The sequence below is a fragment of the Urocitellus parryii genome, chromosome 4, assembly GCF_045843805.1.
Source record: "Urocitellus parryii isolate mUroPar1 chromosome 4, mUroPar1.hap1, whole genome shotgun sequence".
Classification (NCBI taxonomy): Eukaryota; Metazoa; Chordata; class Mammalia; order Rodentia; family Sciuridae; genus Urocitellus; species Urocitellus parryii.
Window position 1 is genome coordinate 209,738,656 of NC_135534.1, and position 68,436 is coordinate 209,807,091.

The following is a 68,436-nucleotide window of genomic DNA, read 5'->3' on the forward strand; positions in this document are numbered from 1 at the left end:
GGAGAGTGAAGGGATGGACAAAGCCAGGGTCATGGCCCCTTCTCCCACTGGTAATGACCGGCGGCTCCGGCTCCCCTGATTTCCAGCGGGGTGCAGGTGTGGGGGCTCGTCTCACAGTGACTTCTTCCTGCTTTTTCTCAGCCCCTCCGGATCCCTGCATGGCCCACCATCGCTGAGGTGAGTGGCCTGAGGCCTCTGCACGTGAGCATGTCCTTGCAGGGCCCCAGGCCAGCAGGCCCCGGGGTCCAGGCATTTCAAAGCTGCAGTCTGTGACCTTCGGGGTCTTGATTCTATTTCTATTATGAGTTAAGGGCGGTCATCGTGGGCAGGGAGGGAAGAAGATGGTGAGAGGAGGAAGGCCCTGCCCGTGCCCAGCCCAGGCAGCGCCTGCTGCCCTCTGCCCAGCGAGCAGCCCGGAGGTGGGCATACTCAGCAGGGGCCTGGCTGGGCCAGCACGTGCTCTCAGTCCCCTTCCGGGTCTCAGGGGAGGACGGCTCCTGCTCTCCAGGGGCCTCAGTTTACTTTCTGAGCACCTCACCAGCGGAGAAGCCCCAGGGCCCGGGCAGTGGGTGGACAGAGTTGCCTCCTGTCCATCTCATATGCCTGTGCCAGGGCTCTGGGCCATGTGTAGGCTCCAGGTCATGGCTGGTCTCTTGGGGACTGCAAGGCTCCTGTAGGGGCCACCTGGTCATGGGCACGTCTACTAATGTCACGTTGGCTTTTGTGCAAATTCTGGATTGAGACGTCACTCCTGACTCTTCTGTGGACATTCTCCATCATGGGAAATGTGGGGCAGAAGGAGCCATGATGCAGTGAGGAGGAGGCCACATGATGCACAGGGGGTGTGGGGGGGGCGAGGGGCCTGGTGAGGAGGAGCCAGCCCTGCCCACCCAGGACGCCAGCCCAGGGGGCCCATTCTGGACCTCCTACCTCAGAACTCCAGGAGGATAAATGTGGGTTAAGCCATAGAACCAAGCCCTTCTGGCCGAGCTGTAAGGGATTCGGTGGCTTAAAACAGAGCATGTATTCTCCTCCCTGAGGCCAGCTGCTGGCAAGGCGGCCTCCTCTGGGAAGAGGGGAGTCACTTGCTTGCCTGGTCCAGTCTCCGGAGGCCATCTGCACCCCGGGCTGGCAGCTCCTCTCTCAGGGTGGAGAGCCCTCCCCTGTCCCCAGTTCACTTTCTGAGCACCTCCCAGCTGAGAAGACCCAGGGCCCGGGCAGGGAGTGGCCCGAGCTCTGTCTCGACAGCCGGCCTCCAACTCTGGCATCAGCGTCCACGGGGCTCTGCCACATGCCAACCCTCCCTGAGCCCGGAGCATGTGCGGCCTGCACAGAGCTGGGGGGGACCATGGTGGGGGGTGCTGGCTCCTGAGCAGCCTCCCTGGAGCAGGGCTGCCCTTTAGGCCCTCTGGCTGCTCCTCCCTGGGACCCGGCCCCAGGTTCCCAGGGCCAGGAGGGAGCTCTCTGTCTGTGAGCCTGGCCAGCCCCTGGTCCTCAGTGCTGCCCCTCACACCTCCCCAGGCTGTCGCCAAAGCCCGTCTGTGTCTGGGACCTTAGCCATCGGCTGCTGATCCCAGCCGGCCACCGGAGCATCTGCACCCTGCCTGACAGAGCCGCCCCTGCGGGCTCCTGCCCCCTGGACCAGTTCCCTGACTCCAAATAAATGCTGCGGCACCCTCCTGGCCTGGTCTCCACCTGGTCTCCGCGTGTTGCCTGGGGGAGGGGAGGGGAGGAATCTCACTTAGGGAAAGGGGGGGCCTCCACCTCATTTCCTGAAGCCCAGCTCTTCTCCAGAGAGAAGGGGTCCCAGGAGGCACCGGTGGAGTTAGGGGGGTGCAGCACCCGCCCTTCCAGGGACCAGGAGGAGATGTGGAGCCCCAGAGCTTTACGTCCCCTTGAACTGGCCTGGTAGCTTGGGGAGGGGAGTGAGTGGGTGGGGACAGGACCCAGAGCTGGGCACCAGTCAGAGCATGCACCTTGTAAGTGCCCAGCCTTTGTCCCCAGGACTGCGTGGTGTCAGGGTCCGATGCTGGCTGTTGTCTGAACCTTCGAGAGCCCCCTAAGCAAAGCCCCCGGGTGCCCCTGCCATGCACTGCTGAGAGGGGAGCGAGAAAGCAGGAGCCCCCAGCACCGCTGAGGCACCTCGCTGAGTTCAGCCGGGACAGTGGTGTGCAGGCTGGGTGCACGGGATGGCGGTGTCTGGGGTGGGGCAGACACCGCCCTCATGAGGGGCAGAGGGTGAAGCAGTGACAATGCCCACCTGATCCTAGGGCTGCTGTGGGCTCCTCTTACTCTTTGGCTGATGTGCAGGGCTGTCCCCTCCCTGGCATAGCTGTCCTCGGGGATGGCCTCTGATGAGTCTAAGAGACAGACCTGGGAAGTGCTGCTGATGCTGGCTGCCAGCCTGGCCCGAGCTCCAGATCCCTCCCACTGTAGTCCCACCAGGAACCGTCCAGCCCCAGGGACACCCTGGCTCCTGTTTGGACTTAGAGGGAAATAAGTGGCACTATCCCCAGTAGAAGGCCACCCTGGGGGATAATGTCCTTGTGCCTGGGAAGAGTCGGGGGATTCCCGGCATCCCAAGGCCAGGCAGAGGATGGGGACAAAAGGCCCCAACCCACAGCCTTGTCCTTCCTTACCCACAAGGCCACATGCACAGCCATGAGGGTCTCTTGCTTCTGGTGGTCCTGTGGCATAAAGGCCATCGAGGTCCCAACGTCCTATAGCTTTGGGGACAGGTAGGGTGCTTGACCCTGGGATGGCTGGCAGGGGTGGAGTTGCAGGATGGCCTCAGGCATCTACATGGGCACAGGATGAAGTCATAGTATTGGGGACCTCTTCATCCCCCAAATGATAAAGGAAGTTGTTCCCTCCAACCACCTGACCCCAAATTCAGAGTTCCTGTCTCACTCTTGGGGCAGGAGGGGCCTTAGATGACAGTCCCTGAGAGAGCAGCTGCTCCAAAGTCACCTGAGGGTGGGCTCAGGGCAGGCCCAGCTCACCTTGAATCCACACACACCACACCTCCGTGCCACCGCGACATCTGGGCCATGTAGGCTGCCCTGGCTAGCACAGGTGGCATGCAGAGCTCTCCTCTGGAGTGGGGACAGAGCAGCTCGGTTGGCAGGGACATGGCACCCCATGGCCATAGCAGCCAACAGCCCTTCCTCTGAGAATGTCTTTCCCTAGGGCAGCCAGGAGATGGCCCTGAACACAGTGGTTCACCAGCAGGGCTCGGTGACCCTGAGTGGCTCCAGGGCAGGGCAGAGTGGGGGGCAGGCCAGAGTGGGGGGGGCAGGGCTGGGAGCAGATCCAGGTGCTTCCCAATGGGACATGATTCACTGTGGGGTGTTCCCTGGTGCCTTGGGGTGGGGAATGGGGTTTAGGAGGTTCCCTGTCCCCTGGGAGCTCTTGCCCAAGGTCTATGGGGCAACAAGCTGACCAGACAGGCAGCCCCAGGTCAAATGGCTGAGCAAAGCCTCTTGGGGGCTGGGCTGGGCTGCTGCAGGCTGCTGACCTCCTGGGACTGGACAGCTCCACTGGTCACCTGCCTCTCCCAGTGGCAGGGGCAGTTGGTGAAGGAGTTGCTCAGGGTTTTGGCTGATAAGAAAGGAGCCTCAGACACACGTCCAAATCAGGTCAGTCTCCTGCCATGCGCCCTGAGCCCTGGGCCGGTCAGCCTGCCTGCCCGTGCCCTCACTGGTTCTGGCAGCCCTGTGGTCCCCTTGCCCCAGGGCAGCAGGAGGGGGGCTTGAATCCAGTCCAACCCCCAAGACTGTGCTTCCTGGGGCCAGGGCCAGGTTGGGCACCTCCTGGAGCCATCTCTGCCCCTGCAGCAGGGGCACTGGTGACCCCTTCCATCTGGCCTCAGGTCCATGAGTGCCTGCGTTGAGAGGAGCACCTCGTCCAGAAGACTGGGGACCCAGCTGTGTTCACAGTGGACTCAAGGGTCCCCGTCCCCACCAGCCTCTCTGTGGCCCCAGGAGCTAGGCAGCTTCCTCTCCTAGTTCTGGGTCCTGTCAGGGAGCCACTGCCTGCCCTGAGTCAGGACAGGGCCTGAGGTTGACGAGCCCAGGCCGAGGTGGCAGCGCACTCCCACCTGCATGCTGGCGTGTGGACACCCCCACTTTAACTCCAGCCTGCCCGACTCCAGAGGGTGGCAAGCCCTGGGGTTCCCCTGCTGGGCACAGGCAGAGCATCCCAGCCCCCTGCTCCGTCTACTGCCACGCAACTCATCGTCACACCTGTGGGAGCCACAGGGCTGGGTTCAGGGGACAAGGGCCACTCCTGCTCAGGGATCAGTGCCTCTGAACACTGTCCTGGATCCTTTAAAACAACCAAATCAACCAGACCTGCAGGAAAATAAGCCACCCGTGGATTTGCCTCCTGAATCTGGAACCTGTTTCTGGAATGCCCTGGCCCTCACAGGACTTGTCCCTGGCCCGTGCCCTACCTTGGCCTTACCTGGGACGTGCCCTGGGCCCAGCTCTGGGGTGATGCAGGGTTCAGTCTGATCTGCAGGGTTCGTGGCGCTGCCACATATGAGCCGGGCAGCGGGGGGCAGCGCCCAACCCCTGCCCAAGGCTCCTGAAAACATGGCAGAAGCTCCTCAGAGCGGGTGCAGGCCCGGGTCCATTTCTTCCTCCCACTCTGATGTCCATGTACAACTACGACCCATGGACTGAAGTGGACATCTGAACCCAAGCCTGCACAGCCTGGAGGGGTACCAGGATAGTGCCCAGACACCAGCGGAGAACTGAAGGAATCATGCCTCATCCGAATGCAGAGGAGGGTTTGGCCAAGCCAGGGGGTACCTTGGTGGACAGTATTGACACTCGGGGCGGAGAGCTGGGACAGCTGGTGGGCTCCCTCTGGGGCCCAGGATGTGTGGCTGAGCTGTGTCCACGGGCCTCTGGTAGCAGTCATGGCCATGGAGACAGCAAGGGAAGGACAGGGCCAGGGAGGGGAGATGGCCCTATCCCAGCTGGCACCACGGCAATGGCCCTCAAGGTCAGCCCCAGGCAGCCTGTGGCTGGGGGGAGGGACTCAGACCTGACTTCTGGCTGCTTCAGTTTTTCTGCAGACCAGGGGGAAAGTGGGAAGATGTTGGCTGGACAGACCCCACGCTCCACTCGTTGTCCCCCAGGGCCCGCACTGCCCCTGGCTCCCTGAGCAGCCACCAACACCGAGCCGGACTCTGCTGAGCCCGGTGCGCCAACACCCAGGTCACCCCTGACCAAATGTGGCCATCGGTCTTCATCCACAAAGGAGCATTCAGGAGCCCCGGGCCACCCCCCTCTCAGGGAGAAGGGAGCAAGGGTCACATTGCTCGTCAGAACACAGGAGCCCCAGGTAGGCAAAGGTCCACTGGGGGTGATTTTGTGATGGGGCAGGGAGAGGCCCAAGAGGCTGTCGTGGAAGGAGGGGCTGGTGGCTTAAGACTGATGAGATGCAATCCATTGTCTCTGTGGAGGCCACCACTGGGGACTGAAGGGCGTGCAGAAGTGGACACCATCTTAGAAGGTGGTATTCCAGCCGGACAACAGGGCAGGACTGCCACTGTTCTTAGTCATCACCACAATCCCCAGATGGACCCTGGCTTTGGGGCTCAGAGTCACCACAGTCTATAAGTTAGCGTCCCAGCTGGTGGGAGGACAGGTGGTCTTCTGGTAGGTGGGTACCTGACTTCTCCTCCAGGACCTGAGATACCATCCAGCTTCCACTCGCTGTCCAGGCAGGAGGCGGAGGGTGGGCTAAGGAGCGGGCAGGGCACCTGCAGGGCAGGCAGCTGGGCAAAGACCACCTGAGAGCCTGCACTGCACTGAACTGCCACCCTCAGGGTGCCCGGCCTCCTTCCTGAGAGTGCCGTCCAGGCAGGGCCCTAGAGCCCCTAGCCCCAGCTCTCCTCCTTGGGCAAACCAGCAAGAACAGTGAAGTCCAGCAGCACACCTACACACCAAGCTGGCCCCAGAAGCCCGGACAGTAAACCATCTTAGAAGCACAGTCTCTGGTGAAGAAGAAGCCAGGACCTGGTGCCAACCTCAGCAGGGAGACGCTCGCTGAGATAGAAGGCTGAGGTAGGGCCCAGAGACTCCAGACCCAAACCATCAAGGGTGAGCAAAAAATCACCCATCAAACCAAGAACCAGAAAAATCCCAACCTGAGCAAGACAACAGCAAGATGCATCAGGTTCTGAGATCATCCACAGGATTTTAAAGCAGACACCACAAACATGTTTCAACAGCCAATTGCAAACACACTTGAAATAAAATGACACACTCAAGCCAGGAGCGTTGGAACACACCTGTGATCCTGGCAGCGTTGGAACACACCTGTGATCCTGGCAGCTTGGGAAGTTGAGGCAGGAGGACAGTGAGTTCAAAGCCAGCCTCAGCAATAGCGTTATGCCAAGCAACTCAGTGAGGCCCTGTCTAAATAAAATACATACAAGGACTGGGGATGTGGCTCAGTGGTCAAGTGCCCCTGAGTTCTATCCTGGTAGGGAAAAAGAATGAGAAGAGATAAGCTCCACAGACACTCATAAAATAAAGTTAGTATCTCCAATAAAGGCAGAAGAACTACTACAAAGCAGCCTTGCGTGGAGGTGAAAGGCACACCTACCAGAAGACATGGCAATCCTGAATGGTACATACCAAACACTAGAGCGTCAGACTACGTGGAGCAAACCCGCAGAGGCCAAAAAACAAATAGACAAACCCAAGCTGAACTGTCACATCTGCCCTCAGCATTTGATGGATGAGATAGAACGCCAGACCTAAAATCAGCAAGGACACAGAGATGGGAACCATGCATTAACCAACAAGATCTGACTGACATGCACAACTCCACCTGGCAGCATCCAGACACAAGCCGTCTTTAACACTGAGGGGACGTCACCAAGACAGCCCAGACCCCAGGCCATACAAGAAACCACACCAGAGCATGTTCTCTGACTGCAGTGGAATCAAATTAGAAATCAATGACAAGAAAATCTATGGGTACATTGTAATGAGTTAAAGAGCACACTTCTAAATAACTCATGGGTGAAGGAGGAAGTCCTGAGGAAACAAAAGCACATCAAACTGAGTGAAAATGAAAACTTATGCCAAAATATGTGGAGGAAGCCAGGTGTGGGGCCACGCCTGTGATTCCAGCCTCTTAGGAGGCCGAGGCAGGTGGATCACAAGTTTGAGGCCAACCTGAGCAACTCAGTGAGAGCCTGTCCCAAAGAAAAAAGGGAGGGGTGTAGGAGGGAGGGGAGGGAGTGAGAGAAGAGAAGGGGGAGGGAGGGGGAGGGAGAGGAGGGAGGAGGATGAGGGAGGGGAGGGGGGCAGGAGCAGACGTGGGGAACAGCTGAGGCAGGGTGCAGCCAAGGCCGGGAGGCAGGCCCTGGCACTGAACCCTCTAGGAAGAAGGGAAGGTCTCCTGCTAGAGGAAAGGTTGGCTGTGTCCTGTCACAGGTCGAATGTGAGGGGTCCCCAGAAGCTGCTGTAGGGCAGGAATGTTCAGAGGTGAACTGAGGGACAGTGACAGTGTGACCTCGGCAGCTCATCCTAGTGTGGGTGGACAGCCGGGGCTGAGTGTGGGCAGGGGGGCATGGCTGGAGGTGGGTCACTTGGGCCCTGCCGCAGTCTGGCTGGGCACAAGACAACCGAGCCGCCACACAGCCTTGTAGGTTCAAACAGCAACCTTTATTCCCAAACTCTCACCAGCACTCTACACACACTTCCCGGGAACACTCCCGAACGCCACGCACGCTGCCTTCTCCCGGCCTCTTTGGTGGTCCATGCGGGGGAATGCCTGAGGGTAAGTGATAAGGTAAATTGCTCGCCCCTGAGGGAAGGCAAGAGAATGGGTGACCATTTCAAAAAACAATGTGTTCTTGCTTTGATTTATTTTGTTTTTGTTTCAAGCTGCCTATCCCTAGAACTTTCTCAGGCAAAGTGGGAAAAATGGTTGCCTCAAGGTTTGAAGATGTTCAGCCCTGAGGAAGAGATAGAGATAGACCACGAATATACATTGTTTTGTTTTGCTTCGGTTTTGTTTTGAGTTATCTGTTTGAGTTGCATTATCCTTGTAGCAGAAATATGGGGTCAGAAATTAGCAAAAAACAAACAGAAAGAATGTTAAGTAAATTGTTAGAGGAAGGAGGCACCCCAGTAAAACCAAAAAGAGTCAGGGCATACGTTGATACAATACAAAAATGTAGCCCATGGCTTTTTAAGGAGGAGTTGTTAAATATATCACAATGGAACCATCATGGTGAAGATTTAAGGGACAGGGAAAAGAAAAACCCAGGAACTCTGCCAGTTGGCACATTGCCATTGTGGATGATGATACGATTTTGTTTGCATAGTCCAAACCTTTCAGTTCAGATTATGGTAGAAGACATATTAGATCAGGAAAAAGAGGAGGTCTCTCAAGATAGTCAGAAAGGGGAAGAAAGTTTAGAGCAAAAAAGGCGATCAGGGGAAAAGTTACAACAGGAGGCTGCTACTAACACCTTTCTATCACCAGAGGGCGTAAGTGTCCAACCAACAGCTCCACCTATGGGGCCCTCAACCCCCGTAGCTGATAGATGGGATCCCGAGACAGGACCTCAAAGATTAGCATGCTCTGTATTTGAACAGGCAGGAGGGCAGTGAATTCACCATGTTTTAGATTTCAAAATAGTGAAGCAGCTAAAAGAGGCTGTAACAACTTATGGTCCCCAAGCACCCTTCACTGTAAACATGATCGAGTCCATTAACAACTTGGAAATGATGCCAGCAGATTGGACTAGTATGTGTAAAACTGTGCTAAATGAAGGACAATACCTGTTATGGAAGGTTGCCAATGAGGAATTTTGCACGGAGACAGCTAGGCAAAATGCAGCAGCTGGTTATCCTGAGAGAAATCTAGATATGTTGTTAGGAAAAGGACCTTATGAGGATCAGCAGCAACAAATTGCATATGATCCTGGTGTATATTCACAAATTGCTGCAGATGCAATAGGGCATGGAAGACTTTACAAGGACATGGAGATTTACAAGGCCAATTATCTAAGGTAATACAAGGAGCTAATGAACCTTTCACTGAATTTGTAGATAGGCTTATTCAAAGAGCTACCAGAGTTCTTGGGGATACAAAGCAAGCAATGCCATTAATTAAACAGCTAGCCTTTGAACAAGCAAACAGATGGTGTAAGGAGGCATTAGACCATGGAAACATGGAGATTTAAACACATATATTAAATTATGTAGAGACATTAATGAACAAGGGCAAGTCCTGGCAACTGCAGTAAAACAGGCTTTAGATGCCAGGCCAAAAACATGCTACAATTGTGAACAAACAGGACATTTTAAAAGGAGTTGCCCCATAGGAGGAGGGTTTAACAAAGCTAGGTATCAAAGGGGTAGAATACCGGGTATTTGCCCACGATGCCATAGAGGGAGACAATGGGCTAATGAATGCTGTTCTCAAACCACCATAGAGGGTACTCCGTTAACAAAAAACAGACAAAGACCAGGTGTTTACCCATGATATCGTGGAGAAAAGCATCAGGCTCCATTGCCCAAAAAATGGACTTGGGGGCCCAAGCTCCAGGGCCCACAACCACAAATATATGGGGCAATGGAGGAACCCAGCAACACCATCAAGATAGTGCCCAGGACACATTATCCATTAAATCCCTCATCAGACAAACTAGAGGGAGCACAGGGTTGGACATCTGTGCCTCCACCAGAGCAGTGCTAACTCCAGAGATGGGAGTTCAAATCCTTCCCACAGGAGTAAAAGGACCTCTTCCCCAAGGAACAGTAGGCTTATTATTGGGACGCAGTTTTTCTACTCTAAAAGGACTTATGATAAGTCCTGGGGTAATTGATCCTGATTATAAAGGTGAAATAAAAATTATAGCTAGTTCTCCAAGAGGTATATCAGTAATCTCACCAGGAGATAGAATAGAACAGTTATTAATAATACCCAGCCTGCATGATAAATTTTCCAGTCGTACTGTAGAAAGAGGTTCCAGGGGATTAGGCTCCACAGGTGTAGATTGGGCTATGCTGTCTTTAAATTTAGATTCTCACCCAATGCTAAAACTAAATATTCAAGGACATGAATTTAATGGGCTACTGGACACAGGTGCTGACCTTAGCATCATCTCTTGTCAAGAATGGCCAAAACATTGGCCATTACAACAGGCCACTCAAACGCTTAGAGGCCTAGGAGTGGCAACTAATCCCCATAGAAGTGCAATGGTATTAGATTGGAAGGATCCTGAAGGATGTGAAGGAACTATACAGCCATATGTATTGGATCATCTTCCTATAAATTTAGGGGGACGAGATGTCCTAGATCAATTAGTTTGACATTAACAAATAACATCAATCCTAATGTGCCCACTATTAGGGTTAGACAAGTTTTAGGAAAGAAAAAAGATTAGGAAAACAAGAACAAGGTATAACAGCACCAATTCAAATAGATCAAGGAATAAATAGACATGGATTGGGTTTTCAGAAGGGGGTCACTGAGACAATAAAAATTACTTGGAAATCAGAAAGACCAGTATGGGTTCCTCAGTGGCCCCTGACTAAAGAAAAGATACAAGTAGCCTATGACCTGGTCAAACAACAATTAGCGGAGGGACATATACAACCTTCCGTATCTCCCCATAATACTCCCATTTTTGTCATCAGAAAGAAATCTGGTAAATAGAGATTATTGCAAGATTTAAGAGCCATTAATAATGAGATGGTTATTATGGGACCTGCTCAATCGGGGATTCCCCAATTGTCTGCTTTGCCAAAAACTTTGTTTTAGCTATAGATATTAAAGATCGTTTTTTTTCAATTCCAATTCATCCTGAGGATAGTCCAAGTTTTGCATTTATTATCCCTGCACTGAATCATGAAGGTTCTGATCAGAGATATGAATGGAAAGTACTCCCTCAAGGGATGGCTAACAGCCCAACTATGTGTCAAATTTATGTTAACAAACCAATCCAGCCACTTAGAAATCAAAATCCTGAACTACAAATATTTCACTATATGGATGATGTGTTATTGGCACATAAAGATAAAAACACATTGCTAGAATGTTATGCCACACTTACAAACTTATTAAAAAATTATAATCTAGAGATAGAATAGATAAAGTACAATTAAATCTTCCAATTAATTATTTAGGAGTTCTATTATCCTCAACCATGATCCTTCCACCAAAAATTCAAATGCGAGTAGATCAATTCAAATCACTTAATGACTTTCAAAAGTTATTAGGAGACATAAATTGGATAAGGCCTTATCTAGGCATACCAACAGGAGAGTTGGGACCTTTATTTGATATCCTAAAAGTTCCATCAGATCCAAATTCACCCTGAATGTTTAACGCCTGAAGCAAGAAAGGCATTAAAAATTATTGAAACATATATGGAAAATATGCATTTGGATAGAATTGATATAAGTTTGCCTTTATTATTTATTGTAATACCAACAAAAAATATTCCTATAGGAGAATTTTGGCAAGAAGGTCCATTATTGTGGATACATTTATCTTATTCTCCTAACACTATTCTTACTAGGTATCCTGAGGCTGTAGGACAATTAATACTCAAAGGAATAAAAGCAGCAAAGGGAGTATTTGGAATTTCTCCCAATAAAATTATTACTCCATATACCATGGATCAAATTGATGAGTTAGCTAATGAGTTAAATACTTGGGCAATAATCATGTGCAAATCTAATGTTTCATTTGATAACCACTTACCATCTAATCCTTTGTTGTCTTTTTGGTCTTCAAATCCTGTAGTTTTTCCAAAACTGACAAGAAAAACACCTATCATGAATGCTCCAAATATATTCACTGATGGGTCAAATAATGGTACAGCAGCAATAGTTACACCTGATCAAACTTTCACATTTTTAGTACCCAAAAAATCAGCTCAAAAGGTAGAGCTTAATGCAGTATTATAAGCTTTTGTGATGTTTAAAGATTCTGTATTTAATTTATTTTCTGATAGAGAGTAATTTATTTTCTGATAGCTATAGTATCCGTTGAAGATGCTGGTAGGATTTCCCCTTCCTCCACTGTTTTCTCTTTGTTTTCCACTATACAAAGTCCAATCTGGGACAGAAAAGATCCATTCTTTATAGGACATATCAAGGCACATACAGGATTGCCTGGAGCCCTTAGTTTGGGCAATGATTTAGTAGATAAAACTACACATGACATACATATTTTCTCCACAATAGAAGAAGCTATAAATTTTCATAAAAGTTTCCATGTCAATGCTAATACTTTACAAAAGCGTTTTAAAATAACTAAGGAACAAGCTAGACAAATAATAAAACAATGTCAAAATTGTGTGACCTTTTTACCACAAGTTAATCTTGGAGTCAATCCTAGAGGACTGATACCTAACCATATTTGGCATATGGACGTCACACACTTGCCACAATTTGGAAAATTAAAATATTTGCATGTTACAGTTGATACTTCTTCCAGATTTTTGATGGGCTCCCTTCATGCCAGAGAAAAAACTAAAGATATTATAGCTCATTGCTTACAAAATTTTGCCATTGTGGGTGTTCCAAAACAGTTAAAAACAGTTAAAAACTGGTCCTGGTTATACTTCTACCTCTTTTAAACAATTTTGCTCATCATTTGGCATTACTCATATAACAGGAATCTCATACAATCCACAGGGACAAGGCATGGTTGAAAGAGCTCATCAAACTATTAAAATGTACTTATTAAAGCAAAAAGAGGGAATTGGAAAGGGGTATATATCCCCGAAAGATAAACTTAAAATAACCCTTTTTACTCTAAACTTTTTAAATTTGGATTCATTAGGGCTTAGTGCTGCAGAAAGGCATATGTGTCCAAAAAATGTACATAAGCCCAAGGTACTTTGGAAGAATATTCTAACAGGACAATGGAAAGGTCCTGACCCAGTGATTGTGTGGAGTCGGGGTTCTGTTTGTGTGTTTCCACAGGGAGAATAGCAGCTGATTTGGATTCCAGAAAGACTAACCAAAATGATTTCTACAGACCAAAAAGAAGATGATTTGACTCAAATCCACAACAGCTGATATCCAGAGCTCCAGCTTGGCTATTCTTACATCTGCAACAGTGGTTCTCCCACACCTGGAGGCTAATGAATAATGAACACCATTAAAGCCTATTTCAAATGTAAAAAACCTTTGGGCTTGCTTGTGGGAATACCTTCAGACCCATATGCAAGTTACAGGAAAAAGGATGGGATATCCAAAAAAGAGTCAAACCCAGGTGGTAACCAGGATGCCTTTTTCAATATCTATTATATTACTGCCCTTTCCCACATCATAAAGTTCTATTTTATTTTTTGAGCTCATACAGACTTAGGTTAATATTTTTCTGATCAGTTTTATTTTTTGACTGTGGAGTTTTTAAACATTGCAATGGGGATTTCACCTGTGAAAAGCTACAAGGCCTTTACTATTGTCTTATGTGTTGTATGTTATGTGTGCACACTTGTGTTTTGTGTTGTATGTCTGTATGTGCGTATGTCCATAGATCATATATGAGGAGCGCTCATGAAAAAATGGATCCAAATATTTTTTATTATTCACATGATTTAAATGGTTTAATTTAAATTGGGTAAACAGCTGTTGAGGATTGTTTTAATATGTGAACAAATAGGGAGGTTAACAGATCTATTTGTTTACTTACACCTTTCCTTTTCATTATATTTAATAATTCTGTTCAGGATAATGTAAATTGTTCAGAAAATTGTTTTCTTAGTATCTGTTGGAATGTTACATTTTTTTTTAGCATCATTGCCAGAATTCCTATCTTCATCCCAGTGCCGGTGAAGACAAAGATAAAACCAAACTACAGCTTCTGCGATAGCTATCACAACAAACTGTATAAACTGATGCATCAATGAATAATGTAACTCAACAAGTGATGCTCAATCAAGGAGTCAATTTACTTTGGGAGGAAATGGACATATTGATAGATTCCTTTGCTTTGAACTGCTTGCAGAACTTGCCTGGACTATATATCACTTGTATGCATTGTGAACTATCTGTTGGTGCAGCGAATTGTGGTAATGCTGGAGTATCTTTGCTAATGGTGTCACTGGTGGTACAGTTTTTCAAAGGAGCCGTCAATTGGCTTAGTGTCATGGCATTTCTGTATCCTCCTCCCTTCTGCTAGTGATGGTCTAAAATTTGGGGGCCAACAGAGGTGAGGCAAAGAACCTCACCCCCCCACACTGGTGCAAAGGCCAAATCTGGGGGCCAACAGAGGTGAAGCAAAGAACCTCACCCCCCCCCCCACTGGTGCAAAGGCCAAATCTGGGGGCCAACAGAGGTGAGGCAAAGAACCTCACCCCCCCCCCACTGGTGCAAAGGCCTATCCACAGGTGTGGCTGTATGCTGGACCAGTAGTCAGTGACGGGTAAGATCCAATTGCAGTGGTACCAACCTAAGACAGAAGGCTGACGCCTTGAGGTCAGCTCATCCGATGACGGGTAAGGACCATATGTAGTATTGGACAACCTAAGACAGGCACGGTCCCTAAGCCACATGCTTGGTGTTTAATTAAACAGAAGGGGGGAGATGCTGAGAGCCATAGCTGAGTAGGAATTATACATGGCATTTTTGCCAGAACAGAGTGTTTGAGAGGTGATGCCAGCAAGCCATTGAGATGATAATGGTTATGTTAAGCTTGGTATTCAATTGCATATTAGACCCCTGCTGTCTGCCTTGGCCTGCTACTTCATAGTTCTCATGTGCTACTTTGGAGTTCTCTTGGGGATTTTTGGAGAGTTCCCATTGGTTGGGGAAGTGCGGAGGAGGGATTTCCAGAGGAGGGAATTCCGGTTGGTGTGTGGTGTGTCCAGAAAGAAGGCCGGGGAGAAGGCCACGTGCATGGTGTTCTGTTCGGGAGTGTTCCCGGGAAGTGTGTGTAGAGTGCCGGTGAGAGTTCGGGAATAAAGGTTGCTGTTTGAACCTACAAGGCTGTGTGGCGGCTCGGTTGTCTTGTGCCCAGCCAGACTGCGGCAGGGCCCCACCTCAAGAAACTAAATAAGAGGATCAAAAAGCAAAGAGCAGCAGGGAGGGGATTCAGAGGGGGGTCTGAAATCAGTGAAATGAAGTGAAACTGGGAAAGCCAGGCGGGCAGAGAACCAAAAAAACTAAAGCCTAGCAACTGCGGGAGGTCAGGAGGTCAGGGGGTCGGGGGTCAGCAGATCAGGAGCGGAGGTGCACCCTCCTCCACCTCCCCGCCACGCGACACAGCCAGAGTCGAGGACAGACTGGCAGGACCAGGCCCTGAGGGCCAGCCCGCCTGCCCGCCTGCCCTCCCTCCTCTTTGATTCTTAGCCCCTAGATTTCAGCCTCTTCCGCCCGGAGCCCCACAGTCAGGAGAGCAGTTTTCCCACCGGGAAGGAGCTGTCTGTGTTAGGCAGGTTTTTAGTCACTGTGACCAGATACCCAAGGAGAACAACCCGAGGAGGGAGACTTCACGGCACTCACGATTTCAGGCCCTCAGTCCGCAGACGGGGTGGCCGACCCACCGCTCTGGGCCCACCGCAGGCAGCGCACCCTGGTGGCAGGGCCCCGCAGAGAGGCTGCTCAGCTGGTGACAGCCGGGAGCAGAGAGAGGCAAGGGCCGCAGGGCAGATGCCCGCTTCCCGGGCAGCCCCCGTGACCCACCTCCAGCCATGCCCCCTGCCCACACTCAGCCCCGGCTGTCCACCCACACTAGGATGAGCTGCGAGGTCACGCTGTCACCGTCCCTCAGTTCACCTCTGACATTCCTGCCCTACAGTAGCTTCTGCGGACCCCTCACATTCGACCTGTGACAGGACACAGCCAACCTTTCCTCTGGCAAAGAAGCATCTAAACATGTGTCCCCAAGCCCCCCAGGGGCAGCCTCATGGTATCTCCTGTCCTGAGGTCCCCCAAGGGCAGTGGGTCACAGCACCCAGGCCCTGCCTCAGGTGTGGGGTCCACAGTGTGGAAAGATGCTTGGAAAATTAGCCATTTCCAAGTGTTGGTCCTGGAGGCCCTCGGGAGAATCAAGCAAAAGCCCATTAACTCTTCTAAGGTCTCAGAAAGCATTCAGGGACCCCAGGAAAGCCCTGCTGTTTTCATGGAGAAACTCAGAGAGGCCATGAGAAAACACACCACCGTGGATCCTGAGTCCACAGAGGGCCACCTACTAAAAACGGGCAAATTTATCACTCAGTCAGCCCCAGACATTCAGAGGAAGTTACAAAAATCGGCAGACGGCCCTGATCCATCTTAGATAACATCCTCCGACTTGCTACTTCGGTTTTTTTATAATAGAGATCAAGAGGAAAAGAAGGAGAAAGAGCTCAGAGACAGAAAAAGGACTGAAACGCTGGTTCTGGCTCTTAGAGGAGTAGGTTCCCAGGGTGCAGGAGGAAGACGAAATGCTCCTCAATCCACAAAAGGGACTTGATCCCATGGTGGAAAGGAAGGACATTTCAAAAGGGATTGCCCGATAGCCAAGCAACCACCCCAAAAGCCCTGCCCTCAATGTCAAGGCAATCACTGGAGGAGTGACTGTCCTCAGGGGTGTAGGTCCAAGAAGCCAGACTCCTCCACACAGGCCTGACAGGCCCGGGTTCAACTCTGGCTCCTGTGACTCCTATCACCGCAGGTGAGCCCTGGGTATGCTTCTCCGTGGGGAGGCAAGAGGTCAACTTCCTCTTAGACACTGACGCCAGTTATTCTGTGCTCACCTCTTACCCCGGACCTCTGTCCTCTAATGCTGTAACCATACAAGGGGTGTCTGGACGGCCAATCACCAGAAAGTTTACTCCCCCACCGAGTTGTGAGTGGGACGGGGTGATGTTTTCTCATGCATTTCTGATAGTCCCAGAATGTCCTACCCCTTTATTGGGAAGGGACTTACTTTCAAAACTTCGGATGTCCTTTACAATGAATTCAGGACGGAGAGAACCATTATGTATAAACCCTGAAGTGTGGGCTACTGAAGGCAAAATTGGAGGGGCAAAAAGTGCAGTTCCAATCAAAATAGTCTTAAAAGACCCTTCTGTCTTTCCACATCAGAGACCATGTCCCCTATGCACAGAGGCAAAAAGGGGCTTATTGAAGAGCATTCAGAACCTTAAAAGACAGAAACTTCTAGTGTCCTGCAACAGCCCATGTAACACCCCCATTTTAGGAATTCAGAAACCCAAAGAGGAATGGCGACTAGTACAGGACCTGAGAATAATTAACGAAGCAGCTGTTCCTCTCCACCCTATGGTTCCTAATCCATACACCGTGTTATCTGAGAGTCCAGCAGCCTCTGCTTGGTTTACTGTGTTAGATTTAAGGATGCCCTTTTCTGTATACCCTTAGACTCCCAATCACAATATCTGTTTGCCTTTGAGGAACCAGATAGCGGATCTCAACTAACTTGGACAGTATTGCCCCAAGGGTTTAGAGATAGCCCTCATTTGTTTGTCCAAACCCTAGCTAAGGATTTAACAGAGTTCAGAGATAAACATCTCTGACTGTCCTGCAATATGTAGTCAACTACTTTTGTGGCCTCTACTCAAAAGGAATGTCAGGAAGCCACTAAAGAACTTTTAAACTTCTTAGCTGATAAGGGTTATAAAGTCTCAAAGAAAAAAAGCTCAATTATGCCAAAAACAAGTTCAATATTTAGGATTACAGCTGTCTCAAGGAACTCGCAAGCTAGGACCAGAAAGAATAACCACCATAGGTCAGTATCTTCTACCTCAAACCATAAGACAACTTAGAGGCTTCCTAGGGATGACTGGATACTGTAGGCCTTGGATCCCTGGATATCCCTGGATGTGGGGAGATAGCTAAGCCTCTCTACAGCCTCCTCAAAGAGACACTAGGCCAAGGAACGACTTCCCTCATGTGGGAACCAGAACAGATTAAGGCCTTTAAGGCATTGAAAGGGGCCTTACTCCAAGCCCCTGCCCTCAGCTTACTCCCTGAAGAAAAATTCAACCTATTTGTCACTGAGAGAGGAGCAATAACCCTAGGAGTGGTCACACAAAAGAAGGGACCAGCTCAACGGCCAGTAGCTTATGTCAGTAAGGAGCTTGACCTAGTGTCTCCAGGATGGCCTCACTGTTTGAGGGCAGGAGCAACGGTGGCCTTGTTAGTCCCTGAGACAATTAAAATCACCCTGGGAAGAGACCTTATAGTCTACACCTTACATGATCTCTCAGGAATTTTAAATACAAAAGGAGAACTATGGCTCTCAGACAATTGCCTTCTAAAATATCAAACCCTACTTTTAGAAGGACCTGTAACTCAAATAAGGACTTGCTCTAATTTAAACCCAGCTACCTTCCTCCCAGAGGAATGAGAGGGAAATCCTGAACATGACTGCCGACAAGTCCTAGCTATAAATTACTCAGCCCGAAGGACCTTCAGAACCTTCCCCTGTCCAACTCAGACCTCACCATGTTCACAGATGGGAGTTCCTTTATGGAACAAGGAGAACACAAAGCTGGATAGCTGTGGTGACCTTACATGACACCATAGAGGCACAATCTTTGGCCCCAGGCTGGATAGGAAGATGTACTAGAGATGGATATAAAGCAGCCAGCAAGCCTCCCCAATCTCAAACATAGATGGGGATGATCCGTGTTTCGTTGGTACGATCACCTGGCTTCGCTGATTATCCCACAGATTGGTTTGGAAGATGTAATGTGGCATGTGGAGACTTTAAACGATTATACTCAAACTGCCCTCCATGATATCGAGGAGAGTATCTCTCTCTTTAACACTGAAATAACACTTATGAGGAAGGCCATCTTACAAAACCAAGTGGCTTTAGATGTCCTCACTACAGCTCAAGGTGGTACCTTGTGCCATTATTAAAACTGAATGTTGTGTTTACATCCCTGACAGTTCTGGCAATGTGATAAATATCTTTAAAGATTTACCTGCTCAGATAGAAGCCGTGTCCTCGACAACCTTGTCATGGGAACAATGTCTTAGCTCCTGGTTCTCTGGCACTTCCTGGTGGGAAACATTGTCAGCCTCTGTCTTTGTCATCATACTCATTGGCATATTCCTGTGCTGTGGCATTTATTGCTGCATTGATCTAGTTCCAGTTCTAATGACTTCTTGCTTCTCTTCTAGACCATTTATCACTCAAATGGCCCTCCAGCCTGTTACTTCTCAGTTGAACTTGTATCATGGACCACTGGATAGACCTGATTTTTAAAAAGGGGGACTCTAAAACTGCTAGCTCAACACCGTCCCTTTTCAGCTCGAAGAAGCCAGAATGGTCATCGCCCCTCTCCTTACAGCAGTAAGGAGTTCCCAAAATTAGAGAGGGGGAATGAAGCCAGATTTAAAGATAGGTAGTTAGTGTAGTTAGGTAAATCGGGTCCAATATCAAGTAAAATGGAAAATGAAGGCCATGTTGAGAATGGAGCCAGGAAAGCGGAGCAGCACTTGGGGAAATTGAAATGTTAATGTTCCCAAGGCCCAGAGCCCATTCTAAAGAAATGTTCATGAAGCAGCTCTCAGCTTATCCGGAGGTGCTGATCCAAAGCCGCCCCAGGCCCCTCCTGCCCAGATTACTCCTCAGGCCCATGAGCCCCTCACCCTTTCAGTCTCCTCACCTACATTCCATCACTGCAAGATAACAGAGCAAAGGACAGGAACAGGGCAGAAATGTGGGAAAGCCGAATGAAGACCTCAGCTGTAAAAGAGGGAAGGTCCTGCCTTCCACAGACCCCACCTCTTGGGTCCCTTCTTCCTCGGGGAGAAGTCTTTTCTGCTGTCCTTAAGAAGCTTCTACTTTCCACTCCAAACTTGCCCCGTGCTTCTCTGGTGTTAAACTTCAGCTTTGGGGAAGCAAGGACTCCCCAAAAAATTTACGGGTAAACAATGGTAACAGTAGCCTCCCCTCATGTCTGCTCAGGGCTCTCAGAGCACCTGTTACTGACCTCCAAACCCCAGTCCCTCTCCGCTCGGGCTGCAGCTTGTGCCTGCTCCAGGGCCACTCACCACTGGCTCCTCCCTCAGCCTCCAGAGCCGTTGTCCCCACTCCCCAAGGCCCTGCCACCTGGCTGAGGTGTCCAGGACAAAGACCCTGAGCCCCACAGCAGCTCCCAGGCCAGCCAAGGCTGTCACAGAGGGCATCAGGAGCCTGCGGACTGAGGCACCTTGCCCCAGGCTGTGGCCACTGTGTCCACCCTGTCCATGAAAGACCTGGAACAAAGACCTATTTCCCTGCCACCATCTGCAGGGAGGCTGACCACGTGGCCACTCACTCTCTGAGGGTCAGAAGGAGCCAGGCTTCTTGTGCCAGTTTCACAGCCAACATCCAAGCAGCCTGTGGCACTGAGTGTGGGGGAGGGGCGCTTCACTTCCCGTGGGGTCCACCCTTCTTCTCTCTTGTCTGCCTCGAGGCCCCTCCCTGCCCATGCCACAGGCACCCTGCATGTGTGGGTCAGAGCCTGCTGGAGAGCGTCTCCTGGGGGATTGGGCTTCAGTTTCACTGCAGCAGAATCTGAGAAACTAATGTGACTCCATTTTTTAAAAACCAGCCTCTACCTCAGAGCAAAGCCTGTCCAAGGAAGGGGGCATGGCCCTGGTCCTGGGAAAACCCCCAGAGCACTCCTAGGCCCATACCTAGCCTGCTGATTTGTTTGTCTGTAAATAACAGGAGAGATAGGAGCCAGGTGTCCCTGACTCAGTCAGGCTAGGTGAGGACCCATGGCAACCCCCTAGCAGCCTCCAATCAGCATGAGACAGGGAAATACCCGGGATGCCAGATGACCCCCCAGGAGTTTATGGTGGTTGATAACATGTTGGGAAACCAGGTCGTTAAGCACGAACACCCCTCATGGCTTAAACCAATCAGTTCAAAGGAACCCCCTCTTGTACTAGCCAATCACCCCTACTCAAATTGTTCCCGCCAGTGAATGTGCTAATCAATGTCAAAAGTTATTGTTTGACTTTCCTGCGGTGTGGAATGATTTGCTGTGTGATGTTGTGACGCATAGAGTATCCCCCAAAACCTATAAAATCACTGAACAAAGGACCGGGACTCACTCCCTGGGACCACTGCGTTGGGAACGGTTATGAGTCCAGGCTCGAGCTTGCAATAAAGACTCTTGTGTGATTGCATCGGATTCGGCTCCTGGAGGTCTACTGGGGTCCTGTGAATCTGGCATAACAAATCCACATAGCGCTGACGGTCCCCACTGTTTCCACACACAGCTCAGCAGCGTGAAGCGCTTCCACACCGGGGCAGGCATCTCCAACATCCACCCAGCGCACTCCTGTTCCCAGCCTGACGCTGGCCTCAGTGGTCCCTGGGATGGATGGTGCGGGGACCCCAGGAGTCCTCCAGGTTCGTCACGGGGCGGCAGGCATGGGAAAGCCCCTCCTGTGTGGACGGGCAAGGCTGCTCCTCCTGCAGCTGCCCACGGGCACTCCACCATGCCCACCCTGGCTGTAGGCACCATGCTGCTTGGACACTGTGTGCAGGTCCTTCCTGCTGGCCATCCTGTTGGTGTGAAGCCAGGATGGCGCTGCTGGCTGGCCTGGTGACTCCACGGGACCTCAGAGGGAGGCCATGCTGCCCTCCAGGCGGCAGGCGTTAGCTCTGGGAGGACCCTGCTTGTGGCCTTTTGGGGAGGATTTGGGCACATTGCACGTGGCTTGCCCAGGGCCACCAGGGCACAAGCAGCCAGACCCAGACTGGCGCTCGGGAGTCCTCTCTGCTCGCTGGCCTGGGCCGTGCCGAGGAAGCAGGCAGCGTGAATGATGCCAGAGCCCTGCCTTGCCCTTGGCTGCCTCGAAGCCCCAGGCCCTCCTGGCTCCGAGATTTCATCTGAAAGAAGCCGTGTCCAGCTTCTGCCCTGACAGGCCCCACGCCCCACCTGGTGCTCACACAGGAGGGTCCTGGGAGGGGTGGGCTCCTGGCAGGGCCAGGGGTCTCCTCCTGCCTGGGCGAGCTGCTCCCCTGCCCCTCCTTCTCCCTCTGGAGCTGGACGGGCCCCAGGGGAGACGGGCTTGCCTAGTTTTGTTTTGTTTTCCTTTTTTAATGGTGCTCTGCAGAATGCCACTCCTGGAAAGGGTGGTCAGTGTGCCCTGAGACACGGGCTCTGGGCACCTTCACAGGAAGCCCTCGGGACCTCTGAGAACCCTCGGGGAACGCCCTTCCAGCGGCTGGCAGGACCAGCGTTCCAGACCTCCTTGGAAAACAGGATGTCCTACGTGTCCCCACGGCACTGCCCCGCTCCACCTGACCCTTGGCAGAAGCTGGGCAGGAGTCGGGAGCACCAGAGCTGAGTGGGGCCTGCTGCAGACACCTGTCCTGTGCCAGGTCCTCGGGCCACCCTAACAAAGCACCACACGTGGTCTTCCAGCACGGAATGTCCTGTCCCACGGTTGGGAAGCCACCATCTGCAGCAAGGGGTCCACAGGGCCCCCCTCCCCCAGGCTCAGGGCAGTGTCCTGCTGCCTCTTCCAGCCGTGTGGCTGGTGACCCAGGACTCCCATCTCACGCTCTGTTGCCACATGGCCAACTCCCTGAGTGTGTGTGCCCTGTCCTCTTCTATAGAGTCACTGGGCCACGGGATTCCAGGGTGACCTTGTCCTACTAATGAAGGTGCAAAGACCCTACATCCAAACCAGCCACCTTCCGAGGATCCCGGTAGACGTGGATCCAGGGTGACAGCTGACGGTTCTGCGAGCCACTCCCCTCAGCTGCGAACAGACGATGGCCGTGGGAACCGCACGGGGCTCAGGCAGACGCCAACTCCAGGAAGGGCCGCGGCTGGAGGCGCAGTTGGTGAAAGCCTCCTGGGGTCGGCTCTTCTCCGGGTGGACACCAAGTCCTTCATTTCCTGGCCCTCCCGCCTTGCCCAGTAACCACGCTCCACCAGCCAGTATTCCTGGAAGGTGCCCGTCCATGAGCTTTCAGCCAGGGTGGCATCCCCCGAGGCTGTGACTAGCCCCGAGAGGAGCAGGGCCTGGGTGAGGACCTCTGGGAGGCTCTGAGCCTCCACCCTGGAGCTGACGTGGGCTGGGCACGGCCTTCATCCTTGTGTCTCCCACGCAGAGCCTGCACCTGGCATCACTGCCCCAGCCCACAGCCGGTCAGGCCAGCTCACACAGGAGGCATGCAGCCCTGCCTGGGCCCAGGGTGTAGCCAGGCCTCGGTCCAAAGCAGAAAAGTAGCACAGGGCGGAGGGAGGGAGGGTGGGGGTGTGGCCTCTGGAACAGGCCCCCACAGCAGAGCACAGCCCCAGAGAGAGCTGGGGTGCCGGCAGGAGGAGCATTCGGGGACAATGCCCACACACTGCAGGAGGTCCACGGGGCCCGGGGCTGGTGTGGGGTCCTCCTACCCTTCAGCTGATGTTCAGGGCGGTCTCCTCCTGGGCACACCCCATCACAGAGCCCTGGTGCCACCAGCCCTTCCCCAGCCTCTGACCTTACCCTCACATGTGTCATGGGCTACCTGGAGCTTCTCTGGGCTCAGGGTGAGTTGACTAGAATGCTCCTTGGGGCAGTAGAGGAAGTGTGTCGGGCTGTACAAGATCCTAGTGGGCCTCTGTCCTACAGAGATGGTCAGTGAATGCCAGTCCCCCCCTCTGCAGCAGCCTAAAGGCTTGAAAAACTGTGGGGCTCCGCGTGGCCGTCATGGGAGGGATGGAGGGCTCCCTCTGGGGAGGGACAGAGCAGCTCATGACCCCTCCGTTGGCAGGGAAGTGGCACTCCATGCCATGGCAGCCAGCGACCCTTCGACTGAGAACATCCTTCTGACAATGTATGTCAAGAGTCTGCAGCCCACCCCCAGGGGCCACCTGGAGATGGTCCTGAGCCAAGGTGGGTGTGCCAGTGAGGCTCGGGACCCTGAGCGGCTCAGCCTCGGGCCTGGTCCAGGATGGGGCAGAGGGCAGGGCTGGGCTCTGACCCTGTGTTTATTGACCGCGGGTGCTCTCCCACGCCCCGGGGGTGGGGACTGGACTGTGGGAGTTCCCTGGCCCCTGGCAGCCCTGGCCCCAAAGCTCTGGGAAACTAGGTCAGTGTGTGGAGAAGTCCCTTGGAGGCCAGCTGTGCTGCTGTGGGCAGCAGTTCTCCTGAGGCTGGACGGCTCTGGAGAACCCTGCCTGCCTGAAGCCAGGGGCCAACTGGGAGAAGAGAATGTGAACCCCAGGAGAGCTGCTGCCCGTGGCCACTACGCTGACCTGGGGCAGGTTTGCACTGGCTCGTCCTGACCTCTCCATGGCTCTGTCCAGCCTGACCACCTACCAGGCCTTAGAGGTTCCCTGATCAGCTCAGGGCCAGGTGCCCAGCAGCTGTCCTGGAGTCTGCTTCCTGGGATACCTGGAGTGTCCAGGCCCCTCCTGTGGCTTTGGTTTCCTCCACGTGGTGTCTGCACATGAAGCTCACAGACCTGGCCTAGGGAGGGTGACAGGCGCGTTGAGAAGGGACTCATGGCCGAGAGAACCAAGAACCTTGCTGAGTGCGACATCAGCTGTGCGTGTGGCCGGGCGGCTCAGGCCCATCTGAGCACCCACGGGGCGGGGACTGGAGCCTGTGTCCATCCCCGCAGTGCTAAGGCACAGGGCAATGCTAACCTTGTCATTGTGACCTGCCTCCACTGGGCTCCTTGTGGGTGGATCTAACTCCCACAGCCAGGGCCCAGCTGCTCCCTGACCCCTGGGTAGCACCCTCAGCTGAGCTCTGCAGGTGTCCGTGGCTCTCAGCTACCAGCCGCTCTGCCCTCCCACCACTGTCCCCATCCCTGGCTTTCCCTGGGAGAGGCCTGCCCACTCCAGCCGGCTCCCCTAACCCACCAGACCTCTTTCTGACTCTGGGACTCACCAGCCCATCCAGGCACCCTGGGCCTCCTCCTCCTGGTCCCTCCCTCCCTCCAGCTGGGAGGAGGGTGCTTCCCCTCTATCAGGCCCTCTCCTCCCCACCCAGGCACTTTCTGTGCCTGCCCTGCCCCAGCCCACCTCATGCAACCCCTCCTGGCACACACTGCCACCACGGAGACACCTGGAGACACGGTGGCCACCGTGTCGGGCCCCAGTGTCACCTGCCATGAGGGTGACAGCACCCCTGGCCTAGGCCAGAGCCCACCTCCTGCAGCTGGCCTCTCCACCCCTAGAGCCCTAGTTCCACTGCGCCCCCCACGAGGGTGCTGGGAAGAAGCTCCCACCCCAGGCGGGCGTGACTGCCGTACGGCCCAGAATATGAGGGGCGGAAACGCTCAGCCAGGCGAGGAACCGGGGCCGGAGCCCTCAGACCCGGGCGGTCGCTGGCCATGGGGGGAGTCCCACTGCTCTGTGAGGTCCAGCCAGCACCCAGCCTCCTGCAGGAGGAAAGGATCTGGGATCCCTGGGCCCTGTCTTCCTCTCTAGATATGGACAGGACAAGGCTTTCCTGCTGCACACTGACTGGAAGCTCCCTATCCCTCTGCCTAGAAAACACCATCACCCCAAGCAGAGCCTGACCTGCCAGTACCTGGGTTCGTCCCAAGTCCCTGGTCCCTGCAGGAAATGGCACCCAAGGGGTCATGGCTAGGGGTCCTCCCCATGCACGGTGGGTGGGTGAGTGCGGGGTCAGTGCCCGCTCTGTCCTGGGCCCAGGAGACCAGGAGTCCTGTGGAGGACAGAGCTGGGCTGAGAGGCAGCCACTGTCACCTGGGGGGGGGGCTGGGTATCGAAGCAGAAGCCAGTGGGAGAGGTGACGGTGGTGACAGGGGTCTGTGGGTCTAGGCAGGGGGAAGACACGCTCCTGGGGGTGAGGCAGGTGTGCATGGGGCCGGCTGAGGACACAGTCACAGGCCACCACAGGCCAGTGACCTTCCTTGTGGGACTGCTGGCCCTCTCACCCCGTGAGAAGCTGGTGTGTGTGCAAGGGCCCTCAGGCTGCAGAGAGCCAGGCAAGGTGGCCTGCTCCTCGTCACCGTGGCTGGGCCACAGGGCATTCCCAGGTCCCCATGTGGACCACCCACTCACTGTCCAGGCAGGGGCTGAGGGTGGGCAGCGGGCACAGACCACCTGTGAGCCTGCCCCTCACTGACCTGCCTCCCTAGGGCGCCCAGCCTCCTTCTCCAGAGCGCTGCCCAGCAGCCCTGCAGCCCCGGAGCCCGCTCCCCGCAGGCCAAGGCCCAGCCCTGACCCCGCCCCACAGACAGGACCACAAAGGCCCAAGGTGGTGGAGGAGTTCCACAGAGTGCTCCAGACACTGTCCCAGCCCGTGGGGTCTTCCTGGACCGTCCCAGGGGGAGGTAGACCCAGGCCACCCCAGCTCTGGGTGCAGCCCTCTGCCCCTCAGCAGGAAGCCAGGGCACCCAAGTCCACTGATGGTCCCCCAGGAGCAGGGCAGCACCCTTTGTCCTGTGGGCCCTCCCCAGTCCTGCCGGCCTCCCAGGTGGGGTGGGTGGGTGTAGGACTCCCCCAGGGGTGCCGCCTCCCTCCCCTGAGCCCCAGACCCTCCCCCGGGCTGCTGAGTCTCCACCATGTCTCTTGTCCCCTGATGTCCTGTTGCCCTTCCTCTACAGAGCAGTGCTGTGTCTGGGGAGCTCCTGTGGGTCCTGCCCCCAGGGCCTGGCACACCCACCTGGGTCCCCAGATGCCCCTCGGTCCTCAGGCAGGTGGCCCTGCAGGATGGGTGGGATCCTGGGTCCTGGAGAAGCACCATTGTCCTTTGTATTGCCCTTTTCCAAGACCTCACCTCATGGTCCTGGGCTCTTGCTGAGTCAGGCCGCTCCTCTGGGCATGGACCTGGGTGAGGGTGGAGGGCTGGGCAGGGCTGGCCTGGGAGAGACAGACCTTAAACCTGGGGCTGGGAGGCCCTCTGGCACTGGGAGGGCCCCTCGCCCTGGCCAGGAGGCGCTGGCCAGAGTCTGCAGATTCTCAGCATCATGGGGACCCCATCATCGCCTCAAGCCCAGGATCTCGGCCTCAGTGTGGAGAGACAGCATCACCCCTGTCAGAGAGTAAGGGTCCTGATGTCCCAGGCTGCAGCTGGCCGAACCCCTCTTCCTGGGCCCAGGACCCTCCCAGGGTCACCCTGGGGCCCCTGCTCTGAGCCAGTCAGTAAAGCAGTGAGACTTGCCTTGGCCTTTCCTGCTGATGGACGTGGGCAGAGCCGGGGCTGCGGGTCATGGCTTCTGTGTATTAGGCCTCACATATTTGGGGACAGGACACTTGTTGAGTGGCTTTCTGGAGGCAGACATGGTGGAGAAACTTGACTTTAAGTTTTAGTTTTGGCCGTCAGGTATGGGCAAGGACGTGCAGGGCAGCCTGAAGCCCGTCCGCTGGTCTTGATCACTCTGATTGGCTGGAAAAGCACAAGGCTCCCCTTATAGGATCTAAACCCTAATGTCTCCCAGAGGCCCACCTCCAAATGCTCCACGTCACATTACGACTTCAACATGTTGATTTTAGGGAGACACAGACCAGTCGGTCCAGAGCTGCTGCTAAGGACAGGGACCTCAAGGACATCCTCTCATTCATCATAGAGCAGAAAGTTCCTGCCAGGGCAATAACAAGAAAATAAAATAAAAAGCCTGTGGGTCTGAAAGGAAGAATAAAACTATGTGTATTTGCAGATGAGATGATTGTGCAGAAAAAGAAGACTTTTTTAAAACTACCAGAACTAATAAACGAATGCACCAAGTTGGCAGGATATAAGATAAAGATACAAAACTCAACTGCTTTTCTACCACTAGCAATGGGCATGTGGACACTGAAATTTAAAACACAATACCACTTACACTTAGAAAAAAATGAGTGTAAATTAAATGTAGATTAGATTGCACAGGCTTTATCTGCTGAAGGGTACACAATCCTGACACAATAAAGAAAGATCTAGTAAAGATGTCCATTCTCCCAAAATTGACATACAGGTTCAATGAAATTATTATCAAATTCCTAGCAAGATTTTCAGAGACATCAATAAAAATTATTCTAAGATTCATGTGGAAAAGCAAAAAACTAGATTTACTAAAATAATTTTGAAAAAGAACAAAATGGGAGGAGCCAACTTATCAAATTTGAAGAGTTATGAATCTGGTTATCCAGATTGGGTGATATTAGCAGAGACATAGGCACACGATCCGGGAGTGGCATAGAGAGCCCAGAACCAAATCCACACAAATCTGCCAGCCAGTTTTTGACAAAGGCACAAAAGCAATTCAATTCAGAACAGATGGCCTTCTCAAGAAATTGTGTGATTTCACCACCCCAGGCAAAAGAAGGAACAGAGGGAGGGGGCCTGGAGGGGGGAGGAAAGGAAAGAAAAGGACTTGAATCTAAGTCTCCCACCTTGTAAAGGTCTAGTGAAGACTGGGCCTCAGGCTAAATGCAAAACATGAGGCTTATGATTTTAATAAGAAGACAAGAAAACACCACCAGAATCTACAGTTGGTAAAGAGCTTTTATTTGGCACCAAACACACAATTCATAAAGTCAAAAAGTTGAAAAATCGGATTTGAACAAAATTTTTAAAAATTGCTCAGCAAAAGACTCTGTGAAGAGGACGAAAAGACACAGATGGGGGTGAGATGCTTGCAGGTGACACACCTGGCCAAGGGCGGGGATCAGATGGAGGTAAGATGCCTGCAGGTGACACACCTGGCCAAAGGCGTGTCTAGGATATATAAAGTACTTGAATTCAACAATAGAAAAAATGAAGATCCAGTTAGGAAATGGACTACAGATTTGAAGACACATTTCCCAAAAGAATATTCAGACAGCAGATTAGCACAGGAAAAAGTGCTCAACATTATCAGCCATTAGGAAAATTAAATGTCATCGACATCCGTCAGGACGACCAGGGCCAGGAAGAGTGGCTCGCCTGGTGCTGGAGACGCCCGTCATTCACGCCGTGCTGGGCCGGTGGGAGGCAGCACAGCCACTGGGCACAGAGCTTGGCGGTTTTTCCCCAGGGCAGCATGCTCGGCCACGTCCCCAGCAGGGCCCTCCTGACGCTTCTTCCAGAGAGAGCAGAATCTGTGTTCACCAGAACCCCATGCACAGGGGTGGACAGCAGCTCTGTTCCTGGAGCTGACGCTGGAGGCAAGGCTGAGGTCTTCCAGCAGGTGGTCCGTTGGACGAGGACGGGGGGTGCATGCACACCATGGGGGGCTACTCAGCAATGAGGAGAAGACACTTCCTACGTGCACAAATCCACTGGCTCTCTAGGGAATAGCAGTGGGCGTGGAACCATTCCCAAAGGTTCCGAACTGTGTGATTCCATCTACAGAACATTGTTGAGTGACACAGTACAGACAGGAACAGAGGCAGGAGGGAGCGGCGTGGCCGCTGGGGGGCAGCAGGGGGCGCTTGCGTAGACGTGTTCTTCTAGCATCCCTCCCCAGCGTCCATCCGTAACCCATAACTCGGTGCTGAAGCTGCACGGTGTGTGGGGGAGGTCATTGCAGGCCAGCTGAGGAGGTCGGCAGGATGCCTCTGTACCACTTCTTACAAGTGCATGCGAGTCTACGACTTCTTTAAGACAAAACTTGGATTTTTTAAGCAGCGGAAGGATCCTAAAAGACGCAGATCCACCCTGTCACAGATTGGAGGACACAACTGACTCTGTATCAGGCTGTGCAGGGCAGACAGCGCCTGTTGGCAGAGAATCCTGTGTAACTTCGTTAATGTGGCTTCTGCGGTCCTCCCCTGGGGTGGGATGTTAATCCTGGGGCCAGTAGGATAAAGGGTACGGAGTTCTGTTCTGTGTTTGCAGTTCTTTAAATCATCTCAAAATAAAGTCTTTTCTTTTGTTTCTCACATGGGCAAGATATTTGAACAGGAACTTCACCAGGTGAGATGCAAATGACAAGCAAGTGAAGGAAGCTCAGAACCCTAAGGAATGCAGATCAAAACCACCGAGAGGCCACCAGAAGCTATTGGAATAGCTGGAAGTTCATAGTGTCATCACCCTGTGTAAGTAGACGGGTTTTTCTAGCTCTCTTGATGATGCTCCTCAGAGGGACCAGTGTGGCTTCTGAAAAGCCACCCCGCACCTCATGGGAGAGGGGCCCCCGGCGCTCATAGCCCCGGCAAGGAGAAGGCCAGCCGGCAGCTTTCCTGGGCCTCGGTGCTCTGGATCCAGAGGACTGAACCCAATGCAGAAGAAGCCCACTCCTAGCAGGTATGTGCTGGCGCTCATGAGGATGGACACAGCACGCCATGCCCCAGGATGGCCACTTGGTGGAGCCCAAGGCCTCTTATTACATCAAAGTGCCCTGGGAAAATTTGGTCGGAATTTTACAGAAATACTGGTGGGCGTTTCGTCGGCTGCTGTCATCTGTGGTGGTGGCCAGGAGAGCTGTGGCTGGCGGGGGCCCGAGTCCACCTGCAGGACCATGGGCACTTTCACAGCCCACCTGCAGCACATGTGGCCACCTGCTCTCCTCCCCAGAGAGCTAGCAACTAAAACCAAATGTACAACAGTAAGGACTCTACCAGCTCATGCTTCCTCTGCTGGCCTCAGGCTGATGCTATCCCCGGGTGTCCAGGGGCAGCTCTGCCAGCCTTGCTCACACCTTGGGGGATGCTGTTGTGGACATTTCTGGACTTCCAGGTGCCCGTGGCCATTTCCACAGCCTTCCAAGCGTCTTTAGCTGTGCAGAGGCGGAGGAGTGCACGAGGGATACAAGTCCTTGACAGGGGACAGTAAAGACGGTGTCCCTGAGGGCCCCTTTGTATTGTCAAACCCTTGCCAAGCTGAAGAACTATGGGAGCAGAGCCAGGCCAGAAAGCCCAGGTCCTTCTGATCTGGACCAACCCAGGCCTCCTCCACCTAGCCAGGACCCTGCTCCTCGGGGTGCTGGTCACACTGCGAGCTGCGTGGGCTCAGGCTGCTTCTGCAGCCTGACACACAGAATGCCTCTCAGCGGCGCCCGGACGGGACTGAAGGCACCGTGGAGAGGACACGTGTCACTTGTCCAGCTGGCCACCACTGGGCAGAACACCGGGAGGGAGAGGAGCTGCTGCTTGGCAAGCACAGAGGGACAGAGGGGCTGTCGGCCTGTGGCCCTGGACTGTCCCCGGAAGCACACCGCGGCAACCCTAGGCCCTGTGTTGGGGCCCTGCATCCTGTTCCTCTCCTGGCATCCTACCCTCTGCCCCGGCACAACCCGGCTACAGGCGTGACAGTACACACTCACACAAACGGAACTATGTGCACGCACGGGCACACTCACGCTCACTCTCACATGTGTGCACACTCGGGCACAGGCGCTCACAGGCACACTTATGCACACACACGCCACGTGATCCAGCAGCGGCTGCAGCTGGCCTCCCCACCCCATAGGGGACAGGAAGCCCAAGGGCCAGCAGTGAGAGCCAGAAGGAGTCCCCATGGGGCTCATGGCACAGCAAGCCATTGCACCCAGTCCCCGCTGCCCCCAGCCCCCCCCGGCCTGCCCATCATCTGGGCGTATGATCCCATGACCAGCAGACCATCCTCCAGCTGCCCCATGAGCAGCCACGTGCTTCTCCCGCCGGCGGCCTGCACCTGTGATGACTCCGAGTTCTCAGCCAGCGTAATCCTTTTAGTCTCGCCAGCTGAGCAGCTCTGCCTCCTTACGTTGGTAAGGAGCTGGGCCAAGCCGGATACGTGGCCTCTGCTGCGCAGGGCTTTCATGGGCTCCTGTGGCCACAGAGGGCAGGGCTCAGAGGACCTGCCCTTGAAGCGTGTCCTCTCCCTGGCTCAGCATAACCCAGGTCAGGTCCTGGCCTCTCCCAGCCCCTTGCAGGTCTCATGGAGCCTGGAGTCCTGGCATTGGGAGTGGGCACCAGCATGAGGCCAGCACCAGGGCCAGCCACAAAGACTAGCCAGCCCAAAGCAGGGCAAGGCCAGCCTCAGCTGTCCCATGTCCAGCTGCTGTGCCCCAGAGTGCCCCAGAGGCCCATGTTGCCCCAGAGCCCACCTCCACACAGAGACCCATAAAGCAACGACGCAGTCACTCGGGGTGGGGGTTGGGACTGAGGGCCCAAGGCCCCCCAGGGAGCTCTACAGCCCTCGACTCGTGGGTCCCAGCCCCCAGGGGAAGCGGGGCCTCTCCAGAAGAGGGGTGCCACTCCCACTCGTACCAACGGCCTGTGGTGCTGAGGCTGCAGGACCCTCAGCCCTGTGAGCCCACTGGAGCCCCAGACGTGCCCAGGCCACCACAAAGGCCTCTCAGTCCAGGAGCCAAGTGGCCCTGGAGGCCTGGCCCAGAGCCCCGTCAAGACCTTTTCAGAGGAAGCAGCTCATGGCCCAGGGCTGGCAGCGACCCTCTCCAAACTCCCTGTTGTGCAAACACGCTGGTTCCGGTGGATGGTGCAAGGACGGAGACGGGGCGAGGCAGCAGGGGGCTGTTCCCTCTGGGCTTGGCCCTGGCCCTGGCTCTGGAGCAGTATATAGGCAACAGAGCAGGGCTGTCCACACCGCATCCAGCAAGCTGCATCCCGAACGGAACAGCCACACAGGGCCATGACACTGCTGCTGCTCAGCCTCTGTCTGGGCCTCGCCTGGGCCCAGCAGGACCAAAGCCTGGTGCCTGTGCAACCCGGCTTCCACCCTGAACAGGTGCTCTTGGGGGCTGGAGGGAGGGTGTGGAGGTCCCCCCATCCCTGAGGCTGCTCCTGGGCCCCTTGTACCCCAATACCCCCAGTGTGCACCCCCATGATCACAGCCCCTTGCACACCCTGACACTCCTCAGCACAGCCAGTGATCAGCCCGTGTCACACAGGAAGACACCAAGCTCCATGCCCCCCACAGCTGGGAGGCAGCAGACCAGTGGGTGTGAGCCAGCCTCAGCATTGAGAACCCACAGGGACAGTAGTGTCCTTCCAGAGGCCAGGAGCTCTGAGACAGTGACCCCTCACTCCTCTGGGTTCCCTCAGGGAGCCCATCACAGTGTCCAGCCCCCAGGAGGGCTGCAAGCCTGGGGCCTGAACAAGAAGGACGGGACCCTTAGGCCAGAGCTCCCCACCATGTGTCCCATTGCACACGGCCCACAGCCTCTGTGTGAGAGGATTCCCCACTCTGCCAGGGGCTGGGGTGCAGGAACCACACCTGCCCATCAGCATCGTCATGGCCAACACTACACTGGCCAGCCTGGCTGGGTTGGGGGCAGAGTCGCAGCCCTCAAGCCCTATCAGCGTGAGGTCTGAGATAAGGTGGGTCTGCACCCTGTCCCCCTCCGGGGCAACCCTGCCCCTGCCCACTGCTGCAACCAGGCGCCAGGGAAGAAGGCTCCCCAGGACCACCAGGGTGAGGACAGGGCCTTGCTGCCTGCAGGTGGAGGGGCCCTGGCACACCATCAAGCTCGGTGCCACTGACCCGTCTGTTATTGAGGAAGGAGGCTCCTACCTGTGTTCCATGTCTGGCATCAAACTCCTGGAGGACGGAGACCTGAACATCACCTACTTCCACAGGCGAGGGGCTGGGGCTCGTCCTTGGCATGTCTCCCATCCTGGCTCCGCCCGGCCACATCCCAACCCCTCTCCCCCGGGCTTCCCAGCTGCTCACAGCTCAACCTCCCGCCCTCGACACCCCGCCCAGGAGGACCCCCAAACACTGCTGGAGGGAGGGAGGAAAGGAGAGGGAGAGAGGGAGAGAGGGGGAAGGAGGGAGGACGTTGCTCTCTTTTAGGAAAGATGGAAAGTGCGTGCAGGAATTCTACATTGGGAAGAAGACCAACACGCCCGGCCGCTACACTTTTGAGTGTGAGTCAAAGTGCCCCACGGCTTGCCAGGGGTTGGCCATGAGTGGGTACAAAGGCAACTGGCCAGGAATATTCTGGAGTGGGGAGTGGGTGAAGGGGGGAGTGGGTGAAGGGGGAGGTGTCCCCACAGCCTGGTAGCCATCCCTTTGAGTTTCAAAATCCCAGAGCGGCAGCCCCTATTCTTCCCTGGTGCCACGGTTCCTCATGGACTGCCGGCCCTTCTCCTGGGCCCTCCCCCAGGCTCCAGCTGGAGGGAGGACGATGGAGAGAATGGCTCTGGCGCTTCCTTGCCCAGGCCCTGGGGTGCGGCTAACACTTCCCCGGTGAACGTAGGTCCCAAAGCACAAAGGAACATTTGTGAGGTGGGGGCAGGTCATCTAGGGACAGAGGGTACCAGCCTGCGCCCCAGAGAGGAGGGTGCGGAGCTGAGCGGTGCCTGATGGACAGGCTGCGTCTAGCATTTGCAGAGCTGGAGCCTGGCAGGAGGCATAGACAGCTCTGTCAAGACTGGGGAGTCCTGGCCCCCCTTCCCCCTGCACTGCCCTCCCTGCCTCCTGCCCCAGAGAGAGACTGAGACAATGACACAGAGACACAGAGCTTGACGGAGTCCGTGGTCTGCGTGGCAGGGTCCTAGGCTGTGGCCAGCCAGTCAATGCTGAGCGATGGGCAGGCTGAGCCCTTGGGGGAGGCGCGGGTGCTGGCGGGCAGGGTGCCTAGACCCAGCAGGCCTTGCGCCATCCTGGTTTCTGTTGCAGACGAAGGTAAAAACTTCCTCACCTTCGTGGCTGTGGACGATGGCTTCCTCATCATGGACCTGGAGAACCGCCGTGAAGCGGGTGCTCTCGTCGTGGTGGAGCTCCACGGTAGGTGCCAGCCCCATCCCACCCGGGACAGCGGAAGAAGCGCATGTCTCAGGACAGGGCGGGGAGACCTGGGGTCCTGGCTGGACGGCAGGCCGCAGTGGGCAGCGGGGCTCAGGGCTGGAGGCTTCCCCAGGGGCTGCCCCAGGGCCCTCCTTGCTGGCCTCCAGCGGGTTCCAAGAGGTTGCAGTCCCCTGTGACTGGGGGTTTGACTCCGGGGGCTGCAGGCAGGACCTTCCTGGTGAACGAGGTGGGGCAGGAGGCGTACAGGAAGCACACGCTCAGGAGAGGTATCCAGCCAGACAACATTGTGGAACTGTCTGCTCACGGTAAGCCACCTCGGCAGGTGCCACTTCTCACAGGGACTGGAACACGCTGGCCAGGGTAAACCCCCCCGTAGGAAGTCCTCCTTGGGGCCAGAGAGGGCAGTGGGCAGGAGGAGGGGTCCGCATGGGCTGGGATGGCCTCATCTGGGGTCAGTAATCTCTGCTCCCTCTTTGGTTGCAGGAAGATGCACCTCCCTGGGGTCCTAGGTGAGTAGACACCTGCCTGTCCCCTGTCTTTACTGCCACCAGTTCTGGCAGGTGGCTTTCTCTGGGGACCACCCTGCCCAGTGCAGCCCCTAGTCCACTGGGCTATGCTTGCTAAGAGGCTGTGTTCTGGGACCCAGACTGAGTCAGAACATCGGGTGGACCTAGGCCAGCCCAGAGGAGCTGGGCCCCTCTTCAGAAGCCCAGCTTGGGATCTCAGGATGGGCCACAGCTTCCAGCCACCCAGGAGAAGGGAGGTTTGCCCCTGGCCTCAGCCTCCCTGTTCCTCATCTGCAGTCACCCCCTTCCTGCCCACCCCTGTACACACACACCACGGTGCACACACACCACAGTGAGCGTGCACACACACACACACACACACACACACACACACACACACACTCCCGGCCACTCCCTGGCTCATCCTGTGCTTGGCCCAGTGCTCCCTGCATCCTGGTGCCCGTTACAGCTCTGCCAAGCACAGTCAGCCCCTCATCCCTCCAGGGCCCCCCTGGGTCCTTCCCTGCTCCCAGGGCAGGATGCCTCCCCACACCGTTTCTTCTGGCTCGTTAGGCAGGCTCCCAGGCCAGGGTTGAGGCTGTCTCAGTGGCTCCAGGATCTGGGAGGATACCCAGGAATCACCACTCAAGACCAGGGACAGGAGGCTCAGCGCCTGTGACCTGGAGGCCTTGGCCTAGTGTAGGGGGCTCAAGGCAGAGGCCCGCGAGGCTCCAGGGGTGCAGGAGCTTGGCTTCTTGCTCAGCCATGGGGTATGCAGGGCCTGGGGAACGAGGCTGCAGGACCATGCAGAGAGGGGCAGACCCAGGGAACCCCCCCTATCCTGACCCAGGAGCCAAGTGCTCCCCTAGCACGTGGGTGGGGCGGGGGGCGTCCTGCTGGGCCGGAGATCAGCAGCAAAGCATCTGGCTTTCCAGGGCTCCTTGTGTGCAGCCCAGAGCCAGCGTTTCCTGTGGCCCCATTTCTGGATGCCTCCTGACCTGCGCCCTTCCCCCCGTACAATAAACCAGTCCTGCATCTGCTCTGGGGCTTCTTGTGCCCAGAGGCCAGCCGGGCTCTTTTCTGCTCAGAGGAGGGACCTCCCTGGGCAGAGGGAGGTGTGGTGGAGAGCAGAGCTTCTTCATCCCTGGAAACAGCCCCTGGGGCACAGGCAGGGTTCACAGAGGCAGAATCCCACACCAAGGGCAGCAGCTGGGTTTTGGAGGGGCCACAGGGTGTGCCAGGCCCCGCAGGCCCTGGTGATCCCATTCAGACCCAAAGGAGTCCCCCCCCCACCACCACCCCGTCTGCATCCATCCTCCTGAGCCCATAACTTAGGCTGAGTGTCGCTGTGGCCAGAGGAGGGAGGGAGGGAGGGGGCAGATTGCTCCACCCCACCAAGTCCCTCCAGGGCCTCCCAGAGTGGCCAGTACAGGGGGACGCTCCCTGGGCCTGGGAAGCATGGTCAGGATGCAGAGAGCTGCGGGCCACTCTCCAGGGGCCCTCGAGCACAGCGCGCTCAGCCCACAGGGCAGGCGGGAGTGTGCCACTCAGGCGCTGTCTCCAGCTGTGGGAGGCAGGCCCTGCCCTGTCCTCGTCCAGCTCCCAAGGCCTGAGCCAACGGTGTCTGTGTCCGGGAGTGGGAGGCCACCCCACCTGCCAGCCCAGCCCCAAGCCAAGGCTGACCTCAGGGGGCTGTCCCTACCCCAGAGGGCCCAGTTTCTGCCTCACAGAAAGCCCCAGGAGGGCCCTGCTGGTCAGACCAGGCCTGCTCTGGCTGGTGACCTCTTCATGCCACACCAAAGCTGGTGGGAAGTTCACTTTACCCTGAACTCCCAGGACAGGTGCTGGGCAAGTGCCTGGCACAGGTCAGCCAACTCTACCCTCCAGCCCCACACAGGGTCGTTCACTCCCAGAGCCAACTCTCTGCCACAGGGGAGCCTGGGCCTCTGGTCACTTCTGCACCAGATTCCAGAATGTGGAACTGGATCCTGTTGGGGCAGCTCTCCAGGCTAGGGTGCGGGGGGTGGGGTGAGTTCTGAGCTCGGCTCCTGGCCAGGCCAGGCCTGCAGAAGGGCAGGGCTTGGAGACGAGGTGAGAAGGGCCGGCAGAAGGTGGGGTGCAGAGGCAGACATCACATTCGGGGACCAGCTGGCATCTCTGCAGTTGCACAAGGTGGGGAGGGCTGGGCTGCGGGGTAGGCATGGAACCCTTAAGGAGAAGGTGGACCCCCAAAAGTGGGCAGCCCACACCATCCTGGACACACGGTGGGGGGTGGCTGTGGGGTGGAGAGAGGCGGCTGATTCATAACGTTCATAACAGAACAAATCAGCACCAGCCCTGGCTTGGTGCCCAGGCCCAGTGCCATCTGAGGGCCTTCTGTGCCACCCCCTTCAACCCCCCCACAGGCAGGAGCTAAGTGGGTGCAGGTGAGTGGGGACACGAGTGGTCCTTGCCTTCCTGCTCACAGGCCTGGGAGGAGGAGCCTGTGGGCGAGGCAGGCACGTCTGTATCCTCCCGGGTCCTCCCGGGTCCTCCCGGGCCTCCCTGGGCAGGAGGCCCACCCCCAGGTTCCCAGGGCAGGCCCGCAGGTGGCTAGGCTGGCCTGACAACCAGGCCACATCCTCACATCCCAGACACAGGCGGGTGGGGGCAAGGAGGCCGCGTCAGTCCTGGGGGAGGACTGGGATGCTCAGGGCTGGGAGGACCCAGAGCTGGTTAGGCAGCTGCTGGGGACAAGTGGCTGCTGGAGGACGTTCGCAGAGCAGGGGAGTTAGCCAGAGCGGCTCCCAGGACCTGGCACCAGGATGCTGGAGAGAGGGCTGCTGCTGCTGGCTCTCGGCCTGGGCCTGGCCAGCACCCAGGGGACTCTGGAAGAGGTGCCAGTGCAGCCCGGCTTTGACGCACAAAAGGTAGGTATCGTGGGCCCAGCCCTCAGACGGTACCAGGACAGGGACTGGACAGCGTCACATGGAGGAGGTGCTCAGGCCAGAGGCAGGGGTTGGGGTTCGGCCAAGCCTGTGCTGCAGGAGCTCTGGTGGTCCCAGGGGCATGAACCTCAAGGTCTTCCTGTCTTCTCCCAAGAGACAGAAGCCAAGAGAGGTCCCCGCAGCCTGCAGGGCCTCAACTGCACAAGCAAAGCCAGGGCTGGGTTGAGGAGTCCCCCACTGGGTGACACCAGGGAGCAGAGAGAGTCCTTGTCTGTCCCTGCCCACCCATTCTGGGGTCTCAGCACCCACAGTCAGATGTGGAACTAAGGATCCAGGCTAGGAGGGGCAGCCAGAGCAGCTGCAGGACAGGCCCTTCTCCTGCCACCCTCCCTGGACTCGCAGAGGAGACAGCTTGGCTCAGACTGGGGAGTGGACGTGGAAGGGGGCAGCAAGAGTCAGGAATCAGGTCAGAGAGGCAGAGAGCCTGAGAGTCAAGAGCAGGCTAAATGTTTTCAAGAAGGGAAGCCACACTTGACCCCAAGGAAGTCCACCAATAGGCCCCCAATGGAACCGTGGCCACCTGCTGGCCAGGCTCAGCGGATCCTGGACAGGGGACTAGCCAGCCTTGCCTGTCCCTGTGCCCACATTCCCACAGATGGAGGGACGCTGGTTCACCATGCAGCTGGCCACCAGCCACACAGACCTGGTCTTGCCAACTGACCCGCTGAGGCTCGCTCTCCACTCCATCTGGACCAGAGAGGGTGGGGACCTGGCATTGGTGCTGTTCTGGATGTGAGCGTGGGCCCTACCTCTTCCTTCTCAGACCCAGGCCCCCAAGGACAGCACCAGAGGCCCAAACCAGGGAGACATATGACAGTGAGCTGGGCTGGGGGCCTTTCCCTGAGAGGGGCAAGCCCTCACACTCCAAGAGAGGGGCCAGCAGGAGGGACAGACCCCTAAACCCATAGGCCTAGGCCATGGCCAGGCCCGGCGGTTGGGCCCAGGGCATAGCCAGCAGCTGTGATGTTCAGCTCCAGCCTGGAGACCGTGCTAGCCCAGGGGGCAGACGTCTGTCTCCAGCAATCTGAAGCAGCCGACTTGCCCGGCACATGGCACAAGCCTGGAATCCCTGTCACTGCAGAGGCTGAGGCAGGAGCTGGCAGTTCAAGATCAGCCTGAACCAGCTGAGACTGTCTCAAATATGAATTATCAATGAATAAGTGAAGTGGCTAATTTATTCCCAAGAAGCCTCACGGAGGAGCACTGCCCAGGGCCACTACTGCTCAGCACTAACCCCACGAGGACTGTGCCAGCCTGCACCCAGCCTAGGAGAAAAGACCACTGCCTAGCTGGTGGCCTGTTCTAGACACAGACGCACCGTGGCCCCAGGGACACGGGTCCATAAGCACATGCCCTGACCCTGCCCATGGATCTGGAGCCCCTGGGGCAAGGGCCAAGGGGGTGGGGCTTGTCCACACACGGAGCTGGACAAACAGGAACAGCGCAGACAGGTCCCTGACCCCCAAGACCCAGGGCTCAGAACCTGGGGCGAATGAGTCCATCCCCTTCAGGAAACGTGGGTCCGCCCAGCAACAGGCCACCCCACTCCCTCACTCTTGCGCAGGGCCCCTCAGCTCCACCCTGGGCAGCGTGGCCCCATCCTCCTCCCCCAGATGCCTGACCCTGAGGCAGGTACAAGTGCCAGACTGCCCCAAGCCCCAGGGGCCAAGAGCATGGGGACACCAGCGCTCCCAGCACAGGGCTCCCCAATGTCCCCCTGAGACAGGTAACTGGGAGCCATAAGAGGGTGACGTTTTTTTCCCAGAGGAGAAGGGGTGTGTAGAGGAATGAACGTCACCATCCACCCATCTGGGCTGCCAGGCCAGTACCAAGGCTCCTGTGAGTACCCAGCCTGGGGTCTGGCCCTCGCTGAGTGGGGAGGGGTGAGCAGGGCCCCAGATGCTCCATTCTGCCCTGACACCAGGAGGCTGTGGGCTTCGGGGGGTGGGGAAGAGCGCGAGCTGAAAGGAAGCGGGGCGTCCTCCGTAGACGGCTCTGTGCTGCCCGTGGGAGGGGCTGGGGGCCGGGGAGGAGGAGAGGTGTGGTGCCTCAGCTGCCTGGGGTCCCCAGTCGCGGGGGGCAGCATGCACGTCTGCTTCGTCAGCTCCGACTACAGCAACCTCATTCTGTACGTACGCTTTGAGGACGTCGAGGTTACCAGCCTATGGGCACTGCTGGGTAAGTGGCCTGCTCTCTCCAGTGCTGGCCAGCATGTCGCCCAGATCACCAGAGGGGAGGCGGGAGGCCCTCTGGGGTCTGCATCGGGCCCACTCCTTCAAGGAGCCCTGGGAGGCTGTGCCTTGGGCTGCATTCAGGGGATTCAGGGCAGGGGCCACTGCAACAGTCCAGGGAAGAGGACAGGCTGGGCCTGGTGGCAGCAGGGCAGATGGCCCCACAGTGGGCCAGCCCCAGTGTGTGCCCTGCATCTCAGCTGCAGCATCAGAGGGCTGAGGCCCAGGGCTGGCACCTGCCGCCCAGGCTCAGCCTCCCTGTTGTTCACCCCAGAGGAGGATGTGGAGAAGATGCGGCCCTGGGCCTTGGCCCTTACCACAGCCCTGTGATTTCAGCCAGAAGAATGCTCGAGGACCCCGCGTGGCTGGGGAAGTACTGGGAGTACGTGGAGAAATTCCGCCTGCAGAGCGCCCCGGTCTTCAATGTGGCCGGTAAGCTGCATCCAGCTCCTCCCAGCCCCCCGGCACCACGACAGCTGAAGACCACAGCTGACGCGGGCAGCATCCACAGCACACTCAGGCTGGGCAGCTGCTTCACCTGTGGGGTCTCACTCAGTCCACGGGAGGCGAGCACGGCGGGTGGGGGTGGGGGCGGGGGACAAGAGGCCCGTCCAGTGATTGGTTCATTACCTGAGCAATTTCAGAGTGACCAAATGAAGGCCTTTTTCTCTGTCCCTCCATAGGACAGTGCCCCAGCCCAGGCCCAGGGGAGTCCACTCCCTGAGCCTTCCTGCCTGGGCCTCCATCCCTCTGCACTGACCCCAGCTCCCCTGTCTTCTGGCCAGGGACTTGCCCAGGAGCCTGAAGCCCCTGAGGTCTGTCCTCTCCCCCCTCCCTGTGGGTCACAGGGCCACCTGCCAGCTGACCACATAAGGACCCATAGCATCTCCCAGCCCGGCCTGCACCTGAAAGAGACTAGTGGGAGGGGCGTGTGGCCCCACGTCCCCACCTCCGCAGAAACACCTGCAGGAGCAGATTGCCAAGGTCCTCACGCCGGCCCAGGCTGACAGTGTCACCCCATGGTGTGTGTCACAAGGCAACCCCAGGAGGTTCATCTCAGGCGCTCCTGCCCCTGACCTGGGCCCCCTGGGTCTGCTCTGGGCCACTCTGGAGAATGGCCATGACTCTAACCACACTGCCCCCTGGGAGCCAACTGGGGCTGCCAGGGATGCGTGGACTGGGGCACTGAGGCCGGTGGACGCCTGGCTTAGAGCCAAGGGCCCTACAGTGTGTACCCACCTCTGCTCCAGCTGGGCAGGCTCCGGGGAAACCAGGTCAGAGTCCTTGACACCCACCTAGACAGGCCTGGCAGGTGCCCAGCCCAGAAGACACCTCTGCCAAGCCTACCAGGAGCCCCGCCTGGCCAGCTGTCCCCACGCTCCTCCAGAGTGAAACAAGCATGACCTAAAACACTGAACCGCCACCAGGAGGGTTTTGCCAGGGGTGACTCAAAAGCTGGTGACACGGTGACAAAATAGAACAGAGCCGCTTCCCCATAACCAGCAGCCCTGGAAATGTGATAACCCAAGAAGGTGCAGACTTCCTGTGAAATAAAGATATCCTTATTCTGGACTCAGAGAGACGCCCGGGGCTGGGGTGTGGCTGGGTGACAGAGGCGAACTCAGCAGGCGCACTGCCCAACAGGGCCAACAGAATAAATGCCCGCGCTCCTCGGGGTCCCACAGGTCCCCAGCTCAAGTTGGCCTCCACATGCCAGCCCCTGAGGCCGAGCTCCAGGGGGACGTTTGCCTGAAAAAAACCCAAATCTAAAATTTACATGAAAGAATACAAGGGGCTGGGGATGTGGCTCAGGCGGTAGTGCGCTCGCCTGGCATGCGTGCGGCCCGGATTCGATCCTCAGCACCAAATACCAACAAAGATGTTGTGTCCGCCAAAAACTGAAAAATAAATATTAAAAATTCTCTCTCTCTCTCTCCCCCCCCCCCTTAAAACAAAATTTAAAAAAAAAAAAGAAAGAATACAAGTTTAGGAAAGTTTAAAAAGAAAAGCATTGAAACGGTCTGCCTCTGGGAGGTAACCACAGGGGAAGTCACGGGGCCCGAGCGCAGGGCAGGAAGAAAGACAGCAAGGCTCGAGGTCAGCAGACAAACACGCGTCCCCACAGCACGGGTGACAAAATGGCCCACCCTAACGGCACCTGCATTGAATAAAGGAGCTGACGGCAACGGGGAGACCTCTGGGGGCACAGGAAGGGCAGAGGTGGCCACTCGTTAACTCCTGACCCATTCTAGAAAAGAAGAAACCTAGAAATTTCTGTCCTCCCTCTACTTGGGGACCGAGGTGCCAACAGGTAGGACGGAAACCCCAAGGGAAAAGAGGGGCCCATCGAGCCTTTGGATCCCCGCACATCAGTTATCACCTGCAGAACTGAAATACACAAAAAGTGTCACTAATATTCGCCACGAAATTGGCAATGAATTCCCATCACACAGATAAATACATATCAAAGCTACTCCCTAATTCAAATGGGAGTTAGAAAAATGAGCAAAAGACCCCAAACGGGGCTATTTGCACACTCGCGGAACCCAGAGCTGCCGCCGAGTGCCATGTGAAAAGAGGGGGCCGGGCTCCCAGGCACCCAGCAGGAGGCACCGCATTGTCCACCAAATAAGACAGGGACATTTCTAGACAGATTCAGTGATGCCCACTGTGCGGGAAGGGCGGCCCTCGAGTAAGGACAGGGCTTGGCAGGCCTCCCTGGACTCCTCAGCAGGCCTGAGGGTGGCCCCGGGAGCCCACCCACTGGCCAGCTGACCTCTGTCCCCAGGTGAACCAAGGGCCTGCTCTGCCTTGATGCTGGCTCCGCTGCTTGTACGTGGGCATTTTGAGCTCCTCTCCACAACCCTCCCTGCCTCCACACCACCTTGGCAGAGCCCCTGCTCAGGGCAGTCCCCCTGCCTGCCAGGTCAGACCCAGGGCAGCGACAGATGGCCCTGGACAGGGCTGTGGCTAGGGTCCTTCCCCCTCCTCACTCCTGGCATCTGTGGAGACACTGAATGCAAGGGGGAAATCACTCAGAGCAGTCGGCTGAGCGGGAGCCGAGCCTGGCCCGGAGTGCCAGAGGGCCGGGCGGGAGGCCACAGGAGTGACCGCGGGTGATGGCCCCGGGTCTGACCCTGAAGGCGGCAGCTCCTCCGGCCACAGCGCTCGGCTCTCATCTGCCCTGCGGTGTCAGCAGCAGGGTCACCGCCAGCTCCAGAACACCCCCCAGTTCACTAGGCTGCCAGGCACCTGGGCAGAGGTGGGCAGGAGGCCCCTCCAGCACTAGAGGCTCAAGTCCAGGGCCTGGAGCCGCAGGTGGGCTCCTCCAAGGCCTCTCCTGGGCTGGGCCTCACTGGTCATCCGTCTGCATGGGTCCCAGTCCTGATTTCCTCTTCTGATGAGCTCACTCCTGTGGCACTGGAGTTGGGTCCAACCTACGGGCTTCATCTTGACCTAATGACCTCTGTAAATGCCCAGTCACGTTCTCAGAAACCAGGGCTCGGGCTTCCAAAATGAGAGGCAGGGGGACCACTCCTCAGCCCGTAGCACTCAGGGTGCACCCCTGCGTAGGGGCCCAAAGCCTGCCAGAGAGCAGTGGCCCCCTGAGCCTGCAGGGCTCATCTCCTGACAGCCCCCGGGCTGCCGAGGACACTACCATCCTGGCCACCTCTGACCGAGAGGCTTCAGCAGGTAGTCAGCAAACAGCTCCTCAGGAACAGAGGCAAAAGGGCCAGCTTTAAACCCTGGACTCACCACCTCTGTGTCGCCAGAGAGCCCGCCTCCAGCCACCTAGGACCTGTCACCTGCAGGACAGACTGGCCACGACCTTCCTGCATCCAACACCAAGCCCGTGCCACATGCTGGGAGAATAAACAGATTTTTTTTTTTTTACGTTTATTTAACAACACTTTTCTGTTTTGCAAACAGACTTTTTTCTGAACTGGAGTGTTCCCTTCGTTAAAAGAAAATAAAATTGTTCTGTGTCACAAGCCTGTTCACGTTGTCCACACCACCAGACGGCAGCCTCCGTGAACCAACACTCAGCACACCCTCACTCTTCATCCCAGGTCAGCCGAGCCAGAGGAGTCGCAATCATGAGGAGGAAGAGCCCTCTGGAGGGGGGTACGTTTTGAATCTATAAATGGGGAGGTTTGGCGTCCTGCGAGTGTGTCCTGAGGGCATGGAGCCCCCTCAGCTCCTCTCGGGGTGCAGTGCCACCTTGACGTAGTGGACCTGGGGCGGGGGGTTGAACCTGGGGTCCCAGCCGTATTCGGGGGACAGCAGCTTGGTGGGCTTGTGGAGGAAGAAGAACTTGTTGAGGTGCCTTTCGAAAGTGCTGTTGAGCCCGATTTTCAGGTCGTGGATGACGCCCTCCATGTAGTCCCTGATGAAGTCCAGGACTCTCTGGGGTGTGCCCCCAATGATGGAGCTGCCGTAGAAGAAGTCTCCCTGTCCGAACGGGATGTAGGCCGAGGACTGAGGCCGCCTCTCGTAAGGGTAATTCCGGGTGTTCCTGAAGTACCACCAGGCGTGGAGCTGCGCCACGGAGGTGCCCAGCGTCTCCACCCCAAAGTCGTCCCGGAAGACCAGGTCGGCCGTCATGCTGAAGAGGAAGTCGGCCTCCTGCAGGATGTGCGCCACGATGTGCTCCCCCAGGACCTTCATGCGAACGAGGTCGATGTCCGACCACCACTGCTCCTCCTCCATCAGAAGCAACTGGAAGGTGCAGAGTGGACGGAGCTCCATGCTGGGCCGCTTGACGTAGTCGTCGGTCATGATGTAGAAGACCACCCTGTGGCCGGGCATGAAGTACTTGTTGGCCGACTGCAGGAACACCTCCAGGTACTCATCAGCAAACCTGGGACACACGGAGCAAGAAGCCTGTGTCCCCACGTGTTCTCTGGGGAACAGAGGCCACCAAAGGCGGCCTGATGCCAAAGAGCCCAACATCCCCTGGGAGAGAAGGCGGGGCCGCACCTCCACTGGGTCAGTCAGGGGGCCAGGACGCAGTGAGCCCCGGGGCCTGACGTGCCTTGGAATTTTGGAACCACTGAGCCAGAGCTAAGTGGACTCTGGCCAAAGGCCTCCCAAGTGGACCCTTGGACCCAGCCAAGGTGGAAAAGTGACAACAGCAAAGTTCTTGTACAGGTCGGCTGGAAGCAGCGGCCATGGCAAGGACAAACCGCCCTCTGGGGCAGAACGTCCATGATGCGTGTCCTTGGTTTTTCCCAAGAAGGGCACATGTTGGTGGCACCTACCTGCCTCTAGCAAAGACAGCCAGGCCCACGGTGAGGTTCCGCTTCCTGTAGAACTTCTCCAGGGCCTGTGTGCTGAACGTGCCTTCCCACAAGATGGGGGCCAGCCAGTCGGTGGTGGTGGTGACGTCCGAGCGTTTCCTGGGCAGTACACAGAACAGTTAGGCAGGGCCACCGTGCTGGCTGTGGCCACTGGCGCCAGCGTGCTGACACAGCCCCTCCTGGGCGCCAGACAGGGCCTGGCCCTGGAAGGACCCTCCGAGGCGTGCACGGTGTCCTGCCTGCCAGCATGTGCAGAGCCCACAGGGCCAAGTGCGTCACCCCAGGGTGACGGTCAACAGGAGGCTCACACTGCTGGACTGGTGTCTGCCTCTAGCTCTCCTCAGCCCCCGCCTGCCTCCCAGGTCCAGAGGCCACTTCCTCCAGCCCTGGTGGCAGAAGGACAGTTGGAGGGAAAAGCAGCCCCACCAAGTACCCTCCATTACAGACCGAAGCCAGCTCACGGTGGGCCCACGGCCTCCTGCACCGTGCCTCTGCCCCCGCCCCACCCCCGTGCCCAGTGGACATCCTCATGTCTGCTCCAAGCCAGCCGAGGGGCCAGCGAGGTCGGAAGACGAGTCAGAAACGGGGGAGAGGGTTAGATTTCCATAATGAAGAAATGACAACAGGATTTCAGATGAGCCAGGCTGGCTCAAAATTTGAAAAGCAATGTAAACCCCACATCAAAAGCCCAAGACCAACCCCGTGCGCGTAGCAATCAGCACGGACAAAGCAAAGAGTTTAAGAGGAAAAGCTGTGGAAAGAGTTCTCAGAGGGGTTTTGCAAAGTTCTGGGTTGGGCATGCTCAGGGGAGGGCCCTCACCAGAACCTGACCATGCTGCTCCCCAGGACTCAGCCTGCAGAACTGTGACAACTTGCTATTGTTAAAGCCACCCAGTCAATGGTACTCTGTTAAAGCAGCCAGAGTACAACAAGTACCACGCCCTGCGCCCTAGATGGGACATTCACATCTGTTACCACAGTGTCGCAACGCACCAGGCTCTCCACCAGGAGGCACTGCATGCAAATGCTCACGGCAGCACAGATCCCAAGAGCAAAGCAATTTGAGCCCCCAGGAGCAGGGCAGAGGGTGGATCTGCTGGGGCATTTCCACGCCAGAGTACTACACAGATGTCAAAAAGAACTGCAACAATGTGCAAAATTTGGGTGAATCCTGGCCCCGTGGCACCAAGGGGTAGACCCAGAAGACCACCAACACGCACCGTCCCTTTGAAAAGCTATGACCAAGATTCAAATGTGGATGCTTCAGAACACATACAGGTGAGAGAGAATGATAGGAGGAGAGTGGAGGTCAACCCACCAGGACCACACGGTCAGCGACGGGAGCTGGGTCAGTGAGTGTTGCCGAGGTGGGCACGGACAGACAGGCAGGGTGGGGAAGGACAGGCACCCAGGCGTGGGCGTGAAAGGCTGCAGCCCTGTCTCAAAGAGCCAGCAGACCGACAGGCAGCCTGAGTGGGCTCTGTGCAAGACACTGGCATGGGCTGTCCTGAACCCACTCTGCCCACCCGGGGTCCCCTAAAAGACCCAGGTGAGAGAGGGACGCCCAAGAGACCAGCCAAACACAAAGAGGCCCCCAAACCCCGCGACAGTCCCGGGAGCGCAGACTGAGTTGAGGGGTTCAATAAGCAGTTCTGCCACTGCTTATTGAACCCCTCAATGAGAACGTTCTCATGAGACGTGAGTTTATCCACTGTGAATAAGAAGATGAAAGGGGACAATTATTAAAGGGACATCTAGCAATTTTAACTTTACATCAAATGTTCTGATGTTATGACCTTTGGTCTAAGAACCCCATTTCAGAAATTTATCCCACAAATAATACACATCATCGTGAACAAAAAAGAAGAACCGGTCAGCCACTGACCCACTATGAGGACCTCCCCCACCTGTGAGCTGCCCGGAGCCCCAGGGACCGGCTCAATCGGCCAGCCTCAGAGGAGGCACAGCAGCCACCAGGACGAGGCCCCAGGGGGTCCCCCGAGGCAGCACCACCATTGGCATCGTGCCTGCGGGTGAGAGCAGGGAAACCTGAACAGACCCTCGAGACTCAGCCTGTCCCCCACCCCCTTAGTTGCTCTTCTGAACTAAAAGTCACTGATATTAAAGGACCAGACACACCTCTGTCACGGGGACATGGTGGGGACTGTTGAAGCCAACTACTTCCTGATCTCCAGGAGCAAACCCGGAGCTGGGACAGCGGGCTGGGCCCTGCCGTCCATCTGAACTGACAGAGACAGCTGGACCACAGTTGCACCCGTGGGCACACATGGCCGCCTGGGAATCCACTCTTCTCTTCTGCAGTGCTAGTGTCCGTGAGTGAAGGGGCCTGGGTTGGCTGCACCTAGCTTGGCCACCCCGGAGAAGCCAGGACCTCGGAGCCCAGTGGACAGAGTGCGTCCACTCGCTCCTCACCGGAGATGCTGGGGCTTGGTGAACAGAACCTGGGCACCCACCAGAGCCTCAAAGACCAGGGCACCACTCTGGACCCAGGGCGCTATGTCGTGGGGATTGGAGGAAGGAACCCGTCCCTTCAAGTGAGACATGCTGTTTTCATAAAGGGACATGTTTGTTCTTACTTGGGTTTAAACCAGGTTGACAGCTGAGGTTCTTCTACGCCGTAGTTCCTGGGGACAAGGGGGAAAGCAGGTCATCACAGAATCAGTTTGCTCAGGGAACACCTACTTGCTGAGCCCCCGGGGGAGACGCTATTTGGAGCTAGCTCTACCCACATCTGCAGCCCCTGGCTCCTGCCTTGGGAACACACCTCAGCACTGACTGGCCCCTGGGACCCCCCCCAGCACACCCACCCACACCTGGGTCCAGAGGCAGTGGGAGGGAGGTCTCCACAGGGTCTGGAGGAACAGGTTGGCCCAGGGAGAGGTGTCCGAGGCAGAGTGGCCAGGAGGCCCTGTGTCTGGGGGACTCTGGAAGGAATCCACATTCCAGGTCAGAGCGTGGGCATCCAGACGGGCACGGAGTTGGCTGATCTCCTCCTGAGAACCAATGGCTGCGCCCTGTGTTGGTGAGGCGTGTCGGGAGGTGCAGACCTGACCTCGGACTCTCTTGGACACAGATGCTCTGGACTCACAGCAGTCCTGTCCCCTGGAGCATGCTGCGAGCTGAAGCACCGTAAGCTGGAAGCGTGTTTCAAGCCCCTGGCCCAGCGAGTCCGCTCAGCCCAGCCAGGCCTGGCCACGCTCAGACCCTCGCAGCCTATGGGGACAGTCGTCCTGCAGAGCCTGTTAGAGACAGCACCGGCCACCTCATTGAACTGCGGAAGGCCGTGCTGAGTGGCGGACATGAGGGGTGCAGTTCTGCAGAAAGCTGGTGCAGAACAGGGCAGGGCAGGGGCAGCGGCACCAACCGTCCAGAGTGCTCTGGACCTCAGAGCGCATTCCCTCAGACATGATCTGTGTGTCCTCGGCGCTGGACCTCCCAGCACACACTCTCAGAATCCAGTCGTCCAGGCCAGAAGCCACCCCTTCACAGTGCTGGTCTTGCTGACTTCCAGTCCCAGGTAGGAGACGTGGCTGGAGAGCTCCCCACCCTGAAGAAAGTCACCATCCCACAGGGACCCTGCCAGAGCAGCGAGCGCCACCCTGGTGCTGGGACAGCTGGAGGTGCTGAGCCACCATGGTGTGGATGTCACCCCAGTGGTGGAGGTGGCCCTGCAGCCCAGGCTCACAGCAGGGTAGCAGCAAGCTAGTTACACCTCCAGTCACACCTGCTCACGCTGCTGCACTGTCCCAACGGCCCTGACCTGAAAGACCCCAAACTTCTGCGGCCCTTCAGAGCTCTCTGGCCCCAGGCTCCCGCTGCCACAAGGCCACTCCCTGGGCAGGCAAGCTCCCTCCCCTTGCCTGTCCCCTCAGGGAGGCTGCCAGGGCTGCTCCTGTGCAAGCCTACCCCACGCTGCCCTCTCACGCCCTGTCCTCTCTGTGACCAGCCCCAGGTCCTCGGACCCAACACACGTCGTCGGCTGAACCAGCAGCTTTTCCCTCCAGCTGCTGCCCTGAGTCACCTTGCTGTGTGGAGGGGCTGGTGGGGGGAGGGTGCTCCTGCTAACAGGGTCCAGCCCCTCGGCCCCTCTGGGCACCCTCGTCTTCTAGTTCCCAAATCCATCAACCAGCACAGGATCCCTCCTTCTTCAGGGGCGGGAGACAGTCAAGCTTTGAATTTGAACAAAGACGTTTTGCAATTTGAAGTTTTAAATTTCTAGAATGAAGTTCCATGTATTTATTCATTTCTTAACCAGATTAATGCCTGAGCATCTCACGTAGGCGGGCGTAATGCCCAGTGTCCGGGCGGATGGTCGAGTCCCTGGCCCCCTCTTCCACTGTGAGCCCCCGTACAGCCTCCGGGCCTCCGTCCTCTCTGCTGCCGCCGCTGTGCAGACCTCAGGGTTTTAGAAATGAGCCTGGTGTGCAGTGGCAGCTCATGGTTTCAATGACAAACGACGCTGGGTGTCTTTGTACTCTGTGTTCTGTCTGCATGTCCTGTCGGGTGAGCTCTGGACGGCTCTCAGGCCCGTTCTTCAGATGTCTGGCTCCCTCCTTTGCAAGCTCAGATGCAGGCCCTCCACGGGTTGGCAAAGGCTTTGTCCCCCCGCCCCAGCCCGTCTCCCTCCCTCTCCGTCTCTCCCTCTCTCCCTCTCCCTCTCTGTCTCTCTCTCCCCCTCCCTCTCTCTCTCTGTTCCTCTCTCTCTCCTCTCTCTCTCTCTCCCTCCCTATGTCTGTCCCTATCTGTCTCTGTGTCCCCCGACTCCCCTCTCCACAGGTGCTCAGAAACACCGTGTTGCTCCTAAGGAGGACGTGGGGAGTGGCAAGGGGTGACTGGGGTTCAGATTTCCAAGAGGGAGCAAGGGCAGCTGGCAGAGGTGCCCCTGGGACACATAGGTGCTGTTTACATCAGACACATGGTCGGAACTGGAGATGGCTTGTGACCCACCTAGAAGAGCCTGCTGCACTGGCGTCCTGCCCTATAAACGCACTGCCCCACAACGTGTCTGCTTCTCTCTGTCTGGCAAACCCCTACAGGCACACACTGTGGTTTCCCGCTTCCCGGGCTGGAGCCCGGCATGTGAACTGGCACCCAATCAACAGCCGCAGGCGTCCACAGGGAGCCAACGCTGGCTCCTCCTTGCTGTGCGGGCTGGAGGTCCTGGTGCTGCCTGGCCGAGCAGCCAGCAGGGCTCAGGGCAGTGGGAACCTGCTCTTTACTGGGGGCTTCTGCCAGGACCACAGGGGAGATGGCTCTGGGTGAGTGTCAGTCAGCCCAGCTGGGCACCGTGGTCACCCTGCAATCCTAGCAACTCAGAAGGAGGATGGTGAGTTAGGGTCAGCCTCAGCAACTTAGGGAGACCCTGTCTCAAAACCTGGAAAGGCTGGGGTGTGGCTCAGTGGTGCAGCCCCCCTGGGTTCAACCCCAGCACCAAAAAGAAGGAGTCGGGAGGAGGAGGAAGAATGCAAACCCAGACCAGGCCTGGTGGGGGCTTCTGCGTCCCAGGAGGGAGTCAGCACTGGCCCAGGTGTCGGCACCTCACGGGAACAGGGCTGTGCCTCTTTCCTGGCACCTCCGGGGCTGGCAGGGCCGGGTCCTGAGGTCCTCGCATGCAGAGGGGGCTCTGGGGCACCTGCCTCCTCTCACGTGCCACAGGCCTCGTCACCACCTCAGGTCTGTGCCTCGGGGTGTGGTCTGCTATGCCATAAGGTGACGGTCACGGGGCCACTTCAGTGGCTCCCACACACGTTTGGCCCTTGTCCGGGAGCTGGTCCTCGTCACCTGGGAAAGTCCTGGCATCGCGTCCAGAACAGGGCAGACCAGGGTCCTGTCTCGGTGCGTCTGACTTTGGGGACTTCGTCTGGGGCCATGTGGCTTCGTGGTCTTCTGCTGCCCACGTGGTCTCAGCCGAGCTGACTCCCAGCCTCTGCCTCCAGGTGCGTCAGACGAGCCCATGGCCTCGAGGACTCCGGGCCTTCTGCTGTCCACCAACCCCACAAGGCTTTGATCCCTGACCCTAAGGGACCCTGCCCCCATGGGCCCCTGATGTTCCTGGGCCTGCGGCAGTGCTGCCCGCCTCCTCTGACAGGGCAGGGCAGTCCCCCCGTCACTGGGCTCTTGGAGACTTGGGTCAGGTTTTACCTGAAGTAGTGCTTGGCCGTCATCAGGGACAAAAGAACCAAAACCAGGAACAGTATTCTCCGCTTAGAATTCATTGCCTCCTAAGGAAAGGGAGGGAGGCAGGGTTTGACCCACAAGGAAGCACACCCTGTCACCTCCAGCACCAGATCAAGGGGCAGACATCTGGACACCACCCAGGGCCTGGCTTTCAGAGGTGCTGCCTCGGGGAGGGAGCCCGGAGCTGGGACACCCCAGTTCTACGGACAGCGCCTGCCCATCTCCTGGAGCGGGTGCTCCACATGTCCCCCTGGCTGGCATGAGGAATGCAGACCCCGGGGATGGGGCCGGGGACCTCAGCTGCAGGTGCCTTCCCCAGTGGCCTGTACTCCCTTGTCCTCCCAGGGACAGTAAGCTGGTGCCTCCGAGGCCATGGTGGTCCGAGACAGGACTGTAGTGGGGACTGGTATCTAAATCAAAGGCACCAGCCCCCAAAATGGAGCCCGGGCTCTGGCTGGGGCCCAGCTTGTGTTGCAGGTTTGTGTTGCAGAAAAGCCCCCTGGGGGTCGTTCGGGGAGGGGGTGTCAAGGCCAAGGGGAGTCTCTCGGTTTCATCACTGAACACTCATTTGATAACCTGCTCTGAGCTGATGGGGCCTCTGGGCGGGAGCACACTGGCCTTTGAAGACACCCAGCCTGAGAGCAAAGGTCTGAAATAGCTCTTCACAGGTTTTGATATTGGTGACACTCTATGTTGGTGACACACTGCCGTGGGGACAGCATGCATGCCACCTGCACTTGCCAAGGTAAGCAAGACGAGCACTTTGTCACAGGGCTACTGGGAAACTGGGCAAGACGTGGCTCCCATCCTGTTTCCCCTGGCCACTCTGCACAACCCCTGGGCACCTTCTCAGGCCTTTGTAGTTTGAAGCTGTCCACCTTTTAAATTCAAGGTCATTGGAACCGGCATGCGGAGGGGCCAGTGTGGTCCCGTTAGCCACTGCCCTGCTCCCGTTCCCAGCAGCCACCCGCCCCTGAGGTCAGGTCAGGAGCGGTCACAGCCACCACTGACACCATCACCCCCACCTCCAAACACCCCTGGGCTGCCTTTACCTCGGGCCACGGTGGGTAAGGAGGCAGTCGAAGTCGTCCCCCGGGGACAGGTACTGTCCTGCGGCCTCTGTCCAGTCAACAGTCACACCCACCCTGCTGTGGTTCTCCTGCCTTCTGAAGGTGGTGATGCCGCTGTTCTCCTTTGTGATGCGGGCTTCCCTGGGCTGTCACAGCAGCAGGCCTGGCCACTGGAGGAGTCCCAGGGTACCTGGAAATGCTCTTCTCGCCTTGCCGTGCCCCTGTGCAGGTGCGTGGCCCACCCCCTCCCAGAGGCACCTCGAGCAGTGGGCGTGGGCATTTCAGGGTGGGCAGAGGAAGCCGAGTCCTGGTCTCCCTGCGTCCGCCCAGGGTGCCCGTCTCTTCCTGGGAGCCTGCTGGTGCTCATTTCCCCGACAGGACACACACCTACACGCTACAGCACGAAGACAGGGTGTGTGTGAGCCTGCCTTCTCCAGAGGACGTCCTGACTTGTGACCACCACACAGACCCATCAGAAAATGAAAGATTTTCTTACTGAAAAAATCTGGACACAGTTTCTCGTGGCTGGCGGAGCAGCTGCCTCAAACGCAGGGCTCAAGCCAACTCGCCGATTCCCTTGCGGCTCAGCACCCGGAGATCTAAGAGGAGGGTCCCCTGGGGGACGGGCTCCTGAGAATCCTGCGTGGGGTGAGCCAGTCTCTCCAGCTGAGCGCCGGCTGGAGTGCTGCTGTGAGCAGCTCTGCTCTCCAGTGCTGCCGACCTCGCGTCCACTGGTGCAGGAGACACCTCCGTGACTCCGTCTCAGCACCTGCTGCCAGGTGCCTGGCTCCCACTTGGGCCACGCACCCCCTCACTGCCTCTGCCCCTCGCTGTGCCTAGCCTGGGCCTCTTCCTGAGGGTCTGGGGGCCGCTCCTTCCTATGGAGGCCAGGCACAAGGGGCGCCCCCAGACCCCACTGCACAGCGGGGCAGGGGCAGCACCTTCTGGCCAGGGGAGCTCTTGCCTCTATTTTCCGCTGTGGTTTGGAAGGTGCTCCCCACTCGGACAGGAACTTACCCCAGAGTCCTCCGTTAATGGTATCACCAGGGTGGGCACGTAATCCTGCTGCGGTATTGAGAAGTGGGGATTAGATTTGGGGTCATTAGGGTGGAGCCCCAACACTGAATCCTGGTGGTTTTTTTTTTTTAATTGGGCTGGCCTTGAACTTGAATTCCTTGGCTCAAGCAATTCTCCTGCCTCAGTTTCCTGAATGGCTTAGGACATGTCACCATGCCTGGTTCCTGGCGCCTTTATAAGAAAGGAAGAGACCACAAGACACACACATACACACACACGCTCACACACACACACTCTCTCTCTCTCTCTCTCTCTCTCTCTCACACACACACACACACTCCCTGTCTCATGTCGGTGCTGCTTTGGGACTGACAGCAAGAAGACCATCACCAGCTGCAGCCCCTAGATTTTGCACCTCCAGAACAATGTACCAGAATAAACCTCATTTCCTTATAAAGTTAGCTACCTTGGACATTTTGTTATAGTAACAACAACTGACTAATACATTATCTGCCCTGTTTCTCAGTGAATACCCCTGAAACCAGGTGTGGTGGTGTATCCACGCCATTCATGAAACTGAGGCAGGAGAATTGCTTGAGCCCAGGAGTTCAAGTTCAAGTTCAAGGCTGCCATGGCCTCACTGCCCTATTAGCATGTGTTTGTGCTTATGTCAAGTGTCAGGAGCAGCAATTGAATCATGGGTCTCAAATTATTCTGTGACATAGGCCATGCCCCTCTGGAGAATTCTCCAAGCAAGGCTTTGATGGAGATAGCCCAGTTGGTATGGTGATGCCCTGTTCAAAGGGAGATTCTGTGCCAGCCTCAGTTTCATCAGTTCTTAACCTCGAGTTCAAATGCCACTTACCCGGGGGATAGGGAGTTATGGGCTCAAACTGCTAATTGGGCTGCAGAGACTTTTATCCTTCACTCTGAGTGCTTTGAAGAAACTTTCTCACAATGAATCCTTTTGATGTCTGAACCCCCAGAATAAACGTGCAGAGCTGCCAGTCCCCTCATCAGAGGCTGCTGAACCCCCGAGTCTGGCCCTTCCTCTGTTCGTCTTTCCTTGCTCCCCCTCACAGCCCCGTCCATAGTCCTGAATAACCTGTGGTGCAGGTTGCGGCAGGAGAGAACACAGATGTGCTCAGGGAACGTCAATAATTCCATTCTACGGAGCCCTCCATCCAAGAAGGTGGGTGTTTCTCCTTTTATTTAATTTTTTTTACAAATTTTCTTTTGGGGTCTTTGGAAAGATCATTGTTTTCTCTGTACAGGCCTGTCTCACTTTAGCGTGATCACTACCACTATATCACGTCCGTCACACGACTAAACCAGTCAGGGTCACTCCACGTGAGTTTGGGGACTCAGTAAAGACACAGACACAGAAAGTACCTTTGGGTTCAGTGACGGCTCCTCAGCCACAGCTGCCACGAGGCGGGCAAGAAAGAGAGCGAGGAGCCGCACTGACCCCTTTTATTGGGGAGAAGCCACTCAAATGAGAGAAGGGGTCAGGGGTCAGGGTTGAGTCCAGCTTCCTGATGTCTGCTGTCAGCAGGTGGATGACACCTGGGAAGGCCACGCCCATCTCATGAGCTGTGTGGGGATCCAGGCAGGGCGCGTGAAGAGACCAGAGCGAGGCTCTGACAGAGGGCCCACGTCGGGTCCGTCCACCCTGTGCACTCAGTGCCCACAGTTCACACCCAGCCCAGGGCGGCTGGCCACACCTCCACTCTCGCGTGGCTCAGGGCCAAGGTCCTGTGTGGGAGCTCCCCACTTATTCCCCCTTTCCTCGTACGTGAAGGCAATTGGGGAATTCTATCTTCCATCACCGGACTCTTGGTCCAAGGTTGTCTTGACCTACTGTTGAAACCGAAGGACCTATCATTTCAATAACATACCCATCGAATGTTTCCGCAGACTTAGGGTCAGGGTCATTCAATTAACTTTGGAAGATCCAGGTTATTAGTATTCCTCTGCCAAACACTCACTGGAAGATTCTTGATCTTTTCCCAGTTTTTATTGGCAAGCGTTGTGCTTGGCCACCGAAACACAGGCATTTTTATTCGGCATTTAAGCCTTTCCACAAACCACAGAGCAGAGGCTCATTCGCAGTATTCATCCCAGGGGTTTCTAGAGATTTTAACGTGGTTCCAATCTTTCCCTCAGCACTTATCTGATGGTGAAGGGGCTTAGAAGTAATTTAAGTCAAATTATTGAAGAATCCATATGTTGTAAGTTTTAAAAAATAGCCACAAAGGCTGTATTGTAGGAACCATGGATAATATTTTAAGTAGTCACTTCAAGGATCCCGAGACCAAGAGCTGGCCCAGGTCTGGTTAATGGCACGCGCCTGTTTCAAGGCCTGAATGTTAGCCTCAGCAGGCCGGCTGGCCATAGGACACAGGGTCAGTGTCCTTTTCCTCCACCATAACTGGTGATAAGATTAGGCAAGTCGTACCTTTTATAGGTTGCCGGATATGTATCCATCCTTCCTCTCAATTCTCACACTTAAGGAGTCTTTTAGGTCTGTCAGGAAGGTAAAAAGGCAGAAGTCAAACATCAGAACATCCTTTGGGGTGCCATGTCGCTGAGGATCAAGGTTTCTAGGAGTGACAGCGTCCTCGTGATTCTAGGAGACCAGCCTAAGATCTACCCACTAGACCCCTTATGGCAGGGCATACGCACAACCCACCACTCAGAAAAGGTGTCGCCTTCTATTGTAGAAGGGTCAGGGCTGTAATACACTGGTGGATGGTTCAGGTAAATACCTGGCCTGCGGGAAATTCTATTTCAGCAATCTCTCTGTTTTGACGATGGTCCAGATACATAGTCTTAATCTCTAAGGACCAGCATGACCAGCTGGTTAGGGTTTCTCAGAAGATACTCCCCGACAGCCTGTTCACCACAGGACCCACATCGAGGTGCAGCTGACCACTACAACCAGTACAATTAGTCCAGTTTCATGGGTGGACTCTCCAGCCCTCACTGCAAGGCACTTTAAAGGTGGACCTGAGAAATGTCCCTAGACGTGTATTCGTGATTTTTAGTGACCTGTCAAGCCCATGAACCTGCATGGCTGTAAACTCTGCAGCGGGAAATCCACCGTGCTGTGTCAGGGTTTCCACCTCCCCACGATGACCAGCTGAAACTATCTTCTGAAATTTGACTTAACTTACTAGATCATGTTCAGCAGCAGTAAGACTCTCAGTATCACGATTAGGAAAAAATGTTAAAATATTTTGTAAGACCTACTATGTGCCTGTGGGGTCCTGTTCCCCCCGCCCTGCCTTTTTATTTAATAAAATTGAGTAAAGGCCTGGCGTAAGCCATAGCATCATAAGCATAAGTTATAGATAATAGTACACGTATTTGAATAATAAGAAAAGATTTACCGTCTTTAGTTGGTCCTGAATTTTGACAGAAGTTATTTAAAAGGACCGTGGTAAACAGAAACTTAGCCTTTACTGAATGCTTGGCTTGATTTTGACTTTAACAGAATTACCAAAAATGAAGAATACAATAAGTTGTATATAAAAATTTATATTTTGAAATTAGCTCTAGATTAACTTAAATGATTATCTTAATTTGGAATGAAGTGAGAGAAAGAGTTTATAACTTAGGAGTGGTGGTCTTTAGTAGGGGCATGAGAAACATAGACATCTGTCCAAAATAGGAAGTACATATGTTAAATAAGCCTAGAGAAGATGTTTTGGTTTTTTACCATTAATAAAGAATGAACTAGAGAAGTGAATAGTCTTTTATCTACAAATTCATGAAAAACTGTCATTATTGTTATCAAACTTAGTGTTGACCTAAGTAGGGGGAGTTACTATCTCAAATATTAATGGGCAAAGACAAGTCAACAGTGTGGTTTAAGACAGTGATCTAATTTAAAATTTTATAGGACATCGAGCTACAATGACATTTTGAGGGGTTTATGTCAAAATAATCTTTGTGTATAAAGAAACAGCTGCACAAACATCCTTAACAACTCCACTCAATGTAGCAAAATTAGCTCCAGCACCATGCATAATCCATGACTTTACTAATTTTAAAAATATCAATGTATGTAGGGCATCACCTTATATTATTAAAACTTGAGAAAAGGTCTATCATGTTAAATTTTTTATTGAAATAAGCTATCAGTTGTTGAGCTGATTTATTTATGGCTGTCTGTCTAATATTTTAGGGATAACTATTTTTGGAGTCATTTTTCTCAGTGACAAGGGTTCAAAGTAAGACCCTGTTTTAATGTTTAGAGGCTTTCAAAACCTGATGATAATTTAGAAAAGGAGTAAACTTGTTAATGAGGAAGTTTATTTTTCTTGGGGTGAGATTAGCATTTCAATCTCTTTCTGTCTGTATGTCTGTCTTTCCTTCCTTTGGTCTCCAATCAACTGTGGTGTAACATTTAAACTTGTCTAGGACTGTGTTGACCTTTGCCAATCCCAGGGAATGTCTAGGGCTAACTGAATGTCTAAACCCAACTTTGAAAATGGGTGGCCCCCTAGAAGCTTAAGGTGATGTACTGTCTTTTTGAGTTTCTCTATGAAAATAGGATTTTTTTAAAGGCTTACTAAAATTCCTTTTTAGGCATTTTGTTTATGTGTTGGATATCTGTTTGGGGAAGTTGTCTGTGCTCCAGACAGATAGTCAGGACATGGTTAAGATAAATCTCCTCTAAAACTGTTTTTAAGATGGCCTTCCATCTTAAAAGGAACAACAGCATATCTCTCTAGATAAGGTTAGACATCTGGCATAAATTTTGAAATATTACAATATATGAATTTGGATCTCTCAAAAACCTCCCTGAGTTTGTTCTGATCTGTATTAAGTTTGAGAGGTCCCCTTTGATCTCTGTTTCCAGTAGGTAATTTTTCAGGCCTTCTCTGTTAATAGTAAATGAGGCTAGATATAAAATTGAGACATTTTTTATCAATCATTGTGATTTTCTAGTACATAGACTAGCTGATCCATTTTGATGTTACCTGCAAATGGACAATTTAATCCCTTCCTGAGAGAAGTTCTCAAAATATCTCTATACCTCAGAAGATTATCCTTTAAATAGGTGTCTCTTGACTTTTTAAAAAATATGATTAAGGCCACTTCCCAGTGTAGGGAGTGGTATATAAACCTTATCATATTTTTTAAAGGATCATACGTCCAGTCAGAGAACTTAGATAATACAAAGAATTTCCAAAAAGTTTGCAGCTTTTATTGTTCAAAACTAATGTATGATTTTAATTTGGAGAGCTCAAGTTCTGATAAAATGCTCTCCCAAATCCTACAAATATCCAACAACAGAAGTAATATGTAAGAATTAAAAGGAATCACTACTGGCATCTTTGAATCTATCAAATTTAGTCTCCAAGAAGAAGTGTCAAATTGAAATTTAAGTCAGCATTTCAAAATATTTATTATTTAATCAAAGAAGTAAATTAATTCACTAAAATTAATACTTTTCTTAAACATTAAGAATCACTAGGTAAATAAAGACCTTACTTGATGGAAATAAACTTAACATTTTAATAGGTCTTTATCATGTTGAAATATGGACACAATCTTGGTTTATATTAGTATGATAAAATTGGGAGCGGAGTCTGAAATATCCTAGGATTAATCAGTTCAGATTGTTGCAGTCAGTCCAGTTATACAAACATTTGTTTTTCAATTATTTTAACTTTCTATATCATCAGTCTAGATAATGATATAAGGATTTCCTTATTTAGGAAATTTTTTTTATCATTAAAATCCAGACGATAAAGACCTTGTTTTACCCAAAGATGATTTCTTTGATCTTCTTAGACCTCCAATGTGTGCTTGCTCTCTGTGGAAGTATCTTCCTCTCCTTTTAGAATTTCTTTTGGTTATACTTTGGAACAATTTCTGTAAATATTAGAATCTAAACAAATTATTGTACCTTAATAAGAAGAAATATCTCAATGAAAATATCATTAAAGCCCTTGGACATTTCTGTAGACAGAATATCTGTTTATCATCTAATAAAGTTTATACAATAATTTGAGAATTAGAGATTACTTGATGGTTGTATTTTCTTGAAAGCAAAATTCTTATAGTAAAATACATTTATCTTAATTTTTTAATATTTGTATTTTAGTATTTTAGTTGTAGATGGACACAATACCTTTATTTTATTTATTTATTTTTATGAGGTGCTTGGCAAGTGCTCTACTGCTGAGCCCCAGCCCCAGCCCTATCTTAAATGTTTTAAACTATAAAAGGCAGAGCATCAGATAAATGCATGTATAAGAAATATAAATTTTGTGTTTTCTATTGAAGGAAAACAATTAGAAGCAAATAGACACATATTAATTAAACAAATAGACATATGTGTTAATTATTTTATGAATTACTGATTATAGATTATTTAAGTAACTGGAAAAATATGTATTAAGAATAAAGGTATAGCTATAATTATGTCAACCTTATGAAACCACATGGTTCTTAAACTATTTGGATCCATTTCAACTTATTTTAACTATGGGTGTACCCTTAATTTAGTTAAAATAAGAACCCAGCGTATACATTCATTTATTTATTTATTTATTTATTTATTGTATTTGTATAGTTACAAATGAAAACAAGGATTTTTTCGGTCATCACGGGAACATTGTGAGAAAATTGTCTCAGGCTTTTGTTCCTGTGAGGAGCAAAATGCATGCTCATAAGCTCCCAAAGGAAGGCAGGAGGAGCCTTGTCCCCCCGCGGTGGTGACACGCCTCTGCAGCCCTGGAGACAAGATCAGGCTGCCCAGCTTGACAACAGTCGGGCTCAGGCTGCCCGCAGGCGCCGCCGAAGGGATCTTTGGCTAGTACTGGCAGTGGGCATCTCGGGCCAGACGCGGGCCGCAGCCCAGGGGCCAGCCACGCGGGGGCGGGGCCAAAAGCCCCGTTTGAGTGACAGGGAAAGGGAAAACGCGGGAGGCGGGACTTTTCTGCCATTTCGTCCCCGCCCTGTGCCTGGAGAACTCCTAGGTGTAGAGCCTCGGGGAGAACCCCGATGGCCGTCCCTTTGCATGTCCACTCCACCTCTCCGTGCGACCACGTGGCCGGGCACCTCGCGGTGCCCCGGGTCGCAGAGGTCGGGTGGAGGTTCACCGAGGGAACCTGAAGCCAGGCTGGGCGGTTACGACCGAGAGGAAACGAGAGTGGCGCTGGTGGCCCCGCAGCTCGGGCTCCCCCGGGGGCAGAGGACACCGAGCCCGCTGGGCTGTCCAGGTGGGGTCGCAAACCAGCAATTTGTCCTTTCCCTGTCAGCGTCTCCATGGGAGCCGCGCGGCGGGGCTGAGCGGATGGCCAGGCCAGCGGTCCGCCGTCCTCCGCGCTAGCGTGGGCACTCCGCCAGTGACCCCGGGGTGACAGCAGCGCCCCTGCCTCTGTAAATGGCCGTTCTCGCAGGTGCCCTTATTGCTTGGGATTGCGGGGGATGTAATGGCCAGGCTCGTGACCCTGCGAGTCCCCGTCAGCCGCTGGCACCCCTGAACGGTGGCGGCTTGGAAGTTTCTGGGGCAGATGCTCGAGGCTCCGAGCTGTTATTCGCTCCCAGAACGTCCCCAGGTGTGGGATTCTGCGCCATCTGGTTGTTGTTCTCACTTGGAAACCCTCAGGGGCAGCGTCATGCAGGTGCTCCCGGGGTGCCCTGCTGGAGCCCCGCCTCCAGGGCGGTGGCCCTGCCTGTGCTCCTGCAAGCCGCTGCTACCCGTGTTTCCACCTCCTACTCCGTGAGCTCCGGAGCCAGGGTCAGTGGGCAGCACTCTGTCAGGGAAAGGACCGGCTCCCTGCACCCTCCTCCCGCAGTGCGCGCCCTCCTGCAGCATCTCGAATTTGAAAAATGGGCCCCTCAGCAGACGCTGGCTCCAGGGTATGGTTACCAAGGTTTCCAAGGGGCAGAATTAGCTGGCGGTTCCACAAGGGACAGCAGCCAAACCCTGCATCCACCCCAAAACAGCAGAAAAACAAAATTTGCTTCTCTAGAAGTAGAAAAAATCCCCCATATCAATCTTACCATAAGAAATCGCCTTTGCTTTCTCGCTCTCCAAGTGCAGATTCCTAACATATAACTAAAAAAAAAAAAAAACCAAAAAAACAAATTTACCTAAATTTCAAAATATAAAAATTCACAAAAACCATCAGAAAAAATCCACAAAGCGCTTTTCCCATGGGAGAGGACTGAACTTAGCAACATATCCTTTATCAATCATCTTAATTTCTGTGGTACTTACAATTTTCTAATTTCTCATTTTTATGTCTATTTATTGTCCCCAGAATTGCAAAAAATAAAATTCTTGCTGTCTCTGAAAACAAAAATTTCCAGATATTATAAGTCTAAGGTCACTGACTTTCTTTTGTCTAATTATCACCCTTTACAAATGAATCCACAATAATTTTAAAATCTATGCACACTATCACTACTGGAGAGAAAAAAAAACAAACCACCAATTCTCAAAATTCACATTGGAGTCCCTGTTCACGTGCCAATTGTTGTATCACACGTCTGAACCAGTCAGGGTCACTCCAAGTGAATTTTGGGACTAAATAAAAACACAGAAAGTACCTTTTCTTTGGGTTCAGTGACCAGTCCTCAGCCACAGTTCCCACAAGGGGGGCAAGGCAGGCAAGACAGCAAGGAGCACATGCTGAACCCTTTTATTGGGGAAAAGCCATTCAGATGAGGCAAGGGGTCAGGTTTCAGGGGGTTGGGTCTAACTTCAGGATGTCTTGCTGTCAGCAGGTTGACTGACACCTCTGAAGGCCACACCCATCTCGTGTGCTATGTGGGATCATAGGCAGAGTGAGCAAAGAGACGCATTCATAGCCCGCCCAAACAGAGGGACATCACCGGGTCTGTCCACCCTGTGCGCTCAGTGCTCACAGTTCACACACACACAGCCCAGGGCTGGCTGGCCACATCTCCACACTCTCATCACTCAGGCTCAGGGCTCTTGGTTCCTGTGGGCAGCTCCTGACCCACTACAGGTCAGATCTTGTTCTTGCCTTTCCAGCAGCTCGGGCTGGCCCATCCAAAGGATTCTGATTCCACGTGTTCTCTTTGCAGCCAGCGGCCCCCGAAGCCACCTTAGTGGGCCGATCGCTCGCAGGCAGCGAAGCACTCTGCAGTCAGCGAGGCCCCTCTTTTCAGTCCGCGTCTCTCGCGTCTCTGTATCTCAGCAGCTCCCTAGAACATGCCAGAGAAGGCAGCAGCTGCACCCTCCTGCCTGTCCCTGACTCAGGGCTCGGCCAGTGTCTCCAGCGGGGACTGGCCTTCAGTGGCCTTCACCAAGTGAAGACCAGCATGACACTGGGCAGCCCTGGGTGTGGGCGTGGTGTCTTGGAGAGAAGTGCAGGCCCTCTTCTTCAACTGCCAGCCTTCCAGGGTGCCTTCCAGGGTTGGGTGTCCTCACGCCAGGTGGGAATCCCACTTGGCGCTGGGTGTTGCCACTCCCTGGCCAGGACAGGCCACCCAGACCTCCCGGTCCCAGAGACTCCTCAGATTTCCTAAGGATAGGAATCAGCACTGTGCCAGTCTGGAGAAGGTCACCAGAGACTTCCCAGAAGGAGGGGAATGTTCCAAGTCGTGCAGGGGCCTGGAGTGCCACATGGACCCCAATCCTGAGCTGTCTCCACCTCTGCTTCTGGACCGAGGCAGACTCAGGGATGCCCATGCGAGGGGTCAGAGCAGCTGGGCATGACAGGTGGCCTGGCAGAAGGCCTCAAAGGAGCCAGCACAACCCTACAAGGGGAAGGGCCCCTGGATGTCATGTTCCTGGCCAAGCCCCCATCACAGAGAGCCCGGGTGCCAACCCACAGCCACCTCGACCCTCTGTGGTGGCCTCTCCAGTCTGTCTGGAGCTGTCTGACTTCCCCCAAGACCCAGAAGCCACAGGGAGGAGGAGCTGCCCACCACCTGGCCCGGGTGGGGAGAGACACTTCTGCCACACATTGTCAGCAGAGATTCTCTGCCCGTCTGAACAGCGTTTCTTAAATCTCTTCTTTTAAAAAGTGGTAGGAAGTTGTGGAGAAGAGCATGGCCTCCTGGAAGGGACGGCCGACCTCCTGGAAGCTCTTTCCTAGGTAGAAAGCCCAGGGCCTGCCTGTCTGGGGAAAGTGATTCCCCTCCAGCCCCTGGCCGGCCGACCCCCGTTGCCCACCTGGGAGGGAAGGGGTCTGCAGTCCCCAGAGCTGCCACAACCTTGCAAAGCAGGGCCAGGGCAGGGCCAGCAGCTCATACAGGCCCCAGGACCCATATGGGCCCATGCCCAGGTGGCAGACCTAGCTTTATGTGAGTGGCAGCCTGTGGGCAGCTCCCTCTGTGTCTCTGGACGGTCGGCTCTTCCCGGTCCTTCGCTGCCTGGCCCAGCTTTGATCTTATGTGGGAGCCGGGACCTCCCCCACTACCTGCCACCAGCACACCTTGTGCCTGGATGCTCCAGACACCCGCAGGCTAAGCAGATGCTGCAGACATGCCAGGAGATGCTTATCTCCACCTCTTGTCATCCCCTGCCAGGAAGGGCACAGGCTGGAGGCCAAGCCCCATCTGGGCCCTTGACCCTTGCACCCAGTCTCCACAGCCTGGCCTGCTCCTGACTCCCTCTGTCACTTCCTTTCTGACCCAGCTGGACACCAGTTCCAGCAGATTCCAACGTCAGCTCAGGTCAGCTCATGAGCAGTCAAGGGCAGCAGCCACAGGGACCTTAAACTGCATTCCCACGGGCACAGGATGTTGTGGACAGGCAGAGACCAGGTCATCCCACAGGGTCTGGAAACCACAGGGCAGAAGCAGGCATAAAGGGCAGGCACAGCCGAGGCACCCACGAGGAAGGATGGCCCTGCTCTTGCTGGTCCTGGGGCTGAGCTTTGCTGGGGCGCAGAAGTTCAACCCCCTGGCTGTCGTGGATAAGAACTACAACATGGCCAGGGTGGGGACAGGCCAGGCTTCTGGGGCATTTGCTCCCCTCAACTTGGGGTCTTTGACCTATTGCCAGAGGGGTTCTGCCATGGAGGCCCTCTCCTCCCCCTGTGACAGAAGCCAAAGGGCCAGGGGGGACCTGGGAGGGCAGAGAGGACCTGGGAGGTTAAAGGGGACCCTGGGGGGCAGAGGAGACTTGGGAGGTCAGAGGGAACCCTGGAAGGACAGAGGGGGCCTGGGAGGTCAGAGGGGACCTGGGGAGGGAGAGGACCCCTAGTTGCAGCTGACACCTATAACTGGCACCGAGGAGCCCCGTGGCATCCAGGGCTCCCCATCGTCACACCTTTCCCTCCAGATTTCAGGGGTCTGGTACTCTATTTCCATGGCCTCAAACAACCTGTCGCGGATTAAAGAAGACGGAGACCTGAGGATCTTCATTCGGAATATTGAACACTTAAAAAACGGCAGCCTCAAGTTCAATTTCCGCTTCATGTGAGTGTTGCTGGACAGGGGGACTGCACCCCTCCCACCGGCACCTGGACTCGCACACTCACGCTCTGGGCCCCACCCTCGGGGAGGGATACTGAGACACGAGAGAGGAGCGGTGCCTGGTGATGGCCCTCTCTGTGGACCCGGCTGAGACCCCCCAGCGGGACTGGGGCTTGAAGCCTGTGCCTCAGGGCAGATACTTCCTGCCACAGACCCTGGGGCTGGGGCCCCACTCCAAGCGTCACCCGGCTCCTTTCCAGGGTGCAGGGTGAGTGTGTGGGCGTGAGCATGGTCTGCCAGAAGACGAACAAGAACGGAGAGTACTCCATCTCCTGTGAGTGTGGGCAGGGTTCTTCCTGGTCTGACAGCCAGGGGTCCTTCTGCCCGGCCTTGCCCTGACTTAAGGCCCTTTATGAGACCCCTGATATCCTGACTTTAAAGCAAGAGGACCTAGCCTGGCTCCAACCCAGGGGCTCCCAGACCAGCTCCTCTTGGGAAGCCATGGGCTCAGGCCCACTGGGGGGCTGGGGTGGATGGAGAGGGGGCCAAGGCGCCCTGCTGCCCACACTGCCACACAGGGGACCCATCTGAGCCACTCCTGTGCTCCCACTCCCCCTCCCTCTTGGTGGTTGAGGGCCACCACACACAGTGGCCCGGCCTTGGTCCAGGACCTGGGGGGCGTGGGGCGTGGCGGTGGGCGGTGCTCAGTGGCGTCTCCACACAGACGAGGGGGAGAACAAGGTGCTGGTCTCGGAGACGGACTACAAGATGTATGTCATCTTCGACATGCAGAACATCCGCAATGGGACCGAGACCCGCGTGCTGGCGCTCTACGGTAGGTACCCCAGCCCCAGCTGTCCCAGCTGTCCTGCTCTGAGACAGGCGCCACCCTGGGCGGGTGGGGGTCTTCCAAGAACCCCAAGTCTGAGAGGTGGGTGAGTGGGGGCTTCAGTATTCCTCACCCACCTGCTGGCACAAGCCCCTCTTGCTGGTCAGCAATGCAGCCCTGCCCAGGCCCTCCAGGCCCTCCCCAGACATGGTCCCAAACCTGTCTTCAGGACGGATCTCAAAGCTGAGCCAGAACTTCCAACACAGATTTCATAGAGTCTGCAGAAAGTACAGACTGAGTTCCAAAAACATCTTGGACCTGACCCAAGAAGGTAGGGCTCCTGCTTCAGGCCAGTGCAGGCTGCCTGGCCCAGCGGCCCAAGGGCTCGGGGTCTGGGGGGAGGCCCAATGAGCCAACTGGGGGCCTTTGTCTCCCCAGATCACTGCTACTCCAAGAGGTAGAGCACCCAGCCAGGCCCTCGGTGCGTGAGCTTCCTGGGTGCAGGACGGGCAGCTCAGGGTGGCAGGTGGAAGCGGATGGGGTTGCCTTGGGGCTGATGTCAGAGGGCAGGGTCCCAGCCCAGAAGGACTGCCAGCACCACCCCTTGAGGCCCGTCCTCAGCCACCTGCTGGGGTCTCCTGCAGAAGTAAGGGAGCGTGGAGCGCCTGGTGCAGGGGCAGATCACTGCTGGAGCCAGGGCCTCAGCAGGCTCGTGGGACGTGGGACTGGGCAGAACAGAACCCCATGTTGTAGGAGTGTCCTGGGCTTCTGGGGGCAGAACAGTGGGGTTTACTCTCTCACAGCTCTGCAGCCAGGAACTCGGGGGTCCAGGACTCGCAGGGCCACGCTCCCCTAGGGCTCCACGGGACCCTTCCACCTCCTCCAGCTGCTGATGGCTCCGTGTCCCTCGGCTGTGGCAGCATTGCTCCAGCCTCCTTGTCTGTGTCCCTTCTTCCCTCTCATCAGCACCTGCTAGGTTTAGGGCCCACCCAGTAATTAAGGCAGGTCTCATCTCCAGACCCAAATGGACCGCTGCACGGAGCCCCTTTCCAGATGAGTCCCAGCTGGGGTCTGGGCATCTCTCCTGGAGGCCACCATTCAGCCTCCCGAGTCCCTTCTCAGGAACGAGCCATGGTCCCACAAGACCACCCTCCAAGTCTTCCTTCCCTTCCCAGAGGCCACCCCCATTGGACCCCACATCAGCTCAGCCTGCAAGTCCTTGAGGTTTCAAGGACCCTGTCCTGCAGGGCCTCGCAGTCAGGAGGAGTGGGGCTGGCAGCCCAGGGAGAGGGCTGACCCACGTAGGCACGAGGCCCTCCCCGCTGCGTGGTGGTGAATAAAGAGGCAGCAGCCCAACCGCTGTCCTGTGGGTCCCAGGTGATTGTCTGTTGGCCCTGCTGGGAGCGAACACTGTCCCCTACTCACCCACCATCAGTGTCCCCACAGCTCCATTCACAGGCACCAATCATGGGATGTGGCCTGAGGTCCCTCAACAGGTGCAGCTGAGCAAACTGTCCATCTACACCGTCCTTAGCCACGGAGAGGATCAATGCGCACACGTCTGGGGATCCCGTGGGGAGGCAGGGGCGGATCAGGTTTCCAGCCTTCAGGGCAGAGCTGCCCAGGATGCTAAGTGTGCAAAGGGATGCCTGCGGGCACCAGGTGGCTGTGCGCTCTGTGCCCATGGTGGCTGCACACCTGCACATGGGACAGGGCACAGAACTACACCCAAGCACACAGAAACATACACTCAAAAACACAACCCCACACTCACACCAACACACACATACACCTACTCCCACACTCCCCACAGCCAGGCACGCTCACACGCACCCACGCACACAGGCTCACACTCATGCAGGAGTACTCACGCACATAACCACTCTATAGTCACACACACTCAAAGACACATGTTCTCACACTTTCACACTCACAGGCAGACCGTCACATTTACAGGCATACACTTGCTCCCACAGCCTCACACCTCTCTCTACCTCACACACACTCATACATGCTGACATGTACACAGACTCACCAACTTGTGCAGAAACTCAGAGAAATACACACTAACATCACAAGTATTCACACATATTCTCTCAGGTGCACATACAAACACCTCCACTCACACACACGTGCACACACACCCTCTCACACACATGCACATACATATTCACAGTCAGGTGGAGTCCCTCACACATGCATGTTCACATTCATGCTGACACACACGTGCACATACACTCAGGAGCATACAAAAAATCACAGCCTCGCCCACTCTCACACTCACTCTCACACTCACTTTT

The 68,436-nt window shown here is 55.2% G+C and overlaps 5 protein-coding genes across 5 annotated transcripts in view; 4 read left to right on the top strand and 1 right to left on the bottom strand.

The window, feature by feature from the left end:
- Window positions 1-176, top strand: part of LOC113187667 (lipocalin-1) — a 3,690-nt gene extending 3,514 nt beyond the window's left edge. Inside the window, exons 5-6 of the mRNA XM_077797367.1 lie at window positions 1-50; window positions 142-176. The exon at window positions 1-50 is cut by the window's left edge and continues 52 nt beyond it. Of these exons, the coding sequence (XP_077653493.1) occupies window positions 1-50; window positions 142-176 (85 nt within the window). The remainder of the gene's footprint in view (window positions 51-141) is intronic.
- A 32,286-nt stretch (window positions 177-32,462) lies between these two features.
- Window positions 32,463-35,092, top strand: LOC113187666 (major urinary protein 20-like). The gene is made up of 6 exons (XM_026395621.1): window positions 32,463-32,558; window positions 33,273-33,409; window positions 33,627-33,700; window positions 34,455-34,562; window positions 34,787-34,888; window positions 35,067-35,092. The coding sequence occupies exons 1-6, from the start codon at window positions 32,463-32,465 to the stop codon at window positions 35,090-35,092; spliced, it is 543 nt and encodes a 180-aa protein (XP_026251406.1).
- A 2,801-nt stretch (window positions 35,093-37,893) lies between these two features.
- Window positions 37,894-41,031, top strand: LOC144254353 (beta-lactoglobulin-like). The gene is made up of 6 exons (XM_077797368.1): window positions 37,894-37,998; window positions 38,672-38,808; window positions 39,842-39,915; window positions 40,147-40,254; window positions 40,644-40,739; window positions 40,991-41,031. The coding sequence occupies exons 1-6, from the start codon at window positions 37,894-37,896 to the stop codon at window positions 41,029-41,031; spliced, it is 561 nt and encodes a 186-aa protein (XP_077653494.1).
- Window positions 41,032-44,501: 3,470 nt separating this feature from the next.
- Glt6d1 (glycosyltransferase 6 domain containing 1) lies at window positions 44,502-51,843 on the bottom strand. Its single transcript, XM_026395620.1, has 4 exons — window positions 51,770-51,843; window positions 48,205-48,252; window positions 45,569-45,706; window positions 44,502-45,168 (listed from the first exon to the last, which is right to left on the bottom strand). Exons 1-4 carry the CDS (start codon window positions 51,841-51,843, stop codon window positions 44,502-44,504), a joined length of 927 nt encoding a protein of 308 aa, XP_026251405.1.
- Window positions 51,844-64,732: 12,889 nt separating this feature from the next.
- On the top strand, window positions 64,733-66,626 carry Lcn9 (lipocalin 9). Its single transcript, XM_026395604.2, has 6 exons — window positions 64,733-64,828; window positions 65,174-65,310; window positions 65,568-65,641; window positions 66,032-66,142; window positions 66,366-66,467; window positions 66,575-66,626. The coding sequence occupies exons 1-6, from the start codon at window positions 64,733-64,735 to the stop codon at window positions 66,595-66,597; spliced, it is 543 nt and encodes a 180-aa protein (XP_026251389.1). The 3' UTR covers window positions 66,598-66,626.
- Window positions 66,627-68,436: the final 1,810 nt, after the last annotated feature.

Excerpts from the sequence above, each read along its gene's own strand:
- Glt6d1 (XM_026395620.1), bottom strand. The coding sequence starts at position 51,843 with ATGAATTCTAAGCGGAGAATACTGTTCCTGGTTTTGGTTCTTTTGTCC. Across the intron at positions 45,707-48,204 it reads TCAACCTGGTTTAAACCCAA|GAAACGCTCGGACGTCACCA; the intron begins GTAAGAACAAAC and ends TGTACTGCCCAG. Across the intron at positions 45,169-45,568 it reads GCTGTCTTTGCTAGAGGCAG|GTTTGCTGATGAGTACCTGG; the intron begins GTAGGTGCCACC and ends CGTGTGTCCCAG.
- LOC113187666 (XM_026395621.1), top strand. The coding sequence starts at position 32,463 with ATGACACTGCTGCTGCTCAGCCTCTGTCTGGGCCTCGCCTGGGCCCAG. Across the intron at positions 34,563-34,786 it reads CGTCGTGGTGGAGCTCCACG|GCAGGACCTTCCTGGTGAAC; the intron begins GTAGGTGCCAGC and ends CGGGGGCTGCAG. Across the intron at positions 34,889-35,066 it reads TGTGGAACTGTCTGCTCACG|GAAGATGCACCTCCCTGGGG; the intron begins GTAAGCCACCTC and ends CTTTGGTTGCAG.
- Lcn9 (XM_026395604.2), top strand. The coding sequence starts at position 64,733 with ATGGCCCTGCTCTTGCTGGTCCTGGGGCTGAGCTTTGCTGGGGCGCAG. Across the intron at positions 64,829-65,173 it reads AGAACTACAACATGGCCAGG|ATTTCAGGGGTCTGGTACTC; the intron begins GTGGGGACAGGC and ends CTTTCCCTCCAG. Across the intron at positions 65,642-66,031 it reads CGGAGAGTACTCCATCTCCT|ACGAGGGGGAGAACAAGGTG; the intron begins GTGAGTGTGGGC and ends GTCTCCACACAG.
- LOC144254353 (XM_077797368.1), top strand. The coding sequence starts at position 37,894 with ATGCTGGAGAGAGGGCTGCTGCTGCTGGCTCTCGGCCTGGGCCTGGCC. Across the intron at positions 39,916-40,146 it reads AGGCCAGTACCAAGGCTCCT|TCGCGGGGGGCAGCATGCAC; the intron begins GTGAGTACCCAG and ends TGGGGTCCCCAG. Across the intron at positions 40,255-40,643 it reads CAGCCTATGGGCACTGCTGG|CCAGAAGAATGCTCGAGGAC; the intron begins GTAAGTGGCCTG and ends CTGTGATTTCAG.